The sequence below is a fragment of the Aulonocara sp. 'chitande type north' Nkhata Bay genome, linkage group LG2 (assembly GCF_057382095.1).
Source record: "Aulonocara sp. 'chitande type north' Nkhata Bay isolate Kocher_YH1m ecotype deep benthic linkage group LG2, A_spYH_male_GT1.1, whole genome shotgun sequence".
Classification (NCBI taxonomy): domain Eukaryota; kingdom Metazoa; phylum Chordata; class Actinopteri; order Cichliformes; family Cichlidae; genus Aulonocara; species Aulonocara sp. 'chitande type north' Nkhata Bay.
Window position 1 is genome coordinate 15,564,802 of NC_141345.1, and position 72,089 is coordinate 15,636,890.

Sequence of the window (72,089 nt, forward strand, 5' to 3'; positions counted from 1 at the left end):
GTAGGTGGGAAGCCGGTGAGGAATCAAAGATCTGTGACTGCACCACTGTCTGGTTTGACACTCTACAAAGACACGGGGTGGATACAACCCTCAATGGGCTTTCCTTCCTCCCAGGAGCACTGCTGGAGATTTTGTGAATATCAGAGAAAAGTGTCATAACACTAAAGAAACTTTTTCACATGTTTTTCACCTGTTGTCAAAGGTATAATTAGTACTACTAGTAGTACTACTGAGGTACCCTGAGAAGGAGGGAAAATGTTCAAAGGAATCAACATAATTAAGAAAGAGAAACTTGACTTTACTACATGAAGAGCATTAAAACTCGGCCCTAATACCAAATTCAGTTAAATAACTTGACAAAAACTGCCTGCACTAAAACTTTGTAGACATCTGCCACCTGAAAACCTGTTTGTGATAAGTACATATTGTTATTTGGTATGTGCCATTCTAATGCAAGCACTGAATGTTGTGGGATTCAAACAATAGGCAGGTTTTGCATAACTGCATTGGAGTACATGACCATATTCACAAAGGCATAACTGATAACTGTCTCATCTGACCTCTAATTCTTTTTCTGTCCCTTTAAGTAGGAAATACTGCAACACAATACACAGAAGAGCTGTGGTAGTATTCATGTGATCCCTGAGTTATTTAAAGAGTCTCCACTGAGTGAGAGTGCACCGGCAAAAGTTAGCACTGCTTTTCTTATTAATCCTGTCTAAATCTCTAGCTAGCTGGTAGCTACCTAGCAATGCCGACAAGTTCTTTGAGTAAACAATATCATCAAATGTTTTTTTCTGACCCTTGACCCATGTAATTTTTCCTGAAACTACATGTAGGAGTTTTAACCATTAAAAAAGTTTTGCAGAGTCAATATTAGGAGGCAGATTCAATTCAATTCAATTCAATTTTATTTACAGTGGGGCAAAAAAGTATTTAGTCAGCCACCGATTGTGCAAGTTCCCCCACTTAAAATGATGACAGAGGTCAGTAATTTGCACCAGAGGTACACTTCAACTGTGAGAGACAGAATGTGAAAAAAAAATCCATGAATTCACATGGTAGGATTTGTAAAGAATTTATTCGTAAATTAGGGTGGAAAATAAGTATTTGGTCACCTCAAACAAGGAAAATCTCTGGCTCTCACAGACCTGTAACATCTTCTGTAAGAAGCTTTTCTGTCCCCCACTCGTTACCTGTATGAATGGCACCTGTTTGAACTCATCATCTGTATAAAAGACACCTGTCCACAGCCTCAAACAGTCAGACTCCAAACTCCGCCATGGCCAAGACCAAAGAGCTTTCGAAGGACACCAGGAAAAGTATTGTAGACCTGCACCAGACTGGGAAGAGTGAATCTACAATAGGCAAGCAGCTTGGTGTGAAAAAATCAACTGTGGGAGCAATCATCAGAAAATGGAAGACATACAAGACCACTGATAATCTCCCTCGATCTGGGGCTCCACGCAAGATCTCATCCCGTGGGGTCAAAATGATCATGAGAACGGTGAGCAAAGATCCCAGAACCACACGGGGGGACCTGGTGAATGACCTGCAGAGAGCTGGGACCAAAGTAACAAAGGTCACCATCAGTAACACACTACAACGGCAGGGAATCAAATCCCGCAGTGCCAGATGTGTTCCGCTGCTGAAGCCAGTGCATGTCCAGGCCCGTCTGAAGTTTGCCAGAGAGCACATGGATGATACAGCAGAGGATTGGGAGAATGTCATGTGGTCAGATGAAACCAAAGTAGAACTTTTTGGTATAAACTCAACTCGTCGTGTTTGGAGGAAGAAGAATACTGAGTTGCATCCCAAGAACACCATACCTACTGTGAAGCATGGGGGTGGAAACATCATGCTATGGGGCTGTTTTTCTGCCAAGGGGACAGGACGACTGATCCGTGTTAAGGACAGAATGAATGGGGCCATGTATCGTGAGATTTTGAGCCAAAACCTCCTTCCATCAGTGAGAACTTTGAAGATGAAACGAGGCTGGGTCTTCCAACATGACAATGATCCAAAACACACCGCCCGGGCAACAAAGGAGTGGCTCCGTAAGAAGCATTTGAAAGTCCTGGAGTGGCCTAGCCAGTCTCCAGACCTCAACCCCATAGAAAATCTGTGGCGGGAGTTGAAAGTCCGTGTTGCTCGGCGACAGCCCCAAAACATCACTGCTCTCGAGAAGATCTGCATGGAGGAATGGGCCAAAATACCAGCTACTGTGTGTGCAAACCTGGTAAAGACCTATAGTAAACGTTTGACCTCTGTTATTGCCAACAAAGGTTATGTTACAAAGTATTGAGTTGTATTTTTGTTATTGACCAAATACTTATTTTCCACCCTGATTTACGAATAAATTCTTTACAAATCCTACCATGTGGATTCATGCATTGAAATGATTCAATGCAGAGAGGTCTGTTAAGACATAGTGAGTGAGAAAGGTGACTGGAAAGGAAAAACTCAATGCATCATGGGAATCCCCTGGAAGCCTACGTCTATTGCACCATAACTAAGGGAGGATTCAGGGTCACCTGGTCCAGCCCTAACTATATGCTTTAGCAAAAATGGAAGTTTGAAGCCTAATCTTAAAAGTAGAGATTGTGTCTGTCTCCCGAATCCAAACTGGAAGCTGGTTCCACAGAAGAGGGGCCTGAAAACTGAAGGCTCTCCCTCCCATTCTACTTTTAAATACTCTAGGAACAACAAGTAGGCCTGCAGAGCGAGAGTGAAGTGCTCTAATAGGGTGATACTACAAGGTCATTAAGATAAGATGGGGCCTGATTATTTAAGACCTTGTATGTGAGGAGCAGGATTTTGAATTCAATTCTGGATTTAACAGGAAGCCAATGAAGGGAAGCCAAAACAGGAGAAATATGCTGTCTCTTTCTAGTCCCTGTGTCATGGTCCTGGGTCGTTGACCCAGCGTTTTGTGTTTATTCTGATTTTGTATTAGTTTAGGGTTGAACCTGAAGTTTAGTGTATATTCAGCCCTACCTGTGTCTGTCCTTGGTGCTCTGTTCATGTCCCCATGTTGTGTTGCAAATCAGTCTGTGTGTTTCCTGCTTTACTTTGAAGGCTCGTGTTCTGGATTTCCTGCTCCATTCTGAAGGTCTGTGTCTGTTGTCATTGTGTTCAGCTTGTGTCCTCCAGTCATCATGTGTATTCAGATCAGCTGTTCTTCCCTCCTGTGTGTGATTACCCGATTACCTTGTGCGTGTATATTTAGTGGGTGTCGGTCTGTGTTCCTTGTCGGCTCGCCTGCGTTCATCTGCATTCATCCGTGTATCTCTGCGTTTTTGGTATCCTCCGTCAGTCTGCGTCTCTCTGCCTTTCACCCCGTGTCCTGAGGATTTCTATTTGCTCTTTAGTTTTCCCAGTTTAGGTTTCCGTTAGTATGTCTCATGATTCGTTGTCTGTTCCTGCCACTGTCACCTGTAAATAAACTCTCACTCATATCATCAGTCGGCTGTCTGCATTTTGGGTCCTCCTTTTCCTCCACACCACACGGCTCAACCCGCCAGCCGTGACAGTACGAGCCGACCAAACATGGACCCAGCAGCATCCGCACCTTCCCAGGAGTTTCGGGAGGAAGTTATTGACTCCGTTTCAAGGTTGGTTAACCTATGGCTCGAACGGGAGGGGGAGGAAATTCACCGCGCCGTAGAAGCCAGGCTACAGCAATTACTGTCTGCTCACTGCTGGCTACTCGACTCTCTTCTTCGCACAAGACTTCATCGTTAACGAACTGCACCTCCACCCTCCAGCCGCTACCGCTTCTCAACCCAGCACGCCGGTGAAGGTTTTGCCCGGCCCGCCGGAGGTTTTGCCCGGCCCGCCAGAGCAGATGGCAGGGAGGAAGCGACGATCGCGCCGTCGGCGCGTCACCCCACAGCCGGAGATTAGGACTTCAGAACTGCCGGCTGCGGTGAGTGGAAAAGACACTCTGTCTGTTTCGCCAGACCTTTTGACTGCTTATACCGGGGCTGTGTTTTTTGAGTTAGCTTCCCAGCCAGAAGCTCAGTTAGCTGCCCAGCCGTCACCTCCATCACATTCAGCCTCACTACCCATAGCCCAGTTACAGTCACAGCCAGACTTATTAGACACTATGTTACAATCCATAGCCCAGTCAATAGCTCAGTTGGTAGAAGACTCATCAGCCTTATCAGCTCAGCCACCTATTCAGCCATCATCTTCACCAACTCCTCCGGTACAGCAAGCCATGACAGTTCAACCCATACAGGACAGTTCAAAAACTTCTTATTCTAAGCAGAGAGACAAACCACACAATATTGAAAACATTCCTCAAGAGCTGGCCAGCTCTGAGACTGTGACGCACTCCAGGGCCTCCCCAGAGGCTGGGTTTCAGCCCCCAGCCGACTCTGGACCCCTGGAGGTTAAGAAGCCAGCTGAGGACTGCACCCGGCTGTCGCTGCCTGAACTGAGTCAATGCTCTGTGCAGCTGCAGTCTGCTTTGTGTTTGCCAGAGGCCCGTGCGCCTGCTGGTTCCGACCCATTCCTGCCAGAGGCCCGTGCGCCTGCTGGTTCCGACCCGTGTGTTCCAGGGGCCCCGGTGCCCGCTGGTTCTGACCCGTGTGTTCCAGGGGCCCCGGTGCCCACTGGTCCAGAGACTGTTTTCGCTGGAGGGCCCGAGGAGCCCGTCCAGCCTCCTGCCTCGTCAGCTGGAGGGCCCGAGGAGCCCGTCCAGCCGCCTGCTGCAGCTCCATCAGCCTCGCCTGGCCCGGCTCCGGCTTCATCATCTTCACCTGGCCCGCTCCGGCTTCCTCAGCGTCGCCTGGTCCGGCTCCGGCATCCTCATCCTCGCCTGGCCCGGCTTCGGCTTCATCTTCGCCTGGTCCGGCTTCAGCCTCCGCTTCAGTCTTGCCTGGTCCAGCCTCCGCTTCAGCTTCAGCTTCGCCTGGTCCGGCTTCAGCCTCCGCTTCAGCTTCGCCTGGTCCAGCCTCCGCTTCAGCCTCGCCTGGTCCAGCCTCTGCTTCAGCCTCGTCTGGTCCAGCCTCTGCTTCAGCCTCGTCTGGTGCTGCGAAGGCCACGCCACCTTTGGGTCCCGAACCGCCGCCTCGACATCGGCGGTCATCTGCCAGGCCGCTTGTTGGGCGTCATCGCCGATAGGGGCGACCTCCCAAACGCCGCCGCTACTTTCCGCGCGGTCGGCCTCCAGACTTGTGTCGTCGCCGCTGTTGCTGTCCGCACGGTCGGCCGCCTGAACTGTTTCCCCGTTGCTGTCCGCACGGTCGGCTGCCTGAACTGTTTCCCCGTTGCTGTCCGCACGGTCGGCTGCCTGAACTGTTTCCCCGTTGCTGTCCGCACGGTCGGCCGCCTGAACGGTTTCCCCGTCGCCGCCGCTGCCGTGTGCACGGTCGGCCCCCTGAACTGTTTCCACTTCGCCACCGCTGCCTTCCGCTCGGTCTGCTTTTGGATCTGTGCCGCCAACGTGGCCGGCCCCAGAAGATGAACTGTCCTGGACTTCTGAGTTGTCAGCCTCCGGGCCAGCCTCCTGAACTGTGTTTTGTTCTTGTACTCCAGCATGTGTGTTTTTGTTTTGGACGGTTCCCTTGGTTCTGTGTTCCTTGTCGGCTCGCCTGCGTTCATCTGCATTCATCCATGTATCTCTGCGTTTTTGGTATCCTCCGTCAGTCTGCGTCTCTCTGCCTTTCACCCCGTGTCCTGAGGATTTCTATTTGCTCTTTAGTTTTCCCAGTTTAGGTTTCCGTTAGCATGTCTCATGATTCGTTGTCTGTTCCTGCCACTGTCACCTGTAAATAAACTCTCACTCATATCATCAGTCGGCTGTCTGCATTTTGGGTCCTCCTTTTCCTCCACACCACACGGCTCAACCCGCCAGCCATGACACCCTGTCAGTACTCTTGCTGCAGTATTTTGGATTAGCTGAAGGCTTTTCAGTGAGTTTTTTGGACATCCTGATAATAATGAATTACAGTAGTCCAGCCTGGAAGTAATAAATGCATGAACTAGTTTTTCAGCGTCACTCTGAGACAGGATATTTCTAATTTTAGAGATGTTGCGCAAATGAAAGAACGCAGTCTTACATATTTGTTTAATATGTGCGTTGAAGGACATATCCTGGTCAAAAATGACTCCAAGGTTCCTCACAGCGTTACTGGAGGCCAAGGTAATGCCATCCAGAGTAAGAATCTGGTTAGATACCATATTTCTAAGTTTTTCAGGGCCGAGTACAATAACCTCAGTTTTATCTGAATTAAGAAGCAGAAAGTTAGCGGCCATCCAGGTCTTTATGTCTTCAAGACATTCCTGCAGTTTAACTAATTGGTGTGTATTATCTGGCTTCATGGACAGATAGAGCTGGGTGCCATCAGCATAGCAGTGACAATTTATGCTATGTCTTCTAATGATACTGCCTAAGGGAAGTTTGTATAGTGTAAACAGAATTGGTCCTAGCACTGAACCCTGTGAAATTCCATAATTAACCTCAGTATGTGAAGAGGACTCTCCATTTACATGCACAAATTGGAGTCTATTGGATAGATATGATACAAACCACTGCAGCACAGTACCTGTAATACCTACAGCATGTTCTAATCGCTCTAATAGGATATTATGGTCAACAGTATCGAATGCTGCACTAAGGTCTAGCAGGACAAGCACAGAGATAAGTCCACTGCCAGAGGCATAAGAAGATCATTTGTAACCTTCACTAAAGCTGTTTCTGTGCTGTGATGAACTCTGAAATCTGACTGAAACTCTTCAAATAAGCCATTCCTCTGCAGATGATCTGTTAGCTGTTTGACAACTACTCTTTCAAGGATTTTTGATATGAAAGGAATGTTGGAGATTAACCTATAATTAGCTAAGACAGCTGCGTCTAGAGATGCTTTTTGAGTAAAGGTTTAACTACAGCCAGCTTGAAGGCCTGTGGTACACAGCTGATTATTAGAGATAGGTTGATCATATTTAAGATTGAAGCATTAATTAATGGCAGGACTTCTTTGAGCAGTTTTGTAGGAATGGGGTCTAAAAGACACGTTGATGGTTTGGAGGAAGTAATTATGGAAGTTAACTCAGAAAGATCAATTGGAGAAAAAGAGTCTAACTTAACATCAATGGTACTAAGAGTAGCTGTAGATAGCTGTGGGAGGATTATTGGTAATTTTTTCTCTAATGATAAAAATTTTATTTGTGAAGAAGTTTATGAAGTCATTACTAGTTAACGTTAAAGGGATGGTTGGCTCAATAGAGCTCTGACTGTTTTTCAGCCTGGCTACAGTGCTGAAGAGAAACCTGGGGTTGTTCTTATTTTCTTCAATCAGTGACGAATAGTAAGATGTTCTGGCTTTGCGGAGGGCTTTCTTATAAAGCAACAAAATATTTCTCCAGGCTAAATGATGATCCTCTAAATTTGTGACACGCCATTTCCTCTCCAGATTACGAGTAATCTGCTTTAGGCTATGTATTTTGAGAATTATACCACAGAGTCAGGTACTTCTGATTTGAGACCTTAGTTTTCACAGGAGCTACAGTATCCAGAGTCGTACGTAGTGAGGAGGTAAAATTATTAACAAGATAATCGACCTCTGTTGGGGTAGCGTTCAGGTAGCTGCTCTGCTCTGTGTTGGTACAGGGCATTGAAGATGATAACAGTGGGTGGATTATATTCTTAAACTTAGTTACAGCGCTTTCAGAAAGACATCTACTGTGATAAAGTCTACTCTCCACTGCTGTGTAATCAGTTATTGTAAATGTAAATGTTATCAGGAAATGATCAGACAGGAGAGGGTTTTCAGGAAACACTGTTAAATGTTCAGTTTCTATGCCATATGTTAAAACAAGATCTAGAGTGTGATTAAAGTGGTGGGTGGGTTCTTTTACATTTTGAGAGAAGCCAATTGAGTCTAATAACAGATTAAATGCCATGTTGAGGCTGTCATTTTTAGCATCTACATGGATGTTAAAATCACCCACAATAATTATTTTATCTGAGCTCAGAACTAAATCAGATGAAAAGTCTGAGAAATCAGACAGAAACTCTGTGTAAGGCTCAGGTGGACGATAGATGGAGCATTAGTGGCACGAACTTGCTTTTTCCCCTAGGCGTTTATCTGGAAAGTAATTTGTCTGCTACAGTGTGAAGTTGGGAAGCTAGGGGCAAAAATATCTTCAATTGGGATTTGACATGTCAAAAGGCTCTCAGTCAATTTAATAAGATTGATCATCAGTGTTATGTTCATTTTGTGATTGCTAACCAAAGCCTAAAGGCATTAATGGGGAATCCAGAGCCCAGAATAAGTTGTAACCAACCACTTTAGAGATGCATTGGTGATGGCTGCAGGCCTTTGTATTGTGAAGTGTAAGGAACAGAAAAGCCTAACGGTGGTTGGACTCTACCCAAGGAAGAACCCCGCCATGCTAATGTATGCTGTTCAATAAACACACTGAATGTTTACAGGGTTTAAGGTTTTAGGCAGCACCGCCACATGTCTTCATTCTAACAGCAGATGGACTGAAAGATCCTAGGTCAGAACCGTACAGTTAGGATTTCCCTCTTAGGGAGAATCTTGCTCCATTGTGACCAACAACTGCCACTGAAGAAAAAAGAAAACCACTGAACAAGCTAATGTCACACGTACTGTAGAACAGGACACAAAATACATACAAAGTCAGTTTCAGTGACATGAATTACTTTTCATCTCTACTATATTTTATCTATGGCAGTGCCATTTTATCAGGACAAGCCAAAGCATGCAGTGCTTGTCTTGTAAAATATAAAAACAGACATGAATTAAAACATGCTATATCATCACAGCACTGTCATAAAGCTCCTTGCCAAGGTGCGCTTGTTTCATACTCACAGGAAACTGTAGCTGTTTCCATTTTACAAGCATGTCCATCTCACCTTAGCAATGATTTAAGCGGAGCAAGCTGATAAGTCAGCAGCTTTAGTCTGATTGTTTGTTCATGCTCATTATGGATCCATGGTAAACTGTTGGCTCTGTTTTTACTACTCCAGTTAGAACCTGCACTTTGTGATGACTTTCCTTGCTAATTTACTTAAGGAATTATCAACAGCTTTTTCACATTCCATCTTCTCTGCATAGCACATGTTGAACAATAGCAAGATGAAAGTTTTGACAATAATGGAGAGCAGACTGCAGCTCTTACCGGGTCCAGTTTAATAAAACAAGCAAGTTTACCAGGAGGAGGCTTAGCCAGCACTTTTAGATTAGCATCTATGAGAAATCACATGAATGACTGAAAGCACATTTAGCTAGTTGTTTTGACGACACTCCGCCTTCATTTTTCATTAATAATTTTAATCACCCAGTCCCACAGTGCTCGGGCCTTTCAATTCCTTTTGTTATATTAATATACTTTTTTTTCTTTAAATCAATGTCTGTGTGTTTCTCACCTTGTGAAAACATGTTTTGTTGTTTTTAAATCTTTAAAATTGTTAAATACAAAACAAGTTAAAAGCAAGTTGGTTTAGCTGCAAAAAACAAGCCTGATACAAAAAATCCCAATGGTAAATTAACTGTTTTGTTTTGTTTGTTAACAGAAAGACACAAATGCTTCGGTCTTCTATGTGTGATTTGCCCTTTCATAACAGGTACAGAGTATATACATTTTTTTTATACCTCATCTAGTTGGATACTGGCAACGTTTAAAATTAGAGCTGTATCAATCATTCCTGACAGGGGACCTGCCACTGTCTGCTAGACCTCACCTCCTCTAATCCGAGTTACTGAACTGGTCCTCGTTTGTGTTGTCGGTGCATTTTGAGCATTAATTATTTCACAAATAATACAGCCAGATGTGTGGTTCAGCCTGTCCAAAATATTTGTACTTTAGTTTTGATTAATTAAATTTAAAGTTTGTTATTTATTCATTTTAATTTTGGCACTTACCACAGAATTGGAAGTAGTCGGAATCTTTTTGTCCAACTCAGAAAGAAAGTCCATAACACAATCGGTAACAGTGTCCACACACATACAGTACACTCAATAACACCAATGACAGTTTAGGTCAGACTGGCTTTGTGTTTATGAGTGAACAAGTGCTCGCTCGCTCTTGCCTGGACCCAAGCCGTTCAATTCTACTTAGGACATCCTGTCAGCTGAGCCTGTAAATGCCACAGTAGCCTTAAGAAATAAGAGCGGTAATGGTGGGCTGCCAAGGTGAATGACTAGCAGGACAAATGACACCAGAGTACAGAGGACCGTCGAACACTGCTGCTGTGAAATGTCTCGATGTTGCCACATGACCGAGACGTTTCTTGTTGCGCCTGTGCCATCGTTTGGGCTGTTCGAACAGGCTGCACTAATGAACCAGCTGCATTTCTTAATAAGCAGGGCTGACATTTGGTGGCCATATGCTTTGTCTGCAAGCAGTGCCATTTTCTGTAAACTGATTGTATTCCTTTATTTAAAACTAACATTTCCCTGCTGTAGTTTTCACAGCTGGTAGATGAAATACACAAAATTACCTTCTTGTTTTGTGTCATTTAGTTGGAGCGCAGCCTGCAAATACAACAATATGAAAGTTATATTAAGCACTCATTTTTCTGTTGCTCAACAAAGGTTGAACTTACACAATTATTTAATTAATGAGAAAAAAACAGTAGGCTGAAGAAGGTTTTTTTCTTTTTTCAGTTGGATTAAAATGTCCTTGCTGATCCCAGCAGTTAAAATAACAGCACAACAACCATTAAAAACACACAACAAGGTTGTAAAACCCAACAATGTTCTGTTAATGAGTTCTAATGAAAGCAGCAAAATGTGAAGTATCTACAATAAAAAGGACATACGGTGGTTTACAGCCAGTTATGGTGATAGGATAAAGCCTGAAATGTTGACAAGCTGTGTCCGTCACAGCTAAACACAAAATCATACATTATTATCTCCCAGTCTGTTTGGTTTGGGGTCATACCTCCGACCATACTGGTCCGTTGGCTGGAGGCATTAGTTTGGGTTTTTAAATAAGCAACTTGTTTGAACAAAGTGCGACCCGGAGGCAGTCTGACCATCTGGTTGTGCTGTAGGATTATGGATCAGCCACTGCTTGCGGATCACGAAACTGAAGCTGGGATGGCCCATTTGGCTGTGTACATACTGTTAAACCTGCTGCTCTGGCTCATTTCATCAAAGCTGATAATTATGTGTTGAGTCATTTTAGTTCAAAATGTCTCAGGTTTGCACATTTGTGGAGTCAACATTATGGAGACTCTAAGCACCATTTGGGGTGGGCTGAACACAGAGTGACAACAATCAACAAGGCTCCGAGCTGTCCAACACTTTGTTATTTCATACTGAGATTATTTACATAACATTTTATTTATATAGCACGTTTCTAGACAGAGTCACAAAGTGCTGCACATAAGATAACAAGTCATAAAAAGGTAAAACAGACAATATGAAACAGGCAAAAATTATCCAAAAGCAGTTTTAAAAAGGTGAGTTTTGAGGGCTTTTTTAATAACAACTACTGAGTCCCCAGTTCTTAAGGTTTGGAGGGGGAGGCCCACAGTGGCAAAATCAGCCTTAGCTCTCATCTTGGTCTGTTTAATAGCAAGTAAGTCCTGATCAGATGACCTCAGGGACCTGCTGGGGAAATGGGCTGTAGCAGATCAGAGATGTAGGCTGGTGCCAGTCCATGCAGAGCTCTACAAGTCAAGACCAGGATCTTAAAATGGACTCTCAGTCATCTTTAAAGCACCGACGCTGTCACGTGAATTTCAGGGTTGAGGTGCCAACACAACCGAGTTCGGACCTTTTTAAATCTTCTGACTGTGCAGACACAAGAAGAACAACAATACAAACAGATGGGTAACACAAACCGAAATCCAGGAGAACATATCAAGCACAAGGAGATCAACCAGGTGTTATAGACAAACTGAGAACTGGCAGGGCGAGACTAGAAACACACAGGAATAAAAAATGAAAATCCAACCAGCAAATCTCGCCACCTGTCAGCTGTCTGGGAAACGATGCAACTAGATGTAAAAACTAGATGCATAGGACACAAGTTAAATGTGATTAGGAAACTAGTTGACTGAAGAAGACTTCAAACATTAGCTGTCAGGTAGAAAATTATTTAATTATTTATATTGTGTGTGTGTGTGTTGTTTCAACCTCAAACCTTTCTTTTGTTTAATAAAACCACAGAGCTTTATCAGCCAGTGTTGCAGATGAAGACCTTGACTGTCCTGCTAAGTGTTTTTACCGCCTCCTCTCAACCACTAAACACAACTCGACGTTACAGCACCAAACACAGCTGCTTCACACCTTTCACCTTTCAGTATATACACAGTATATTACAGTACTATAATCTCATCCGTGTTTGGAGGGCAGGCTCACGGTCTGCTTGTGTGCATAAATGTGCCTGTGGCAAACACATTCAAACAGCCATTCTGGACAGGTGAAATATGCTGACGTAGTGTAACGCTGCAGAAACTGCCACTGTCGGTGCAGAACAAATGGCACACTTAGCATCAGCTTCCATGTCACAATACTGGGATCAGATATTGATGACAGGCTGCTTTGCCCTCTCAGGAGACTCTTTCTGCCTCGAGCTGTTTGTCAGTACAATTTAAACCCTGCATCTCTACCTGTCCAAATGTCTCTCTGAAAGCTCAGTGTGTCCATTGGCTTCCAGTGTTGCACTACTTATCACCTAAATTGTTTTCATTCATCCACTGTGACCGTCTACGTAAATGTCTGGAAACACAGCATCATTAATATATCCGTATAAATCTGTGTGTCTGTTTTTCATCTATCACAACAATGTTTATTCACCACAGGTTCTCAATGGGGTTCAGATCAGGTGAACAAGGTGGCCATGTCATTAGTTTTTCTTCTTTTATACCCTTTCTTGCCAGCCACGCTGTGGAGTACTTGGATGCGTGTGATGGAGCATTGTCCTGCATGAAAATCATGTTTTTCTTGAAGGATGCAGACTTCTTCCTGTACCACTGCTTGAAGAAGGTGTCTTCCAGAAACTGGCAGTAGGACTGGGAGTTGAGCTTGACTCCATCCTCAACCCGAAAAGGCCCCACAAGCTCATCTTTGATGATACCAGCCCAAACCAGTACTCCACCTCCACCTTGCTGGCGTCTGAGTCGGACTGGAGCTCTCTGCCCTTTACCAATCCAGCCACGGGCCCATCCATCTGGCCCATCAAGACTCACTCTCATTTCATCAGTCCATAAAACCTTAGAAAAACCAGTCTTGAGATATTTCTTGGCCCAGTCTTGATGTTTCAGCTTGTGTGTCTTGTTCAGTGTGGTCGTCTTTCAGCCTTTCTTACCTTGGCCATGTCTCTGAGTATTGCACACCTTGTGCTTTTGGGCACTCCAGTGATGTTGCAGCTCTGAAATATGGCCAAACTGGTGGCAAGTGGCATCTTGGCAGCTGCACGCTTGACTTTTCTCAGTTCATGGGCAGTTATTTTGCGCCTTGGTTTTTCCATACGCTTCTTGCAACCCTGTTGACTATTTTGAATGAAACGCTTGATTGTTCGATGATCACGCTTCAGAAGCTTTGCAATTTTGAGACTGCTGCATCCCTCTGCAAGATATCTCACTATTTTTGACTTTTCTGAGCCTGTCAAGTCCTTCTTTTGACCCATTTTGCCAAAGGAAAGGACGTTGCATAATAATTATGCACACCTGATATATGGTGTTGATGTCATTAGACCACACCCCTTCTCATTACAGAGATGCACATCACCTAATATGCTTAATTGGTAGTAGGCTTTCGAGCCTATACAGCTTGGAGTAAGACAACATGCATGAAGAGGATGATGTGGACAAAATACTCATTTGCCTAATAATTCTGCACTCCCTGTATATATGCATGATGTGTGTTAGGATGGTTATGTTCTTTGTTGCTTGATTGTTAAAACTCGGTAGAACAATTTAATACAAAAATAAATAAAATAAATAAAAATCATATTCTGATGCCCAGGGCTCATCTGAGGATTAATTTTGAACTGTCAGTGTTATTTCCATTTGCACAATAAAAACGAGTGTGCATCCCAGGAAAGAGAAATGTCTGCGCAAAACTTTGGTTGATCAGTGCAGCAGCTGGTTGAGATAGTAAGTGGAAATTTTACAAGCCTGATTTTTCTGGTTTCCTTACATATGTGAACCCATTTGTACATTAAACTGATCCATAAATCTGATAGATTTGCGCATAGTATTTGACTAGATGTGGGGTTCCTCAATGGTGAAAACATTTCCAACAGTAGGGTCTTTTAATGTCAGGGTTACTCTGAATAATCTACACACATTACTATCAGCTGTTTTTTACTGGAACTGCTGTCCAATGAAAATGCTGCTCCTCCGTATTAGTGCAGTGTTGTGTAATGTTCATGGTTTATCTTATTTTCCAACAGTTAGCATCACTGAACAGTACTATCATGCAGAGTCACGGAGCGCTGGGAGGAAGTAAGACAACAAATGTTTTGTAATTTTGGTGACCTATCCCTTTAAAGTGTGATTTTGTCTTGCCTTCTATAAAGTCTGGGCATCTACCCAAGCATTGGCATTGCTTCAGATCAACCTTGTCTGAGGCTGACTTGCAGAACTCCCAAGTAATGTTGAAGGCAATGTCACTAGTACTTCGGTGTCTTAGAAAATGTTATCCATCATATTTACCTCTTCTCTTCCATCGCATGTTCTTTCTATCCTGCTCCTAGCCACCACTAAAGTACTGCTTCCTCCTTTCTCTCATCTTTATCCTCAAGACATTTAGTCATTATTTCATATCTTTAACTAATTTCATTCTTCCTTTATCTTTCCCTTCCTCTTTTCTACCACTGGGTTCTCTTTTCTCCCTTCTTGTGTCTTTCACATGCTTGCTTTCTCTCTGTTCCTCCCCATTTCCCTCCCTACCTCTCCTGCCCTCATCTCCTCTTTTTATTCTCCTCTCGTTTAGCTCCCACCCTCTTTCTGTCCTTTCTGTTTTTGGCTATCCTGCTTTCTCTTCACCTGTCTTTTACCTTTACTCCTCTCCTTTTTTTATGACAGTTTTTATAAACACCCACTAAAAGCCTTCGTTGCAGGCTGCTGTTAGATCCGCACTGTTCAGCCTAATTCACCTTGAGTGGAAAAAGGCTTTTACTGGCTGCCATTCTGTCTGTGTGCGTGCATGAGAAGAATGTGATAGCACATTCTGGGGGACAGCCCAACATTCCTAAGCCTTGACTGACAATGTCAGACAAAATTTAAATAAAAACCGGGAAAAGTTACATTATACAAACTGGAAAACAGGAATGTGAATGAATAACTACATCCCATGTGTTGGCTTTTTTTAAATCATACTGGAACAAGCAAAGATGATATTTTTGAACTTCAAGCCCCCAAAGATACACATAGTTAGCTTTATTGTATAATAATTAAGTGTGCCTATGCCAAGAGGCACACTTATTACTATTCGTCGGATTTATTATTCTTATTAAGTGTGCCTATTATTATTATTATTTTCCTTTTTCCACCTAAAATAGGTTCACATATATTATATCATTTTGTGCGGCTGGATCTGGAATGGTGTGCTATGATTTTGGTGTTTATGACTTTTATAGTTTTTTAAATATTTAGATTTTAGTGCCAATTTTTGCCCATTTCTAGGCCCATGAGAAAGATTCAACTTTTGGCCCCATAGAAACAAATTTCAAACTTCATTTGTTGGCTCTCTCTAGTGGTATGCCGGGAGTAGTACGGCCTGTCTACCCGTTTTTGGATTACCGTAATGACGACAATATCAACGGCGCGCACAGCGTCGCTGCTTTCAGGAACCATTGGAATTTTTAAGGTTGCGCGAACCATTGAATAGTTACGGTAACCGCAAGGGCGTATGCTTGGTGGAAAACTCCATATCCCACAATTCATAGCACACCTCTGCCGAGTAAAACAATGGCGGCTACCTCTTTGTTTTATATATGTCTTTTATTAGTGTTTCTAGGTCACAAAATAAACTTTTAAGATATTTTCAGGCGAGAATATAGGTGTGTAAACTTCAAATAGCTGCTCGTTTTATCAAGACATCCCATATTAGCAAGTTCCCTTACGTGTTGCTGCTAGCCGGCTAGGTAGCTAGCGCGGCTAGCAACCCTTCGCTAAAAAGCACCCGGGCTTCGCTTACAGTGAGGCGGCTCTAACTCCTTTCACCCCCCTGATCGCACGCAAACAGTCTGTGTTTCAGTGGACTTATATTTCGTTTATATGGGCCGATGATGCTGGTCGATGTGGGAAAAATAACTGAGTTGTTTGATGGGGCTAACGTGGAGCTACAACATAGGGCAGCTAGCCACCGGTGTATGTCTCTTTCCCCTCGTATGCGGGGAAAGAGAGATAAGCGGCCGCTGATGACCGGTGGTGGCTAACGCGGAGCTCAATCATGGATAAGGGAAACCAAAGGCAGGAGAAGCAGGCGGCTGCCGGTGTTCCAGATCTACTGGCGTTTAGATCAACTGCTGTTGGTCGAACAGATGTGTGGCAGTCTTGCGTTTCAGGAGCTGCTACCGACAAACCAGCAAAAAAACGCCAAATGTGTCATCTGTGACACTTGTGAGGTTATCTCAAACACACTCCGTCAGTCTTGATGCTGTTGAACAACAAAATGTTTAAAATGTGGCGAGTTTACCTGGTGATATCCTCATTCGCGACGCGATCGCGAAAACAGCAAACAATTAACACCACGCCGATGTTGTTCACAGGACAGCAAGAGTAAACGATCGGGAGACTCTTGTCGTCGTTATCGTTCCCCTCGCACGTTTTATTTCTCCGGTTTCAGCGTTTTTGCTTCACAACTAAAGTGAGCAGTTTACTTTGTGCACTAACATGGACTAGAGTCAACCAGCGCCACCTCTGGCCAAGTGCCACAGCCTACTAGTGATGGGTCGTTCGCGAACGAAATGGCTCTTAGAGCCGGCTCTTTGACGTGAACGACGCGAGCCGGCTCCTTATCGCGAGCCGTCACGTGGGTTTTTTTTTTTTTTTTTCTCTCAGCCTCTCTCTCGCACTTTTTTTCCGCTTCACTCTGCACGCGAGCCTTGTGCTTTACGCTGGGCAGAGGGGGGAGGGGCGGTAGTTACACTCAGTATCACAGGAACAGAGCCAGAGAGAGAGAAAGAGAGGCAGGGACAACAACATTAGAAAGGTATAGTAATCATCCACAACTATTTTCGGTTGCAGATGATAAAGGATTGAGAAAGTTTATTCATGCAGGTCCATATGACAGAGAATATGCATGTTCTTTTAGTTTTCATATTATAATTTATATTTAATTGTGTTGTGGTTTGCAGTGTTTTGTGTTCTTTTCACTTTAAATTTGTGAAAGGAAAAAGCTGAAAATTTAAATAGTTAAAACTTGAAATGTGAATAGTTGATTTTTGTATTATATGATTTATTTATTACATTTTATGTGGAGTGAATAAATAAAAGTATATTTACGGTGGCCCCTAGAGACAAAGCACATACAAACTTCAAATCACGTACGAACTCTGAAGCATGTACAAACTCCAAAACACGTAAAAACACGTACAAACTCCAAAACACGTAAAAACTCCAAAACACGTAAAAACACGTACAAACTCCGAAGCACGTAAAAACTCAGAAGCATATAAAAACTCAGAAGCACATAAAAACTCAAAACACGTACAAAAGACAACAGAAGTGCTCCAGGATGCTGGGCGCAGTGTTGAGCCTTTGTTATCTTGTGGCTACACAAGCCAGCAAGTACCAACGACCGGATTTGGTGTGTGGTAATAACAGGTAAATGAACTTTTTTTTAAATTATTTGAATATATATATGAGTGCCTGTGTATAAATACACAAACAATACACACATGCTTTCAATTGTGTAATTTAAGTGATCTAGTAGCTCTGCTTTGGAAGTTCAGTTCATGCTAGAAATGTGTTTTGGAGTTTGTACGTGTTTTGTCTCTAGGGGCCACCGCATATATTTATATATAAACATATATAAATAAAACCACTTTTTACGTTAGTAATTCCTTTTGTGCATAATTTTATATTATTGTTAATAATAAATTAATTAAAGCAACAAAACAACCTGAAGAGCCGGTTCGGAGCCGAAAGAGCCGGCTCTTTTTAGTGAGCCGAACCGAAAGAGCCGGATCTCTAAAAAGAGCCGGAAATCCCATCACTACAGCCTACAGCCAGATCAACCTGTGACACACATCTGCACCACGTTTGATTTCGTTTCTTGCACAACACATTTGTACCTTTCAATTGTGTGTGTTTGTGCGTCATGCAAATAAACCTTTGAAAAGAATGAAATGACACTAATATTTCACTAGTGTTGTAACATCACATGTCGTTAGCCTAGTCTGTCTGTGTCTTTTCTCTGAGAAAAAAACATTTTAGAGTTTGTTGTTATATACAGTCTGTATAAATGTGGTTAATCTAATAAACATTTGTAAGGAGATGGCAGTTACTGTGAATGTACAGCAGGTGAATAGTAATAAACAGTCAGACAATGACTCTGACAATCTCATTCAATCTTGCAGACTGAATGCACCTTCTGTGGAAAGTGGTACCACACAGTGTGTGTGGACTTCCCCTGTGCAGAAGGTGACTACAAATGTTGTGGGTGCTAAATAAACAGTAAAAAGTGATCCCTGTTGTCTTTGCTTACTGATTGTTTTTAGTGTTGACAATCCACATTGCTGCCATTGCATCTTTCAACATGTTTGTGGGTAGATTTGGATGTACCAGGGGTAAGTGCAGCCACTCAGCCTCTACTCAATGTCATCATAGCAGCAGGTGAAGATGTGTCACAAGTTAATCTAGTAGTGGGCTATGGTATTTGGCCACAGGTGGCAGCAGTGGACTGACCTCCATTTGAAACTGCTCCAGCTGCTGTGTGATAGTGGATCTGCTACAAATTGAAGATCATAGGCAAGTTTTGGAAATGAACCCTTGTATTATGTTGAAGAACAAAAAAATGACATTAATTTTGTTGCGGGTCATTTAGATCCGTACTGTGTAAATCCACTCAGAATTGTTCAAAAACTGCAATGAAACAATAGCAACTTTATTTCCCATCAGATAAACATGTAGAACACAGACATACAACAGTTAGACTTTCCATAACTATTTTAGGAACAATTTGGTTTTTCGTTCTTACAAACACATTTCCTTTGAACTTGCCCAACGTTCTCAGTTTTTCAATGCTCAACATTTTCAATTTTGTCCACATGATGGACAGAATGTAACTGTGTGCTTTCTGCAGATGTACTTCTTGCATTTCTCACAAAACGTGCTTGTTTTAAAACAGGAATCTTCCTAACTAAGATTTAAAACAAAAGATTGCGTCTCCTCCAGTCTCACAAACAGATGACAAACCAAGCGACACACCTGAGTCACTGACTTTATATATAACTACCAACTCTCCAGCCATGTTGATGAATTGCCTATATTGGCTGGAAATATTAATTTCCAGGGAAAGGACACAGGCAGACGATGCTTACAGGATATGATGTGACAACACTAATGAAATATTGATGTGTCATATTTGTCCAAGGTGTATTTCATTGTTATGGGAAAAGAGAATATTAAAATCATGATGACCAATTGGAGTGGTGATTTCTATGACTTTGTGTATATAATTTGGAATTTTGTACAAATGTAGGCCAATAAGGAATATATGATATCATTTCATTCTTTTCAAAGGTTTATTTGCATGATTCACAAACAGACACAATTGAAAGGTACAAATGTGTTGTGCAAGAAATGAAATCAAACGTGGTGCAGATGTGTGTCACAGGTTGATCTGGCTGTAGGCTGTGGCACTTGGCCAGAGGTGGCGCTGGTTGACTCGAGTCCATGTTAGTGCACAAAGTAAACTGCTCGCTTTAGTTGTGAAGCAAAAACGCTGAAACCGGAGAAATAAAACGTGCGAGGGGAACGATAACGACGACAAGAGTCTCCCGATCGTTTACTCTTGCTGTCCTGTGAACAACATCGGCGTGGTGTTAATTGTTTGCTGTTTTCGCGACCGCGAATGAGGATATCACCAGGTAAACTCGCCACATTTTAAACATTTTGTTGTTCAACAGCATCAAGACTGACGGAGTGTGTTTGAGATAACCTCACAAGTGTCACAGGTGACACATTTGGCGTTTTTTTGCTGGTTTGTCGGTAGCAGCTCCTGAAACGCAAGACTGCCACACATCTGTTCGACCAACGCCAGTTGATCTAAACGCCAGTAGATCTGGAACACCGGTCGGAGCGTGAGGTGAACTGAATTTCAGGTAAGAAGTTATGAACTGCACTCTATTTGGGTCAGATATAAACCGAGTTTAGGTGTAGTTTATTTTCGTTGTGCTGACAGTTACAATAACTCGTTCTGTGTGCTAGCTAGCACGACAGCTGTGTGCACGCTAAGTTACTGATGTTGAACTTTATGACAGCCTCCCCTGTCATTCTCTCGCCTGTTGAAACTTCAATCATGAAACTGATCAATGATCGGCTTTTCTCTCGTTTGTTTATTGCGCTAAACAACAGCAGCACGTTTAAGTTTGATTAGCTGTTGTTAGAATTCATTTGATCTTAATTTCTAGTATCAGCTTATGTTTGCTGGAGCCACAGCTGTAAAAAAGGGCTGGTCGAAACCAGGAGATGTCCTTACTGAATCATCAGAGCTGAACTGGTGATGGAGAAACAGGTTTACCTTTTAGGTGACATGAATGAGTTGAAGGAAAGTTATCAACTGTTTCTGAGAGACAAATAACATCAAGCTCCTTTTTTTGTGTAGCTGACAGCTGGTAACTGTGCAGGGGCAGATCTAGCAAAGCTTTTGCCAGGGGGCCAGGTAGGGCATTAACAGGGAAAGGGGGACACAAAGATATACTTTTCTTTCTTGCTCTCATATAAAATATTTACCTTTTATTAAATAGTTATCTGAATCTTACAACCAAAGTTTGTATAATAATACACAAGATTGGCTGTAGACCATTGTTAATCATTAAGAACACTGTGTAAAAATAACAAAAAACAAAAAGTGAATGCAAAAGTGCATAAATATTTATTTTACGTGTTTGATGTGTGTGGCAGGGCGTGGTCTGCAGTGCCGCTGCAGGGGAGGTGGACCCACGGGCGTAAAGTCTGTGCTCTCTCGGCTGTTTTTTTTTTTTGGTGTGTGTTGGGCTGTGAGTTGAAAAGCTACAGCCGGCTGTGTGGGTACACCAACCATGTGTGAAAAGTGGTCCATAACGTAATGCTTCAAAGCGTGTTCATGGAAACATTGTCGGGTCTGCCGTGGTACAATGGGACTTCTGCTCATGAACCTCTGTGCACAACGTCTGCAAATCGGGGCTGTACGAAATCACCTCATCTTTACACAAAACTGTAAGCTGTCATCTGTGAGGCGTGAGCGGTGTTTGTTTTTACCATAGTTCATGGTGGAGAATGGCTGCTCTGCTGAGTTTTGCTCTCTGTAGCCGTATGAATGGCAAACTACACTGATTAGCAGCAGCATATAGGCACACGTCAAATTTCTTCTGAAATTATCGCTTTCTAGTATTTATTTAATATTTCTTTATGTTATAAAAATGACTTTGAATCCTGATAAAAATGCAAAATCATGGGTTAAAAATGAAAACAAGAGAACTAAGAATGCATTAATATTTGTTGACAGAAAAACAGAAACTGTATATGTGCCAACCAAAGTGCCATTTTAATTCAGATGAAAAAAAAAGGGATTTATTCATTCATTGTCCATTCAGGATCTTAAAAATGTGATAATAATAATGAAATAATACAAATAATGTAATAATAAGAATGATGTAATAATAATTAATGTAAATCTAAATAATATTGTCCTTCAGAGAAATAGTTTGTAGTCCTGAAGATGGAGAAGTTTACTCCTGCAGAGCGACTGGGACTGTCTGTGGTCATGATGGTTGAACCTCCAACCACTTTCCCAGCTTAGCCTCAGAGTGCTGCTGCTACTGTAGCAGCCGCTCTTCTCCTCTGTATTCATCAGGACTTGCATTGTCACATCTGGGGATCCCAGGCCCTGCTGGAGAGGAGAGCCTAGTCTGGATGCTGACCTGCTGCCTGTAATTATTAGCCTTTTTCAGGCTCTTCTCCACAGGATGCCTGTCTTTTTCAGGCTCTTCTCCACAGGACGCCTGTCTTTTTCAGGGACAATCTTCATCCACAAATTCATAAATTCATTGTGAAGGGTCAGTTTCGTGATGATTGTTCGCCCATGGTACCTGTGGAAGATTACAGTTATCATTAATTTTCATTAATTGTGTAAACTCACAGAAAATAAAACATTGATGCACTTCAAACCCATTTAAAAGTACCCACCTGGCTTCAGGTGCAGCATCCCCTGCCATTCTAGAGGCAGCAATTAGAAACCTTTCAGTGAAGCTTCCTGCTTTCAGGATGACGGCTGCTCCAAGTTTGTCAGCCAGCTGGTGCAGGTGTTGAGCCGCGCTATTCCTCACTGCGACACAGCGATGGCTGAGCAAGGACAATATTAGACACACAACTCAGTGAACATGATCTCTCTTTCATGTCTTCTAATAAAATCACTACAGCTTCTTCTCTCCTCTTACGTCAGTCCTGTGTTAAACAGAGCGCTCAGAATCCGTCCATGGCTGCAATTTTCCACCATGGCATCAAGCGCCAGATTGACCTCCTGATGAAGAAAGTTGTTGTTGGTCTGTGCAAGCTTCAGCAATAGAGCTCGGCCTGTTGTTTCAACTTCTGGGTCCATTGTTTTCTGGAGCTGAATATAGAGCTCATCGATGGTATGTATGGTCTCACAGGCTATTGCTGAGCGTTGGTTTTTCACCTAAAATGTGAGTGAAAATCATCAGTTGAGGCTGTAGTATGCACTTGAAGGGAAACTAGCTGCATGAAACACATATAAGAAACATAAAGTGTGCAATACCTCCTCAATGAGGACCAGACACACTTCATGCAGTTTAGTCTTCAGGATGTCCGAGTGGTGCTTTGCCAGAGACTGAATAGTTTGCAACCCCTGTCTTTTCTTAATCCTGTATTTACACAACACAACATTGAACACCACAAATAACACAGCCACATTATGCAGCACTGTTTCTGTGCAGTATTTAATGTCTCCTTACTACGTTTCTTACCAGTCGTCTGAAGACAGCAGACTAAAGCTGTGGGACAGGCTCTCTACAGGTGTAGCTAGAGGCAGGAGTTTGACCCTGCCCTCTCTTGGATTATTCTGACTGCACTGACTGTCTGCTTTCTTGTCTGATAATCAACGAGGTTAGTAAAAAGAAACTGTAATTTCTTCTAATTCGAAGCATTGTACATGATGCAGTGATTAATTGTTCATTAAAATCTTTTTTTAAAAATCTCTTAATTTAAAGTTTGATTATTCAGCATCTTCTACAGTTACTGAGGAAAACCACTTACCGTCTATAGGGACGACTTTTGCACAGCGCAGCAGCGTCCCAAGCCGAGGTCCTCGTTTTTGCGGTATGGGAACTGTTGGAGGTTTCTGAGTCAAAGGCTTTACTGCAGTAAATGTTTTGGTTGGTACTGTGTGTCCAGGTAAGGTTACAATCCCATCCTGGAAATGCTGCAGTTTTTCCAAAATAGGCCCAAATTTGTCTTTTACTGTCAAGACTCTTATTCCATGAATGACCTTCGTGTCTGTTTAGACAAAAAATAACTAAATAACTACAAATTGACATCTTACTAAAAAAAAACAACAACAATAAACATTTTTCTTCCTGATTTTTTTTTTCTTCAAAAAAGCATATAAAATGAATGGACAGCAAGAATGTGTGTAATTTAGCATTAAAATAGATAATCTACAGTGTCAAAATTTAAAATCTAAACTAACTGATTAACAGCAGGTTTAACCACTAAAGAAAAGCATCACCTTTGAAACGACCTGCTCCTGAATGTTTAGCAGAGAAAACAGGCAATTGCGATGGACAAGCTGCTCGAGGAGGTGGAGGAACTGGAGTGAGTGGTGTCATCTCAACAGGACGATCAATGAGAGGAATGGTCCTCAGATCACTTGGTGTGTGTGTGTCTACAGAGCTGAGGCTACACAGACTTCTTTTAGGGTCCTCCTGATTCCAAAAGGGGTCATCCAACCAGGGACTTATTTTCCAGCTTCTCTGGACTCTCTGTGGAGAGTCTGCGCATTGCTTAAGTAAAGGTGGGAGTCGCACAGCATAATCTCTGGGTCTCTGTGCGATATGCAATGTGTCTGCCTGTTGAAAGAACACATTTGTCTTACTGCTCTGAGCTTTGTGAAAGTCCAGGATCCTGGACTCTGTGGTGAAGCGCTGACAGTTGCTCTGTCTACAGTGACTTACACAAAAATTACACTGTGCAAAGCAGCAAAATATAACACATCTCTCAGAAACGTTTACATTTGAACAGCAGAGAAGTCAAGAATGAGTAGGTTTAGTTACTTACATCTCCACCTGTGCGTTTTCTCGGAATCAAATCTCGAAAGCGATGGAAAAAGTTATCTGATGTCTTTTCAGGCATGACTGAGATAAAAAGTGAACAAATTGTTTAGAAACAGAAAGTTTGAGTGTTTCTCAGTGTGTGAGTGACAAGTTCTAACTCAGCTGCTCAGTAAATCACTGTTAGGATGATGTCATATGGAACTCATTGTGAATTGTTTGAAAATATTCATATATATATATATACACTATTTTGTGTTTTTACAAAAATATCAGACATGTCTAAATCAAAGGCAGCTTATGATCTCTAATTATGATCTTTAATCAACAAATTTAAATAGACGTCCTAATCACAGCTTCTAAAACTAGACAACACTATACTGATAAATTCATATAAAACAGCAAAAAGGAGATAAAAGCACTGTCATAAATAGAGAAATAAGTACAGTAAATAAATAAATACAGTTTTTAAAAACTACAGAAAAAAACGTGTCATTTGCTACAACGACAACAAAATAGCAGTTTGGACAAAGCTGTTTCTTCAAGCTTCGCCTGCATTTAGGGGCTGCAAACCTCTGTCCCAAAGGAAGAAGCTGAAATCCTCCAATAAGGGGTGGGAGTCATTTAAAGTAGAGTAACTCATCCTCTACAACTGCCTAGTATTCAAGGACTCTATGTTAAGATGCTCTAACATGGTACAGTACCTTCAGAAACGCCCCAAATTTCTTATATACTGAAAATTAAATCTCTTCTCAGGAACCTTTTCTCGATTCAGTAGAAGTAGATCTAGTTCTATAATTATAATTATAGAATTATCATTATTATGCGTAAGTACAACACTGGCCCAGGCTAAGTAAGCTAACACTGACTCTTTTAATAGACATAATTTTGTGTAGGTGTTTTAAATCTTTGCGCATTTCCGTGTTAAGCCTATATTAGATTTTTTTAAAGGGTATCATCACTGCAAGATGAGCCTGTGATCAAATTTAGGTAACAAGGATACCTTTCATTTGCAATAATTAGTTTTAACTAGCTACATGAGAATAGGACCCTCTCTACCCGACAAGGGCAAAGCCTGGATGTTGTTCTCAGACAGTCGAGTTTCTACTATTGTTTGAGTACATGAGCATTTTAGTGCAAAATATATTTCAGTAACATCAGCACTTAACAACAAATCAGGAAAAAATGATTATTGTAAATGGATATGTTAAGGAAATATTTTCCCTTAAATGTTCTGGCTGCTGTTTATTCATAATAAGTGTCGGTGGTCAGTCCGCTGTTTGCATCTGCTGTTGAAATGGTGGGTGAAGCATCCATGTCTGTTTGAGAAGCCTGTGAAACTTTGTGAAAGGAGGCAGACATGGACAATGTGCTAATAAACTCTCATATGTCACGAGAATGTAATCAAGCTGCTAAGCAGAGGGAAAGTGTGATTTTTAGGACATTCAAGTCTAACATTAGCTGATATAAAATGAAATATGGAAATGTGGGAGGAGGAAGGAGTGGTGAGGCAGAAAAAAGAGACATACAGTATGGAGATGATAAAAATATGTTTAAATGGTCACATTTAAAGAGTAATTTGTGATTTTTGAATTAAAACTTTTAAATATCTTATAACTGACACCTTTTTAGTAGTTTTTGCTAATTTTTCAAGTACATCAGACCTTTTCCTTTCAGAATTCTCAAGGATCTTGAACATTCTCTCAAGAGCCTTTGCCTCAAATAGTATTCATAGTATGAAGGTAAAATGTTGCTTATGCTAACATTGTTGTGATAAATAATAATCTGTCTACTCTCTGTTTTCCTTTATTTGACTGATTTAAGTTGAATGTCCCTTGAAATGTAGTTACATCTGTGATTTATTTTTCACAGAATGACCCCAAAGTGACTGAATGAAAAGACTTTTTAGGGTTTACTGACTCTTTTGGTTATTCTGTAGATCGCTCAGCTCTGCGAGGGTCTATCACTCCGAATCAGTGTCGTGTCAGAACTGTACATTGTGATCAGAAGTTTAACTACATTCATCATGGACACGAATGTTATGGTAACTTTGAGCTTTTAATGATTTCTTTGAATTGTTCTCTTTCCAGCATACAACTTTATTACTAAAGAGGCATACGTTTGAATTTATTTGAATTTTCTCTCATTCACACAGGGCTACAGTTATATAAACAGGCTCAAATAGATCTATTCACTCACTTAAATATTCTAATAAATGGTGTTGGAGGCTCTACAATGGCTTTTAAATTGTCAAGGCTAAGTAATATTAAGTCCTCTTTAGTGTTCATGCTTGACTACAACTGGTAGTTTCTCTAAAAATATTTTGTTTGATAGCACTCAGTGGACTGACAAATGTGCAGATCAATGAGAAAGTCTTGGTTAGGATCTAAGGAGTCAGGAAGGTCTCTTGGAGACATTTCTAAATAACTCATCATAACATCATCAGTTCAATTGTTATGAATTATTATGTCTATTTTTTATGCTTAAGGACAACAGATGGAAATTAGCCCTTGGCTATAATCTGGTATGTTTACATTCATGTAATTTTTTTTTACATTTATGTTCATTAACATGCACTGTCCTAAATAAAATAAATAAAATAAATAAACAATTTGTCGTGACTCACAAAGACACATAGTAACAGGCAAACCAAACCAAAAACAAGCCTTTACTTCAGGGCCCTGTTTCAGGAAGCCGGTTTGGAAAACTCAGAGTGAAAAACGACACTCACGGTTGAGTAACCCCGAACTGTCCAACTCGGAATATTCCGTTTCAGAAAGGCTGATAACAATTAGTTCAATCAAGGCGGAGTTGCTTTAACCCCAAGTGAAGCGCGCGGACGAGGATACATAAAGCCCTGATAAGCGGAGCACAGATTAAGCGAGTCACCATGGAGACGGAGGGAAAGAAGGCGCGGTCAATGTATTTTACAGCGCTTGAGGCCGAAATGCTGATGGCAGCATATGCCGATAACATGCAAATTCCGCGGAAAAAAGTAACACAGCGACAGCTGCAAAAGAAAGTGAGCATGCATGGCAAAACATAGCCGACAGAGTCAATGCGTGAGTGTTAATTTAAACATTGATCTAGGGATTTCCACCCATTTAACACGTTATTTTATCATATGTTATTTTATTTGTTATTTTATACATTTTATTTTGTGACGTGATGTGAGCGCAGGTGCAACCCAACAGGCCCCAAACGTGCCTGGCAGCAAGTAAAAATGAAATATAAAAATATAGTCCAAACAGGTAAGGTGTAATTGTATTATGAGCCATAGTGCTTGGTCTGTTTGTCCGATGTAAATCAATTGCAGTTAGAGGTTACATTAATTTTCTGTCTGTAAGCACTTATTGAAATTATCTGAGCACATTACAAGTACATATTTGCTTACTCTGTATGCTCAAATGTGACCCGTTATAGCCAACAGAAAAAAAGCGGAGGCCCGAAAAACAGGTGGGGGTCCTCCTCCACCACCACTCACAGAGGCTGAGCAGTTGGCCCTCAGCCAAAACAGTGGGCGCCCTGTGGCCGAAGGCATCTCTGCGGGGACATCCTCTGAGTCAATAACCCCGCAAGACACAAGTGCCTACATAGGGGGTAAATTCAAAATAATACATGATGTGCATACATCCTTTCTTCACAGTCACCTTCGCAGTGCTACTCATTCATTTGATAAACTCTTTACCATAATGGATTATTTTGTAGTGAAGTTATTTTCCTACTGATTTTGCCTTGCCTCAGTCTTGGTTGTCTTTGAGAGCATAATGACAATGAAGTGTAAGGTGCTTGGTATGTTTGTTAATTGCCATTTGGTCCCTTGTAAGTTATAAGTGACCTGTATAAACCTCATATTCTATCAGTTGATGGTGATGGTGTACTGCATCTGGTGCAGCCTCCTGTTGAGCCAGACCAACATGCAGTTGTGAGTAATACTCCACAGATTATATGAGTTTACAGTAGAACAGCAATGTTGTTTATTTCTTTACTACAGGAAAATAATGAAGAAACATTGACAGCTGTTACAGAGGAGGAAGCAACAGAGACACTTTATGAGGTGTACATCTTTTAATACTTTGTGTACATGAAACACAGGCGACCAATAAAGCCAGTTGAACAAAAAATCTGTTTATTCTTCTTTCAACATGTTGAGGTGATGGGTCAAAGGAAATGATTGTGACATATGGTGTCTCTGACTGCTCTTCCATCTTGTATGTCCGTGGGAGGGTCAGGATGTTCATGGTTTGGATCACTGCTGATGTTTGGTTCAGAAGGACAGTGTTCTCCTCTAATTGTGGCAATGTTGTGAAGAATCACACATGCCACAATAATGTCACATGCCCTTTCTGGGGTGACCCTGAGTCTTTGCAGGCACTGGAACCGGGCCTTAAGCATTCCGATAGTCATTTCAACTCTGGCTCTTGTCCTGCAATTAGCCAGATTATATCGCTGCTGTGGGCCCGGTTCAGGGTCAGGGTAGGGGGTAAGCAAATAGGGTAAACATGGATACCCCCTATCACCAAGCAAGTAGCCAGTGAACTCTCCTAAGACAGAAGGATACACTTCAGTTCAAATGTCCCTGAAGCAATTGGTCTTTATATATTTTAAAGTATTTTCAACTCACCATGTCCAAATTTTGTGCTCAGTGTACATTCACGGAATATTTGTGAGTCATGGACAGAGCCTGGCCACTTGGCTTCCACATTTGTGATAATGTTGGCAGCATCATATATGATCTTCACAGTGCAGAGAACACAAATTAGCATCCATTACTATGATGAAATAATTTGTTAGTTTGAAATGCTACAGGGAACTATGTACCTGTACATTAATGCTGTGGAAAGACTTCCTGTTCACATAGTCTCCTTCATTTACTGAAGGAGCAATAATTGGAATGTGAGTACCATCTATACAGCCAATCACGCCTGGGAACCCTGAAAATAAATGTAAAATTTAAGTAGTAGTTCAAGTATCACCACATCATAAATTAAGTTTTGTTCATCCTGATACCTGCAATTTTGTGGCATCCCTCTTTGATGAATCTTGTGGGTCTATGACCGGGGAACACCACAGACGAGTACAGGAGACGTTTCAGTGCAACTGTAACATTCCTGACTGCCCGACAGACGGTAGCCTTGGAAACGTGCTCAGCGTCACCAATATTATACAGAAAGCTCCCGTTTGCAAAAAACCGAAGTGCAATACAAATAATATGTACAGAACTGAGAGCATGTCCGCGATGTGTCACATGCGTAATATATGGCCTGAGGATGTTATCCAAATAACTTATAGATTGTGCTGAGACACGGTAACGTTCGCACAGGAAATCATCAGGTAATGATAAGATGTCCAGACGCGCTCGAATCACTCTCTCCCGGCGGAGAGCTCTGCGGAGAATTTGGGCTTCGATATCTACCGGCTCTTCAAGGAAGGGACACGCCATGTCTGAGACTTCCTACTGTCAGGTTTCCGACAAAGGGGCGGAGACAGTCAGGGTTAGTTGTGGTAAACCTGCTAGGGGGCAGGTTAGCTTCACGGCGTGTGTCGTCATAGTGACTCACTCAGGCTGCAGCTGAACTCGCTTTGTGAAACCGAAAACCCAGAGTTTTCGTTAACTCAGGGTATACTTACTCAGTTTTTCCACTAAACCGGCTTCCTGAAACAGGGCCCAGGTGATAAAATGTATGAAGCCAACTGAGACGATAAACAAAATCCAAACTAACTGGAGACGTGCAGAAAAGGTTAACAGATGCTGCCACAAAGTGAGTGGAAGACAGCAATCAGGACACGTGGGAAAAACAAAATGCAGGTGCAGACGATTAAGAAACAAAATGTTAAAGACAAGTAGCTACCAAAATCAAACAGGAAGTGAAAACCACACCTAAATGGTTTAACTCAGACACATGAAATAACTAAACCAGGGGACTGAAAAGAGAGGATAAGATGGGAAACACTAAGTGAACGATATAAACTAAGAAGCCTGACATGAAATGGAAAATGCAGGATACAGCAGCGTCGCTGTGCCACAGTGAATGAATTTTGTAGCTGCCCGGATGGACAAACTAAATCTCCTGTAAAAATGTTAATCACAGTAACAAGAGGTTTGGTTGGAGGAGTAAAGACAAGGCTTTCAAACCTAAGAACATTTGGTGGTGGTAGCAACATACTCTGCGGCTGTTTTGCTGCAGTGGTATTGGTGCATTGCACAAACTGGATGGAACGATGAAGACAAAGGACTGCTTCATCATACTACATCAACACCTAGATGGTTAAAACAGTTAATGGTTTGTTATAAAGGATAGAGCAGATTAATGTTAAGCTTCTGGAGTGGCCTTTCTAAAGCCCTGACCCTAACCCAACTGAGAATTTGTAGACTACACTTAAAAGTTAGGCCGTGACTGGAAGCCCACAACTTAAAATTATAAAATAGCAGAGTGGTCACATAAGCCTCGGGTCGCTTGAGCACCGAATTCTTGCTTTTATTGAAAACAAAAGTTCAAAGAAAACATTAAAAGCCCTAAATTATCATAACATCCATGACGAGTGTATGTAACGTTCTGTCCACTGTACTTAAATCACATCGTACGTAACTTTCTTAGCCCCTATATCCCCCTGTGGTGCCTTCTGTTGTGCGCACTGTGGTTTCATTTTCGTCTGTTTCTATGTTTACACCACTGCACTGTTTAGCTGTCTTAAGACCTACTTTACAGAACTTACTGAACAAACTGAGCATTCTGCAAAAGCAAGTTTTGGCTCAAGTCAACCAGCTGAACAAGTATTTAAAGCTCAAACACCCCCGAGGGCTTCAGCCTTAAGTCCTCGTCTTCAGTGTAAAAGAGTTTTTCTAAGGATTAGGGGCGGGAAGACTCCAAACTAGTGTCAGATTAGTCTGGTGGGATTACTGACATTGCAAGTTTGTTGAAGATGCATCATAATTTGCATTTTTAATGCTTTTCAGCTACGCTGTAAATGTCCATTTACCTTGGTCTTGGCTTGTGAAATGAAAATATGATGGATGCAAGATGAAACGTTTGTTTATAATACTAACATTAGTTTTGTATTCTGAGACGTGCTAACACAATAGTGCTTTGTTTCAAAGTAATCACCCAGATGGGCTGAAACTGAAATGCCCTGTTTAGGAAAGCACGTGTGGTGTCTGAGGGATGGGCAGAGGAGAATGAAAGAATACCTGGCTGACTAACAATGGATAAACTAAGGCTTCACAAACAAGGCTTCAATCCCCCTTGGCTTACTCTGTAGACCATGTGTTTGATGGAACTGGAAGCTGCGATTCCATTGTCCTGCTGCTTTAAAAACAGAGAAAGAGCATGCACGCGCGTGTTTGTGTGTTTGTGTCAGTGAGTACATGCATGTGAGCCCCTCAGGACCTAATGAGAGTGGCTGTCACTGGAAAGAAGCCAGAACGAGCACACACACACACACACACACACACACACACACACACAAACAAAGCTGTTCTTTTTCCCCATGCTCAAACACTTGCAATTTTGTGTGTGTGTGTGTGTGTCCAGTTTATTGTCCATCTGTGGAAACTTGGTAACTGTCAGTTTTCTCTTCTCACAAACAATCTGTGTTGGTTTGTTCAGTAACACTTTACCGTTCTGTGGCCCTTCCAGGTTACATATATATATTTCAGTTCTGTCCCTGCTGGCTTAATGTGCGACAATATTGACTTTAAAGAATCACTACAGCACTTTCATTCTTGAATTTGCCTTGAGACAATCTGGAAAGCTAATCTTAGATATAAAGCAACTCCATATAAAGCCAAGCCTTGACTGGGTGCGACTGGGGTTATGAATATAAATATTTAATGAACAACCAAGGTGGGAGAAAAAAGTGAAATGGGAGGAAGTTGTCAGGAAGGAGCACAAAGAGAAAGGGAAAGATCCAAGAGTAGGAACAAACCAGACAGGCAGAACGAGAGAGGCGAGGGGAGGAGACTATTCACAGACAGGTAGGTAGAAATCAATTAAACTGTAAAGTGACTACCATCGCGACCTATGCTGAGATGGAATTCTATAAGAAAGTGGCAGTGATGTCCCACCAACAACCCAGTGGATAGGTACAAAAAAACAAAACGCAAAAGGATGAATGGGAGGACAGTAATGGTGGAGAAACCCCCGTGGAGCAGGCGAAGGGATAGCAGCAGAAACTTTGAAGCTTCTCTTGTTGAACCCCAACAACCAATGATGGCTACAAACTAGAAGTATCGAAAAGTGAAGGTAAAGACATCAAAACTGGACAATGTCACCAAAACACTGTGGATGGATACATACAAGCAAAAACTGCCATCCATGGTTTTCCCTCCTTTAGGAAGGAGTTGTTTTAAATGCTGGTTTTAAGTGTATATTTCTTTTAGACTAAAAGGCAGGTTTCTTCCTGTTAAAATGTAGTTTTTCCTTCTCACTGTCACCAAGTGTTCGCTCAAAGGGTTTTTTTTTTTATTGCTGGGGTTTCTCTGTGTTATTGGACGTTTTCTACATTATAAATTTAAGCACCTTGAGGCAAATGTTGTTGTGATTTGGATGGATAGTTTTCATGAAGAAATCAGTGGAGTCATCCATATACTAAATAAATATATTTACCTAAATAAATGTTGTCATTGTTCCTACAGATTATTGATCTTAATACATTGAATGAAATATTTGTTTCATTTTGCTGTTCCTGGAAAGTACATCTTAACAGATTCTTAAAGCTACTGTTGGACTTATTTAAATATTTTTATTATTATGAAGAAATTTACAAAGAAAACTGGTCTTGTCACTTTCTTTAGAACATTTTTTAAAATATCTCACAAACTGATATTGAACTGATGCTCTTTGATTGTGCCACATGTGGGAACGAGTGTGTTTTTTAAAACAGATTTGAATTCAGAGGTTAGCTAGTCAAACAGCAAACAGGTACTTACTGCTAAAGATACAGACAGTAAAAGTGGACAGCATACCCTTGGTTTCGTAACATAAAACTCATTGTTGTTGCCATGAGCAGCACAAATGTGGTCCCCTTGAACGGATTCTTAGTTTTATTGTTGTTATTTTCCTCTGAGTTATCAATTCACTAGTTAGCAAACAAAAGCAATGCAAGTCTTTAGCCACAACCAACATTATGACGTCCTTTTTCATACTGATAGACGATGGCGCTAAACATGTTTTCAAAACTTTAGACACTTATTTGTTAAATCCATTTTTTGAGAGCAGAGCTCGGTGGTGTAAATTAGCCTTTATATATGTAGTGTTTCATGTCCCCATTAAATCACAAGCAAAATATTGGACAGAAGTTTTCTTTGTGAACTGAGATTACATCTTGTGACGGCAAGTGGGCTGGCCTTGTGTTTTGCTTTTTCTGTTACCCATTTCTTGCAGGTAGGTGGAGCTGACCCAATTACAGATGCAGCACACCTGAGAAGGCCAGTCCGGGTGTATATAAAGACACCTTGACTGAACCAGCGATTCTGGCTCTTGCTCTGGCTCTCGCTGTCTGGCACCCATCTTGTTCATTCGGAAGTTTCAGTTATGGCTGTTATGGTCTTTAAATTGTGTTTAAGTTGCTTTACCTTATTTTTCATTAAATATGTCTTACAGCCTTTAAAAACCTGTGTGTGGTCTCCCACTTGCATGTCACTTCCTATGAGCCGGGTTGTGACAATCTTGTCTTACAGGGAATAATTGTGTGTGGGGGGGACTATGTCACAGTTTGGGGGTGTGCATGTGTCAGTGCTTCGCTGTGGGTTTGAAGTTTCTTGGCTGAAATTTCCAAACTTCCAGAGCTTTTCCCCAGACATCAGAAATTCAAAGAGGAGCTCTTTGAAAGAACTAAAGTCTTTAGAAATGTCTTCAGGGAATGATTGTGAATAGTGCACTTGTGTGTATCTGTGAGAGATACAGAGAGAAGGGAAATAAAGTGAAAAGAAGTCCCTTGGTATCAAACACTTCTGCGAGTGGCACAGTTCACAGAGATATGATGATGTATTCATTTGATAAGGATGTTTGCAGAAGGCAGATCAAGAGCTGCCTTATATTCACTTCTTCATATGTGTAAGGGGAGTGCATCAGGATGCCAAAGGATGGAGGAAAAGGTAAAAAAAAAAAAAAAAAAGAAAGTGACACCTGTTTAGTTCATAGATACAAAGAAGGAGGGAGGTGCTGCCTGGCTCTGATGGATAATCCAACAGGTGCTACAGTGAGGCAGGCAGGAGTAAAGCAACAAGAAAAACCCATCTGCAAGAATAACCATAGAAAACAACAAAGGCATTTCGTATCTTTGACTGATATAGGAAGAAAATTTTCAAAATAATTCTTTATATGGTTTTAGATGGTGTCCTAATGCAGCCACAAAGCAGTTCTTAAAATTGTCTTTTTTTTCTTTCTTTTTTTTATTTGTGTTTACCACTTTATAGCATCACCTCTTCGTTTAACAAGAGCCCCTAAAAAACATCTGGGAGCTGAGGAGACCAGCTGCTGGACTTTCAAAAGAGAAACTGGTCACAGATGGCCCCGCCCCTCCCTGAGCCCGGTTCTGCTGGAGGTTTCTTCTTGTTAAAACTGAGTTTTTCTTTCCTACATTTGCCAAGGGCTTACTCATAGGAGGTCGTTGTTGGGTTTCTCTCAAATAGTGCTAGAATTTTACCTCAGAGTAAAAAGCAGCTTGAGGTCAGTGTTGTGCGTTGATACTATACGAAAAAAGAAAAAATGAATTGAAATGTAAACAAAAGTACCAGCCCTGATTTTACATAAATAGCTTGTTGTGTTTACCATTATTGTTATTGAATCATCTTGGGAAAACTGTGGCTTCATGTCAGATGTGACCTTAGCATGATTTAGCATTATTTAACATGTTTTAGTAATCTTGGTTGGGTTTCTGTGTGCATGACGATGGAATGATTATTAAGAAAGGTACAATGACCTTAACTAGTTTTTATCTAACCCTGCCTCACACTCTGTGCCTGTTAATTTGAAATCTGCAGCCTCCTTAGAAACAAACGATATGCACACACACACACACACACACACACACACACACACACACACACACACACACACACGTGTTTTCATGATATATCAGTACCTATGACAAAAATGTGACAAATGGGAACGTGCCTTTCTGAAGGTCCTAGAGGCATGGGAATCACAAAAAATTTGACCCATGCTTCCAGGAACACGCCCATCTGTTGAGATTTTGGCTAGGGTTAAATTTTGGTCAAACCTGAATTTACTGCTACTTATGAGGACACTGTCAGGTTTATGTGACTTATGAGTACCATAAGGTCACACACACTGATATTTCATGTTTAGGTGAATTGTGAAGCCCATGGATACACACATAATTTTCAAGTATACATGACTTATAAGGACCAGGTAAGGGTAAGGTCTGTATTTTCAGCTTGGCTCCTTTTGAGATTACAATATAATAGGCATGGATGCACAATAGTAATGCTCACCAGTCGGGTAACTTCTGACAGAAATATCAGACATTCATGTGTTAATACAACACAGTAAATCTGAGCTGTATAGAGACTTAAAAAGAGACATAGCTCAAAAATGTGGTCAGTCTACTTTTTAAGTCTTAATATTGTATTGCATTAATTTTGCAGTGAATGTTTATGTGAATAAAAACATGGAACATTTTCTGCCTTTCTTATTTTTTAATTACAAAATGCACCCATAATAAACAGATTTATGGGTATAAACAATGCAATGCAGAGACCTGTAATACTGAAATAACTGTGAGTGACCTGCAATACTGAAATAACTGAGAGTAACAAACTATCTCCCTTGAGTATTAACTTATGATGGCAAAAACCAGGAGAAAGGACTGAGTAACTTAGTCATTACTAACCCAACAGACAAAGTCAAAAATTAAAAAAAAATAAAAATGAAAATCAAGTTAATTTTAACTGATGCAGCATTCCTGAACCTGCATTTTGTAATTTTATTTATTCATCTTTCTTTTCAATGCTACGATCCTGTTGTGGATGTAATACTTTATGGCAACCCAGTCTCTGCCTTTCAGAGCTGCCGGCTCTGCTTGGATGCAGGAGTCACATTCCTTTTTGCCAGGTACTTTGCAGCTTGTTATGAAATGAAGTAAGTGCCGCTCAACAGCCTTTACTTCATCATCTGTCCACTTGCACCTTGCCTTCCCAGCTGTCATAAATGGAAACAAAAAATATATATCTTAATGCGAATGTAAGATAAGAGAGAAAATATTCTAGTTTCTAATGTGAATACAAAATGTTCTTAAACCTTGCTTTCTACTGGAGCACTTTAAAGGAGCAATAAGCACAATTCATCATACTTAGGTTGAAGGAATTAAAAATGGCTATGTGAATAATTAGAGGTGTAATTTCATCTGGAGTACAGCATGAAGTCACAATCCCTCTCTCTGTGTTGATCTCCAGCCATAGACTTTGGTTTGGTTTACAGGCAGTGCAAAACAGCACACCTAGCAGTGAAAAGATATTGCTTAATGCTCCTTCAAGGATGCTTGGGATGAACCATTTGAAGTGCTGTGTTCTGCTGGGAATCAAAGAAGATGAAACGGATTATGATAAAAGCTCTTAATAGTGTCATGCCTGAAAAGAATAAACATGTCCATTGATAACAAGTATATTCACTTAAAACATTTTGTATATGGGTACCTTTACCCTTTCCTGGTGCAGTGTTGCTGATGTTTTTGCTGTCCAGGGTGGTTGAGGCAGAAGCGCCCTCCATATTGTCCAGGGTGGTTGAGGCAGAAGCGCCCTCCATATTGTCCAGGGTGGTTGAGGCAGAAGCGCCCTCCATGTTGTCCAGGGTGGTTGAGGCAGAAGCGCCCTCCATATTGTCCAGGGTGGTTGAGGCAGAAGCGCCCTCCATATTGTCCAGGGTGGTTGAGGCAGAAGCGCCCTCCATATTGTCCAGGGAAGCTGAGTAAAGTGTGTGGCTTTGGTTCCCAGAATTCTTGGTCCTTGAGCCTTTGAAAAGTAACAGTGAAATATGAGAATTAATGCATTTTTTGTTTGCATTGTAGGCAAAGTCAGCATTGGGCAGTGTGTAATTTTACATTTGATATGAATATTTTACATGTGAACATAATCTACTAATAATACTCATCAATACTCAGGCATCTCCCTAGAAACACATTACTTGCATGCACTACCTCTCAACTTGTGTGCCTAATCTCACAGAAGTGGACCTCCTAATCCTTATATTTAATATTTGCCTTTGTATTGCTTATTTATGCATTTTGCCAGACTTCAATGTATCCAGATCTTTTAGTACCATATTAATGAATGGTGTCTACCATTCTGTCTAATTTATATACTGCTGTCCCTTAAGCCCATCTAACATGACATGAACCTATTAACTGTCTCCAGTCTCATAACTTAAAGATATTATCACACACTGGGCAAGTCAAGATACCTTTGTGTTGTTGAGGGTCAGTGATGGTTTCTCCACTGGAATCATCATCACTTGTAACTGCTTCATCTTGTTGGGGAAAAATAATCAAGACAAAATATTTATATTAGAATCTGCTGAACATTCACAAATGTTATATTCAAAGATAACTATGTTTCAAAAAAAAAGAAAGAAAAAGAATTCACCATCAGGATTGATCACGATGTCATCCAGCCCTTTCCCCTGCAGGTCAGACAGTTTTCCTTTCTCCATTGCAATCAACAGTTTGCTGACTTTTGCAAGCTGCAGGGTACTCTCTGGAAGCCGGTAGAATTCTCGATGGACACGGATGTCGTGTCCGAGAAAGGTGGCAAGTTGATCCATTTCATTTTCTTTTAGATTTAGTACTGTGGACAAAGTGGCAACTTGTTTCCGCAATCTTGTTGAGGTAAGGGCCTCTGGGTACTTTGCACCACATTTATTTGCATACTTGCGAAAGCAGTCAGAGCCTCTGTAATGGGAAAGGACACCTGGGCGTGCAAACAAGTACACATTCTCTGTGTGGACTTGACACTCACTTCTGGCTTTTGCGAGGAGCTCCATTGCAGTGATCATGTCAGGTGTGAGAAGCACAGGTACCATTCTTGATCTTTTACCACGAATCTCAACTCTGTCAAAGTGCTTTGCAAGTTTCCTTTCAAACTCAGTTAGGCCGATCATAATGTCAGGATTCAACTCTGTGCGATTCCGGGATGTAAAAACCTGGAGCTCCATTTTTGAAACTTCTCCTTGCCTTTTTCTGTTAAATAGCACTACCTGCGTCAAAGTCACTTGAGCAAGATTTCCGAAGGTTGTGCTGTTGGGTTTTTCCTCAAGGTCCTTCATGTACATTGCGGACTTAGTAGCAAGAAACTTATGCAGCAGTGACACATCCTGTGTAAATGGCAAAATCTGTGGTTTATTCCATTTGGCTTGTTGAAGTGTGCCCAATGCAGCAGCTGAAATGGACTCTGACCACTTTTTTTCATACAGAGTGGCAAACTGCTTGGCTGACTCTGCAACATCATAGCGATTTGCAATGATGGCTTTACACTGCACAATGCTTGCAACTTTAGCCAAACTGTGTCCCAATTTCAAAGCCAAGGATGGGGTTTTATATGAGTTGCTCTCCTGCTCATAACCAGCAACAGCTCTGACTGCTTGTATGACATGGGGAAAGTTAGTAGGCATAACAAGGTCTTCTGTGCTCTTCAAAGGTGTCATAGCTCTGGCGGTTATCAATAACCTTGCGATCTCTCTCATTTTTTGGCGTATGTAATCATTCCTTTTCTCATTTGGTTTTCTGCCATTGTACAGTGACTCACCAAGGCTAAGAATGTCTCTTTCACTCGTTACTACAAAGGAAATGTCATCCTGATTCATTTCACAAGCAATCTTCCATACAGCTTCATGAACTTGATCAGGTTTCGGTAATTGCAGATGCATCCGTCTTTGCCCAGAGGGAGCTTCCTCATTAAACCTCTGAGGGCACCTTCTCACATGCCTCCAAAGGCAATTTCTTGCATATAGTCCTTGACAAAATTTACAATGACGGTAGTCCTCAGATCCTGTTGCAGTAGTGGGTCTTCGACAAGCAACCATTTCTCCAGCACCAGAAGTTGCCACAGTAGCATTATGGTTAAAGTTTCCCCTCTTCTTAATAGAGCGCAACAAATCTCTTCTTTTGCAGGATCTTTTATCATAACTGAAGGCGCTTGCAACTTCCGGCACATTACCGTGGGCAGATTCAAGGTGTCTTGCCAATTTAGCAATGGCCTTTTTACAATATAGACAGTATTGCTTCTTGTTGTACTTGCTTTGTCTTTCCGTGTTTGGCAAAGGTAGGACTTTTATGGAGCTGTTTTTAGGTGATGTGACCCCTGATGAATCAAAACTGCGGCTTGTTACCGAAGTACTGTGACTGCTACTTCTCAGTGACAAACTAAATGTTGTAGGTTTCTCTGAACTGGTGATCTTCCCACTGTGTCCTGAAGCCGTCTCCAATGCCATGTCATTTAACGTATTTTGGGGAACCACAGATTCTGTGATTTTCATGTCCACACTATGGAGACTTGTGTCAGAGGAACTGCCACATGAATCTGGGAAATAGTCTTTATCTTCATAATCCGTACAATCTGAGAATTCATCAGTAGAGATCTGAACGAAAATGGAGAAAAAGCATCTTTGTATTTATTAATAGCTAGAATGTCATTCCCCCTCCAGTAGCAGAACATTCTGCAATCCATGACTTGATGAAAATGCATTCATGTAGTAAATATGCATAATTACATAGCATAAACAATTTGAATGAAGAAGAAAAAGGCAGCTGGCTTACCTGCTCTGAGGTAGCTGTCTGGTGAAAGGTGAGAACTCGAGATTTTTGTCTGGCCTTACATGAAACGTAACAAATTCAATGTTTGTAATTATAATTCATTTGAAAACTAACTCAAAATTATTATGCAATTCAGTATACTGTAAAAAACATTGCTAGTAGGTTAAGAAATGAAAAACAATGCATTGTAACTTAATAGTGAGAATGATTTAACATACATATCACACACTTTGTGTCATGTCATTTTGACATAAAATCTTGGGTGAAAATTCATTTGTGAACCCTGTCAATCATTAATTATATTTGCTGAGATGAAAGGCTGCATTGAGTTCACATATATGTCACAGATACATTAGTGAACATTATTACAGAAGGATCTGACTTCCTTATGCCAGATTCTATAGAAACTTAACACAGTACAGTTCTGCTACCCAACAATATGAGGACAGTGTAACACACACACTAGAGTTGTTGGTCCAACCATATGAGGACGTATTCTGAAACACACTCATGTTCTTCACAGCTTGAAACAATATGAGGACATGACGACTGAACACATGTAGAGTTCATGTTCCTGACTTCTAACTTGTCCTGCTGTTGTCAATAAAAGCTCTAAACCCAACACTGATGTAAAGCCATCTATTTCCCCAGAAATCCAATCATGTAAACTGATCAGCTTCAGGTTAAATGGACAAAAACATGTGTAAAAGGACAAAAATATTAAATTTAATTGGAATAAAGACCAAATTGATGCTTTAAAACCCTCGGAGGGTTTAAGTCAAAATAGGGACCCTTTGGATTTTTGATTCTCAATATATCAATCATTTTAAAGACTAGTTGCATGAAACTTGGCCATGAGGTGCATTTTAGGATTATTTTTAAAATTCAATGATCCCCTCTATGGTGTGGTATATAGCAAAGGAGATTCACATAAGTGTTACCTCCTGTGTTCCTCGTACCATTTTGGGTCCCATTGACTCCCATTATAATCACATATTTTCGATATACTGTAATCCTGACATGTGATGATGCCTTTCTCGTGAATACCTAATGGATCTAAGCCTCAGCCTTCAAAATAAAGGAAAAATAGGTTTTGGATCAAATGAGCAAAATATTAGGTACAGCACCACCATAGACATTTTCAGTGGTTTTGAATGCAGGACATGGTTATCTTACTATGCAAAATACATGACAATAAAACAGCTCACCACCATAAAATAGTCTTGATGTAGTGGAACTGATATAACAGAGTGGTGTGAATGTGATTGAGAATATATTTATACTGTGTGTCGGTCGCAAACAAAACAGCCTATAGAGCCGCCTTCTTGAAGTGAACAACGGCAGCCTGCTCCGTTTTTTGTTTTTTTTCCCTTCTCTGAACCTCTGTCAGTGTTATGTTGCTCCACTTTGCACACACTGGCTCTGAGCAAGTGAGTGGAGGGGTGCAAAAGCAGCCACGTGTTTGCAGAGCAGAGGGGGGAGGGGCAGTTGTTACTCTCTCAGTGGCAAGTCAGCAGAGCTGGGGGAGAGACAGAGAGAGATCCTTTTCTATCTTCTTGGATTCAAGTGCACATTTGAAGTCTGTGAGAATAGTTTGCAGCCTTGTCTTGCGAGTCATTTCTGCACAGACGCCACGAAATGCACAGACGCGCGCACGGACAACACAAAGCGCACGGTCAATTTCGGGGAGGCTCTTGCTGAGAAAGAGCAGCAGTGCTCATCGTGCAAACAGCACATTATTATCGTAACTGCTGCAAAGATATATATATTCTGAAACACACTCATGTTCTTCACAGCTTGAAACAATATGAGGACATGACGACTGAACACATGTAGAGTTCATGTTCCTGACTTCTAACTTGTCCTGCTGTTGGCAATAAAAGCTCTAAACCCAACACTGATGTAAAGCCATCTATTTCCCCAGAAATCCAATCATGTAAACTGATCAGCTTCAGGTTAAATGGACAAAAACATCTGTAAAAGGACAAAAATATCAAATTTTGTCAATAAAACCCTGCACTGATCTACTCTGGTCTTCATAACTAGAATAATATCTCTGTACTGCACAATCTATGAAGAGGATTTACTTACCAGAGCTCGCCATGGCCACATAGATTCTCCATAGTCATAGGTGATTTCACTCTCCGCTTGGATATTTTCAATAGCAAACAAGCAGAGATGAGGTTTATCCTGGACTGCCAGCTGTTTCATCTTGCAGTTTGGGTACTTGTGGTCATCATTAACCAGCCGGCCAAGTGAGTCGTCTTCACGGGAGGCATCAATGCTAAAAGTGAAGAAAAGAACATATGTTTTGTTCACTAAAAACATAATGTTGTAAAGAACAACTGATATTGTATATGCCTTTACTTACCACCATGTGCTATTTTTCCATTTAAAATCAAATAGGAAAGCAGTTTGCTTTTCTGTGTACTTTTTCTGCCGCTTGTCCCGTTCATGTTCTGAGATAAGCTCCCCACGGTACTCGACCACAAAGGATCCCTTTTCAATTGGTTCAGAGGCAAATACACCACGTCCTAATACAAGATGTTCAATAAGTAGCGTTAAGTAATACAATCCAAATCAGGTTTACTGCAGCTGATCAGCCACTGACAAAACATATGCAGAACAAACAATCACAAAATGTTTTAATTGTGAGGGGAACATCTAGATCAGGGGTGCCCAATCCCGGTCCTCGAGAGCTACTGTCCTGCAGCTTTTAGATGCATCCTTGTTCCCACACACCTGAATCAAATGAATGGCTTGTTATCAGGCCTTTGCCAAACATGATGGCATGCTGAAGAGATCAAACCATTTGATTCAGGTGTGTGGGAACAAGGATGCATCTAAAAGCTGCAGGACGGTAGCTCTCGAGGACCGGGATTGGGCACCCCTGATCTAGATGCTTACGTTCAGGGCTGCAACAAATGAGTTGATACAATAAATAAATGCTAATAATAAAAAACCAATTATTAAAATAGTTGGCAACAAATTTCAAATACATGAAAATATAAAACATTTTTTAATCTAGATGATAGATAGATAGCTAGCTAGCTTTGGGAGGTTCCCTCAGGGAAACTGAAGCAATTGTTATATATTTGTCACGGTCCGGGGCAGCGGCCGTGTGGAGAGTGGAAGGAGGACCCAAAACGCAGCACTTATTCAGGTGTGAGGGTGATTTATTGATAATATCAAACACAAAGTGGAGATGGCAAACAGAACTAAGGACGAAACTAAACTGGGATAAACTACACAGAGGAGTGGGAAACCTGAACATGAAGGGAGAACAGCAGGGAGAGCACGCAGAGGATTACACCAGGTATGAACACAGACGACGCGACGAGGAACAGAGGCAAACACACACTATAAATACACAGAGAGACACTGGGAAGTCACACACAGGTGGGAGACACAGCTGGACCTGATTAACCTGATGAGACAGGGGAACACTAACACCAGGGACCAACAGAGGGAGCACAAACCCAGAACCCAGTGTCTAAAATCCCAAACACAAACCATCCCAAAACAGCCATGAATAATAATGAAAGTAATAACAATAAAGAACATAAACACAAAGTCACCGAGTCATGGTCGCAGGGCCATGACAATATTATTAAATATTATAATAAACATTAGTTGCAGCTCTGGTAATATTCATGCAGTAGCCATAAGGAACAACATATAACATACCTTTATAGTCATTGATCCATTGGGCCTTTAAACAAGTCTTGTCACTTCCAGATAAAATAAAGTGAGCAGCCTCTGCTTCAGGACGAAGTCTGAGTCTTCTTTTTGACATGTTCTTCACTCTCAATCTGCTCAACCTGTACACATCTTCATGAGAAAATGACGAAAAGTCAGCAAGACAAAACCAACCAGTACTTTCTTTACATGGTATTTTAAATAGTATTTTTCTGCCTTAAATCACAATGCATTTGCTAATCAGACTAATATACCAGTGCAAACACTTTGCAAATGTAATGTGACATTAAATTACCTTCACGAATAATTTTAACATGCCAATACACGGACAAATACTGTAAACTGTGCACTTTACTACCATTACTGAAACACTAATGTCATTGATTTGTGCTAAACAGGAAAACATTAATATTATCATTTAAATCCCAGAAAACATATCTTGAAATAAAATGCGTGTTGCAGTAGCCTACACTTAAAAAGAGCTTAGACTGACTGTCTCTGCAGTTGCAGATGCAGAGAGGGCCGCAGGCCCTTTAACTCCAGTGGAAATTTAAAAACAATTAAATTTAACTTCTAATATCTGTTGCTGAAGATAAAGCTAAAGTATATTTATTACCATTTATCATCATGCACCATTTTAACTTTATTCAAATCGATTGTGTGTTGTTTCCATTCCATTTAGCTAACATTAATTAGCTTGTTAAACATACAACTTTACCTCGAAGCGTGCGTGAAATCATGGATATCAAAGGTAAATACATACGTCAAGATAAATCTCTCCTGAGTGCTGAAGGTCCCGGATGTGCCGTTCACGCAGAGCTCCGGCGAGTTTGTATCTTGCCGTGACCAGCAGCTCTTTGGTTGAGGCTTTCGAACAATCAGATGCATCTTTACTCACTTGTTGACCAATCAGAGACGTCGTTCTATGCTCCACTGACGAAATGCTGCATCCTCTCACCAGCCACGGTCTCTCCTCGTCCATTTAACAACAAAAACACAGCAACACGTGCTGTATTTGAGGTAGGAACACTTGAGAACTGTCACAATGTTTTGCAAACTGCTGTTACAGTTAATTTCGTTCCGTTAATTTGTTTGGTTCCTATTCTTAAGTAACACTTAATACACATGTGGTTAGCTTGCTGGTCTAGTTTAAGTTAGCATGGGCATGCTGTTCACTGATAGAGTAAGGCCAAAATTGTCCTGATATTGTCAGTGTGTTATCATAAACATGTCCTAATTTGTCATGAAAAGAAGAGCAGCACCCCTAGACCCCCAAGTGAAAATACAGATAATAGATAAGCAATTTAAGAAAATAAGTATAATGTATATAATAAATGATTTTACTGTCACTTTCCTGGGTCTGTTGACCCAGCGTTTTAAGTTTTAGTTTGTTTGGATGTCGATGTTTGTTTATAAGTTCTTTAGGTTTGCTAAGTTCATTTGTTTATTAGATTACCCTTGTGATGTCTGTTTTATTGGGAAAGTCCTTGTCCTATATGCAATGAGTCTAGTTTTGTTTCCCCTTGTCCCAGCTGTTCCTCATCCCCTCATTATCTCTCTGTGTACTTACAGTGGCTTGCAAAAGTATTCGTCCCTCTTTTCCACATTTTGTCACATTACTGCCACAAACACAAATTGTCACGGTCCTGGGTCGGTGACCTAGCGCTTTTAGTTTATTATCATTTTCTAGTTTATTATTATGATGATGATTATTATTATTGTTTGAGTTCTATGTCTTATATTTGGTCTGCCTCTGAGTCTGTGTCTCTGTCTATGGTGTCACCCCGTCTGTTTGTGAATCTGTCTGTTTAGTTCTGTGTCTTGTTTGGTTCCCCGTGTCTGAGTTTCCTGTTTTATTGTGAAGGTCTCTGTCTGATGTGAGTGTGTTCACTTTACGTTTCCCCTGTCCCGTCAGCTCTGATTCCTCCCAGCCGTATTGCCCTCCTGTCTCTCATCCCCTGATTACTGGTGTGTGTATTTAAGCCCTGTGTGTTCTCCTGCCTGTTGCCGGTTTGTCTGTGTTCCTCCGTGTCAGTCTGTGTTACTCGGTGTCCTGCTGGTCGTCGTCTTGGCCTCGGCCTCTCAGCCCTTTGTCGTATGCTCCCAGGTCTGTTATTTTAGTTCTTCCCAGTTTAGGTGTCTTCAGTTATTTGTCATGCCCCACTGCTTGTTTGCCACTACACCTTGTAAATAAACTTCACTAGCATTTTCATCCACTGCTTGCATCTCGGGTCCTCCTTCCTCCACACCACACGGCTCGCCTTCCCAGCCGTGACACAAATCAATTTTAATGGAATCCAATTGCAGCAAAAGGTGGTTCTACAAAGTATTGACTCAGGGGGCTGAATAATTGCGCACACCCCACTTTTCAGTTATTTATTTGTAAAAAATGTTTGGAATCATGTATGATTTTCGTTCCACTTCTCACGTGTACACCACTTTGTATTGGTCTTTCATGTGGAATTCCAATAAAATTGATTCATGTTTGTGGCTGTAATGTGACAAAATGTGGGAAAGTTAAAGGGGGCCGAATACTTTTGCAAGCCACTGTAAGTCCTGTCCTAATTTGTTCAGTGTCAGGTCATCTGTTGTCTTTGGTGCCACGTTTCCATGTTCCAGGTATCTTTGTATCCATGTCAGGTTTCATGGGTTTTTTTTTTGTTTTTTTTTTAATAAAAAATATTTTCCCCAGGTTAGGTTATTGTTTATCTTCACCTCTGCCTTCTGTTTTGTAATCTTTTAATTAAATTAAATTTTATTTATATAGCGCCAAATCACAACAACAATCGCCTGAAGGCGCTTTATATTGTACAGTAGATTGCACAATAATAGATACAGAGGAAAAACCCAACAATCATAGGACCACCTATGAGCAAGCGCTTTGGCGACAGTGGGAAGGAAAAACTCCCTTTTAACAGGAAGAAACCTCTGGCAGAACCAGGCTCAGGGAGCGGCGGGCATCTGCTGTGACTAGTTGGGGTGAGAAAAGGAAGACAGGACAAAGACATGCTGTGGATTAATAACAAGTATGATTCAGTGCAGAGAGGTCTATTAACACACAGTGAGTGAGAAAGGTGACTGGAAAGGAAAAAACTCAGTGCTTCATGGGAATCCCCTGGCAGCCTACATCTACTGCAGCACAACTAAGGGAGGATCCAGGGTCATCTGATCCAGCCCTAACTATATGCTTTAGCAAAAAGGAAAGTTTGAAGCCTAATCTTAAAAGTAGAGATTAATAAACGGCTTGCTTTCTGTTAATATTCAAATTTTCTTTCACGTTCCTTTGTGTCTGCATTTTGGTTCCACTCCTCAAATTCATACATATGTCTAACCGTTTTTCCCCACTCGGCGACACACCCGTCGGGGGTCAAACTCTGGTAATTCTGTTCTCAGACATGTGAAGCTAGAGACACCGGCAACCATAGTCAATTGTCTTCCAGGGGCCAGAGCAGGCGACATTGAAGGAAATTTAAAACTGCTGGCTAAGGGTAAACGTAAATTCAGTAAAATCATAATTCACGTCGGCAGTAATGACACCCGGTTACGCCAATCGGAGGTCACTAAAATCAATATTGAATCGGTGTGTAACTTTGCCAAAACAATGTCGGACTCTGTAGTTTTCTCTGGTCCCCTCCCCAATCAGACCAGGAGTGACATGTTTAGCCGCATGTTCTCCTTAAATTGCTGGCTGTCTGAGTGGTGTCCCAGAAACGATGTGGGCTTCATAGATAATTGGCAAACCTTCTGAAGGAAACCTGGTCTTGTAAGGAGAGACGGCATCCATCCCACTTTGGATGGAGCAGCTCTCATTTCTAGAAATATGGACAAATTAATTAAACCCCCCATAATATGACTATCCAGAGTTGGGACCAGGAAGCAGAGTTGCAGTCTTACACGCCTCTCTGCAGCTTCTCTTCTCCTGTTACCCCCCCCCCCCCCCCCCAAAAAAAAACATCTCCTTTGAGACTGTGTCAGCTCCCAAACAGACGAAAAACAAAATAAAAACCAGCAACAAACAACTTAAACATAAACAATTACAAAGAAAGAACAATCGATTTGCCTTACAGAAACCTGGTTGTAGCAGGATGATTATGTTAGTTTAAATGAATCAACACCCCCGAGTCATTCTAACTACCAGAAACCTCGAAGCACAGGCCGAGGGGGCGGTGTGGCAGCAATTTTTCACACCAGCCTATTAATTAATGAAAGACCAAGACAGACTTTTAATTCATTTGAAAGCCTGATGCTTAACATTGTCCACCCCAGCTGAAAAATTTTAGAAACCAGTCTTATTTGTTATCATCTATTGTCCACCTGGGCCTTACACAGAGTTTCTCTCTGATTTCTCAGACTTTTTATCTGATTTAGTGCTCAGCTCAAATAAAATAATTATTGTGGGTGATTTTAACATCCATGTAGATGCTAAGAATGACAGCCTCAACATGGCATTTAATCTGTTATTAGACTCAATTGGCTTCTCTCAAAATGTAAAAGAACCCACCCACCACTTTAATCACACTCTAGATCTTGTTTTTAACATATGGCATAGAAACTGAACATTTAACAGTGTTTCCTGAAAACCCTCTCCTGTCTGATCATTTCCTGATAACATTTACATTTACAATAATTGATTACACAGCAGTGGAGAGTAGACTTTATCACAGATGTCTTTCTGAAAGCGCTGTAACTATGTTTAAGAATGTAATCCACCCACTGTTATCATCTTCAATGACCTGTACCAACACAGAGCAGAGCAGCTATCTGAACGCTACCCCAACAGAGGTCAATTATCTTGTTAATAATAATTTTACCTCCTCACTACATATGACTCTGGATACTGTAGCTCCTGTGAAAACTAAGGTTTCAGATCAGAAGTACCTGACTCTGTGGTATAATTCTCAAACACGTAGCCTAAAGCAGATGACTCGTAAGCTGGAGAGGAAATGGCGTGTCACAAATTTAGAGGATCATCATAATTGGAGAAATATTTTGCTGATTTATAAGAAAGCCCCCCCAAAGCCAGAACATCTTACTATTCATCACTGATTGAAGAAAATAAGAACAACCCCAGGTTTCTCTTCAGCACTGTAGCCAGGCTGACAAACAATCAGAGCACTTTTGAGCCAACCATCGTTAACTAGTAATGACTTCATGAACTTCTTCACAAATAAAATTCTTATCATTAGAGAAAAAATTACCAATAATCATCCCACAGATGTAATATTATCTACAGCTACTTTTAGTACCGTTGATGTTAAGTTACTCTTTTTCTCCAATTGATCTTTCTGAGTTAACTTCTATAATTATTTCCTCCAAACCTCCGTGTCTTTTAGACCCCATTCCTACAAAACTGCTCAAAGAAGTCCTGCCATTAATTAATGCTTCAATCTTAAATATGATCAACCTATCTCTAATAATCGGCTATGTACCACAGGCCTTCAAGCTGGCTGTAGTTAAACCTTTACTCAAAAAGCATCTCTAGACCCAGCAGTCTTAGCTAATTATAGGCCAATCTCCAACCTTCCTTTCATATCAAAAATCCTTGAAAGAGTAGTTGTCAAACAGCTAACAGATCATCTGCAGAGGAATGGTTTATTTGAAGAGTTTCAGTCAGGTTTCAGAGCTTATCACAGCACAGAAACAGCTTTAGTGAAGGTTACAAATGATCTTCTTATGGCCTCTGACAGTGGACTCATCTCTGTGCTTGTCCTGCTAGGCCTTAGTGCAGCGTTCGATACTGTTGACCATAATATCCTATTAGAGCGATTAGAGCATGCTGTAGGTATTACAGGTACTGCACTCCAGTGGTTTGTATCATATCTATCTAATAGACTACAATTTGTTCATGTAAATGGAGAGTCCTCTTCACCCACTAAGGTCAATTATGGAGTTCCACAGGGTTCAGTGCTAGGACCAATTCTGTTTACATTATACATGCTTCCCCTAGGCAGTATCATTAGAAGACATAGCATACATTTACACTGCTATGCAGATGACACGCAGCTCTGTCCATGAAGCCAGATAACACACACCAATTAGTTAAAGTGCAGGAATGTCTTAAAGACATAAAGACCTGGATGGCCGCTAACTTTCTGCTTCTTAATTCAGATCAAACTGAGGTTATTGTACTCGGCCCTGAAAATCTTAGAAATATGGTATCTAAGCAGATTCTTACCCTGGATGGCATTACCTTGGCCTCCAGTTATACTGTGAGGAACCTTGGAGTCATTTTTGACCAAGACATGTCCTTCAATGCACATATTAAACAAATATGTAAGCCTGCTTTCTTTCATTTGTGCAACATCTCTAAAGTTAGAAATATCCTGTCTCTTAGTGACGCTGAAAAACTAGTTCATGCATTTATTACTTCCAGGCTGGACTACTGTAATTCATTATTATCAGAATGTCCTAAAAACTCCCTGAAAAGCCTTCAGCTAATCCAAAATGCTGCAGCAAGAGTACTGACAGGGACTAGAAAGAGAGAGCAGATTTCTCCTGTTTTGGCTTCCCTTCATTGGCTTCCTGTTAAATCCAGAATTAAATTCAAAATTCTACTCCTCACATACAAGGTCTTAAATAACCAGGCCCCATCTTATCTTAATGACCTTGTAGTACCATATCACCCTATTAGAGCACTTCGCTCTCACTCTGCAGGCCTACTTGTTGTTCCTAGAGTATTTAAAAGTAGAATGGGAGGCAGAGCCTTCAGTTTTCAGGCCCCTTTTCTGTGGAACCAGCTTCCAGTTTGGATTTGGGAGACAGACACTATCTCTACTTTCAAGATTAGGCTTAAAACGTTCCTTTTAGCTGAAGCATATAGTTAGGGCTGGACCAGGTGACCATGAATCCTCCCTTAGTTATGCTGCAATAGACGTAGGCAGCCGGGGATTCCCATGATGCATTGAGTTTTTCCTTTCCAGTCACCTTTATAACTCAGTATGTGTTAATAGACCTCTCTGCATTGAATCATATCTGTTATTAACCTCTGTCTCTCTTCCACAGCATGTCTTTCATCCTGTTTTCCTTCTCTCACCCCAACCAGTCGCAACAGATGGCCGCCCCTCCCTGAGCCTGGTTCTGCCAGAGGTTTCTTCCTGTTAAAAGGGAGTTTTTCCTTTCCACTGTTGCCAAAGCGCTTGCTCATAGGGGGTCATACAGTATGATTGTTGGGTTTTTCTCTGTACCTATGAAGCGCCTTGAGGCGACTTTTTTTGTGATTTGGTGCTATATAAATAAAATTGAATTGAAATTGAATTGTACTTCTGTATACTGTGACATTTACAGTTGCTTAGTTAATTAAGTGACTTAATTACTCACTTTTATTTACTAATTGAATTACTAAATGAAGCTGGAATTGTGCATTCTGCAGTTTTTAATAGTGTGTTATTAGTTTTTAAAGAAACAATATGCATTTTATACCATATTGTAAAAAGTATAAGGTAAGTTGAATTTAAAATATAATTAATAAAGTGTTGACTTTTTTCATCAATTCTTGTAGATACACAGAGTCGAGACTGAGCCTGATGATCATACTGAATCAGATGACAGCGGCAGGAATCTCCAAGTTCAACTGCGGATTGCAGATGCAATTATATTAATTCAGATTAATATAAACTCTTCAAGGGTCAAAATCTGCACACACATCATTCTGCATAGTGAAGGTCAGACAATTTGTGCATTGATCTTGAGAAGTAAGACTCATTAATTAATAGTAATATAATTAGACAAATGTTGAAACTTTATATTTCGATACATTTTGTCAACAACAAAAGAAACCAAGCTGTGCAGGCACTGATAACTGAACCTAAAGACCTTCATTTTTGTCAAGATTTGCCTGATTTAACTGTTGTTACCCTTGTTTAGAGTTCACCTTAATATGTATAAAAATGTGAAAAGATTTTGATGTGCGTTAGAATGATTGTTTAATTGGCAAGGTTTGAACGAACAATTTTCAGAAGCCTCAAAATTCATCTGTTACTATTCCACGAATGTTTCAAATAAATTTCACCTCCATTTCAACATTGAATACGACTGTGGACATAAGAGCTAAAAGGTGCTGTCCACGCATGTGTCCGCTAAGCCCCAGAAGGGTATAACCTGGGTCAAATGTGTTATTGTGTCTGACACACCTACAATATGAGGACTCGCAGAGTGACGTCACTGAAAGTGTGTTTAAAGTGTGTTAAGTTCCAAAACTGGCCAGTAGGCGGTGAAACTGAAAGTGAGCAAAAACGCTAAACACACTTAAACACACTTTTTCATAAAATTGTGATGTTTCAGGACTTCCGAGATTTTTGGTTTGGGAGCATGTTGGGAGCCTCTAGAACACTTTAGAAGGCTCAGAAAAATGAGGACCTCAAAAATGTCCTCATTTTTCTGAGCGTCCTCATTTTGTGAGTGTGTTATCATAAAATTGTCCTAAGATGTCATGAAAACAAGTACACACACACACACACACACACACTAGGACCGGCAGCATTGATTTGCTCTGTTGCTCTGGTCCTGTTTGCAATTCAGCGCCTTGATTTGTGCTTGTGGGAACATTAAGTCAGAAGAGATGTTCATTTGATTTAGCCACTGGCTTTTGTAGCAACAGGGGAATGGCACCGGAAGCAAGGTGGCATCAGTCTTTATCTTAACAGCAAATTAGATATCCAGTTGATATTATGGCTGTTCCTGCAGCTCTGTGTCTCTTTTCCTCTAACTGTCTCCCTCACCTTCTAGAGCTTTCTAAGACATACGACCGTTTTTATTTCTCTTGGGTCATTTTGTCCTCCTGGTCTTTTATCTGTCTCCATTTTTGTTTTCAAAGCTGCAGCCTGGATCACACACATACAAACACACAGAGAGATGTGCACACATCTGTGTGAGCGCACACATTTCATCTTTATGCTGATCCTTTTCACAGAAAAAGAGACGGGTCCTGCGACTGTGCGCACTGTATCATTTTGTGAAATAGTTGTTGCTAACTTCGCCACCTGTGGCTCGCTCTCTCTTTGAACCTCTCTCCAACACTCACGTGGTTCATCAACCTCCTACTGGAAGCACTTTGTATTTGAATTTCACTTTCAACCTTGGGTTCAGGTTATTCTCTTCGACTTCACTCGCTTATTCATTGCCCATCCCTTTGCTTTGTACAGGGCACCTGCAGGTTTTATAACTTTGTAAAGAGGCTTTTGTGAGCATCCATCCATCCATTCGCGTCCGCTTATCCTTTTCAGGGTCGCGGGGGGCGCTGGAGCCTATCCCAGCTGTCATAGGGTGAGAGGAGGAGTACACCCTGGACAGGTCGCCAGTCTGTCGCAGGGCCAACACACAGAGACAGACAATCATTCACACTCACATTCACTCGCACATTCACACCTATGGGCAATTTGCATTAACCAATTAACCTAGCCCCACTAAGTGCATGTCTTTGGACAGTGGGAGGAAGCCGGAGTACCCGGAGAGAACCCACGCAAACACGGGGAGAACATGCAAACTCCACACAGAAAGACCCTGGCCTGATGGTGGAATTGAACTCAGGACCCTCACTGTGCCACCGTGCTGCACGCTTTTGTAACAATCCTGGTAGTTTAGAAGCAATTTAAAGAAACAAAATATTAATTGAGCGGTTAAGCTGGAGCATTCTGAACTATAATTTGCAGGTATATGGAAAACAAAACAGGACATGAAATCCAGTTGTACGGTTTTAGAAGTAAACACAATGAAACTCATTTCAAAATCCACTCATTTCCAGTATGCCAACATTCAGCTCAGTTTAATTAACCTTGGGATCACACTGTTTTCTCACCAGATGAAAAACTCTCAGCCTGTATTTCAACTTGAAGCTTTTGTTCAATCAAAAGAGTGTTATCACAAGAAATCTTCTAACAGAAGGTGCATTTTAGCACCCCTTCACTCACTGCTTTGGTTTTATAGCATGACACTTTGCTATTATGGTATGCAGTTATGCTCACATCTCTCATCAGCTTTGTCTCTAGATGCAGGCAAGAACACTTAGGCTGCATACAGTGTGTTTGTCTATTCATCTCACACAGCACAATGTACACCGTCCAACTGTGGCAACATATCACAGCAGGGCAGATGAGATGGACATTCATCAGTGAGGAATGGCAATGAACAGGCAGATATTAGACCATTAAAGCTAAACTTGTTAGGATCATCAGCTAAGGCAATCTTCTTCATACTGCAAGTGGCGAGTTTATGCTTATAGTAATTAGCTGCTCCCAATTGCTAGCATTGTTTTGGCAATAATAGCATTATGTAATCATGCAGGTTTATAGCATTTCAACCTAAAGGAAAATTGGTTATTGATTCCTCAGCATGTGCATTAGTCACATGAACCTATTTTTGTAAAGCTGAGGATAATCCATGTTTGTTAAATGTGTTTGGTTGCTTCAGTACTTAATGTTTGAAATTTGTTGTTGCTATAGATCCTGTTTTCAACAATATATTTGAGCCACATTTCACCCAAAATTCAATTCGATTTCATTGACTTGAAGTAACAAGAGTTGCTTCAGGCCCTTTGTATTATTCCTACAATAATACAAAGAAAACGACAACATTCACACAACCTCCTATTGGGAAGTACTTGGCGACAGTGGGAAGGAAAAACTCCCTTTCAACAGGAAGAAACCTCCGGCAGAACCAGGCTCAGGGAGGGGCGGGGCCATCTGAAGACACTGGTTAGGGGTGAGGGGAAACAGAAGAGAGCAACATGACAAAAGCCAAACTATAAGACAGAGAGATAGAGTTTAATAATAATAATAACTGTTTATGATTAACCTCCTAAGACCCAAACTCTTCCACAGCAGCATTTTTAATTTCTCTTTGATATTTGGGCTGATTGGGACCTGATGAATGTAAAAACAAAGAATTACCTGGTTTTTTTTTACCTGATTTTTGTCTTTAACAATAAGAGCCACATATGAGCATATTCTTTTAAAATTTTGATAGAACAGTAGCAATATAATGTCCTCGTAAGTGGATATCAGGCCCTTGCAGAGCAAAATTGAGTATTTTGGTCTAAATAACCCAAAATGTGATGTCCACATATGGGGACACCAGGTCCTAGGAGGTTAAAGTCAAGTCAAATTTATTTATAAGAGTGTGAATACTTTATGTTCTGTGCAGCACGGCAGCCTGGGTGTAGTAAGGAAGTATTCAGGGTCACCTGATACAGCCCTAATTATATCCTTTATCAGCAAAAAGGAATCTTGAACATAAAGATTTGTGTCTGTCTCCAAACTGAGAGCTGGTTCGACAGAAGAGGGACCTGCCTCTCGTTCTGCTTTTAAACACTGTATTGTATTGTAAAGACCTATTCAGTTAATATACTCCACCACAGTTGTATTTTAATCAAATTAACAATACTTGATTATAATGTCTTCAAAATGCTGTGGGGCTGAGTGAGCGGACAGACGAGCAAAAATACAAGCAGTGAACAGGGATTAGTGCAAAGGGGAGGAGGATGGTCCCCTCGAGGCAGATGGCTGACTGGAGTTAATGCCATTCATGAATTTCAGACAATTTCATCTTTCAAAATTAAATAAATCCTTTTTGTAAATGCATGTTCAATATGAATCACTTAGAATAAGAACATTAAGTTCCAGTATACACAAGTAAAGCACAGTCTGTAATCCATCAACTTTTAGGAAGTTTGAGGGGAAGTTAGAGATGCAGCCTTTTTGGTTGATTGAATTCTTATTACCATGCAAAGGCACCAGTTCAGCTACAGTATGTCTCTTCCATCTGCATCACCTCATCCAATTTGGGCAGCTTGATAAAATCTTACAAAACCAGCACTAGGCTGAGTCCAAAATAAGTACAGGAGCATCTGCACTTTTGTGTTCACCAAGCTGCTGATAATACTTAGCATTCCACACAGGCTCCAGAGCAAGAGATGTCAAATCATTATGATGGTAGTGTGAGGACGGAGTGACCTGCTCTTCATATGTGAGTGCCAGGTGTTCTGTTTGCTGTGACTCACTGGCATCTCGTAAAAACCAGTTCCAACAGGACTCCTGAAAAACACGACTGAAGATTGAAGAGTTATACCCCAATTTTTCTAAAAAGTTTGGAAGAGCGGAAATAAAGTTGGAACATAAATTTTCTTTAAATGACTCAAATTTATATTTGAAATGGAAAGAGAGACTGTTATTATGGATGCATTTATGCCTCGCTTGCCAACAGAGAACTTCATATCTGTATAAATTGTTTTTGACTTCAGTTTGTTAAGAGTGTGCGCACTGTTGGATTATCTTGTTTAAAGTTTTTGTTCTTTTTCAGCAACACAGCATATTAACTAGATTTTTACGATGAAAAAAAGACAAGGGTATCAAACATCCCAGAAAACCAATTGTGCAAATCCACTCATGCAATGCAGGAATGAAAATATGGAGCTAAAAATGAGGTTAATACTACCTTACAGCAGTAGTTCTTTTACTCTTTCAGTCTCTTCCCCCTGCAGAAGCCTAAAACCATTCAAGCAGAAGTTCAGTAATGATGACACCAAATAATGTTCAAGGCGGTTTGAAGTTTGCAAGACTCCTTGCAAAGACACACGCTGAAGAGTTCTCAAGAGCCTGACTATTAATGTAAGTGTGCGTGCATGTGTGTGGGTTTTGTTAAGTGCTTCTATCAATCTTCATTGAGCTCTTTCAAAGGAAAGACTGTGCCTACCTTATCAGCTACACATATGACCATCTGTCCCTGTCAGAGGGAGTGTGAGCAGCGAGAGAGAGCGTGTGCTGTGTTTGAGGGAGAATGCGTGTCTTTGTCAACGTGCACGAGAGTTTAGTTAAGGCCAAAAGAGAGTGCCAGCTTAATTGGCCTTGGCCTTGGCCTGGCAGGTGGATGTAATGGCCGAGTTGGGCTGTGTGTTGGTGTGCATGCAGTATGTGTATGCAGAGTAATTATGAGGACTGGCATTGGTCCTTAGTAGGAACCGTGATGAAAAAAGACCCCATTTACCCCCCTTCATCCTTGTCTTTTATCTCTATTAAATCCAAACGTTCTGTTTATCAGGAGGCAATCAGTCCGGCGTAGCTCAAAGACTGCCACCAACCACAAACAACAACGGACATTTTTTTATTTATCTTTCAGTCTTTTTGTTTGTGAACTAAATAGCATAAATGAAAATAATTAAAACAAAAAAATGATCATGCATGATCTCAACTTTGCAGTTGTTTGAAGTTTGCTCATTTTTGCCTCGTGTGGCAGCTTAAGAAGTTGTGTTTTTCTGGCCTGCATTAGTGTGTGTCGTCAATACAACCCATCAAACTGAAGTATAGATGGTTACAAATTTCATGAGAAGTACTTTGTGTTTCAAAAAAAGAAGAAAAAAAGGAATGAGGACTATTGGACCTTTTGAGGTCTATTTGATTTGGAGAATATAACTGTGTCCAGTTACTCCATGTCCTACATGAGAAAAAATGTCCAGCTTACACAAATTGTGGTTGTAAAAGATATCTTTGGTTCTCTCAGTGTGAGAGGATTTTAAAGGTGGAAATGTGATGGGTGTGAACTTTAAGTTGGTACACTCCTGCAAGATTTCTGAGGTCTTTGGATCAAATGCTCGTGGCTGTCCCGAGGTCCAGATTAATGCACAGAGGAGATCAGGCCTTTGCTGGGACGGCTCCTACTCTGTAGAACAAACTGGCCCTTCACATCAGGACCTCGCCAACACTTTCAAAACCCATCTGAAAACCCACTTTTATTCTTTGACTTTTAAATCAGAATAAGTTTGTACTACTTTTATTTATCTAATTTTATTTACTTATTTATTTCAAATCTTCTAATTTTATGATTCCTTTTCTTAAATTTTATCATGTTTTCCTGTTTTTATCTCTTTTGATTATCTTAAATGTGCAGCACCTTGGTCAGATGTGGTTGTTTTAAATGTGCTATATAAATAAATTTGACTTGACTTTAACTTCCGAGGACCTGGCGTCCACATATGTGGATATCACATTTTTGGTTATCTAGACAAAAATACTACATTTTGTTCTACTAGGGCCTGACATCCACTTACGAGGACATTATACTGCCACAAATATCCTCATATGTGGCACTCGTTTTTCTTAGAAACAAAAAAAAAATCTGGTGATTCTTTGTTTTTACATTCATCAGGTCCCAATCAGCCCAAATATCAAAGAGAAATTAAAAATGCTGCTGTGGAAGAGTTCGGGTCTTAGGTCTTAAGGCAGCCTGGAACCAGATTGTGGCAATTTGAGAGTTGCAGTTTATTAAACTGTCAAAATTGCGTAGTATGCAGGTGCCTGTACTCAGCAGCTGTCTTTAACCAGTCTGAAAGTTATTCACAAGGCCTAGCTGGTGTGATCAGTAATAAGCACATTCCTTTATTGTGTCACGAGCTGGTTATGCCATTGCTACTCCTGTGGTCAGTCTCAGCATCGCCAAAAAAACAAAACAAAAAAAAAACAATTAATTAATTATTTCATAATAATAGATATTTACCAAATCCCACAACTACAAAAACAACGTGGAACTGTGGATTTGGACACCTTTATTAGCATAGAAGGCTTTCTATGCCACGTGGCCCTAATGTCTGCTAGTTAATACAAATAGATCTATGTACAAAAAATAGTTCATGCTAGTGAGGAATCTGTTATTTAAGGCACAAATGTTAGCTAGCTCTAGGCATTAAAAATGTGAAAGTAGAAATGCAAATAAATCATGTGAGCAGCGTGCCGTTTTGCCATGTTTCACTGGGAAATTTTGTTTCCACTGGTCTATGCAATCCTGCCTCTGCTGGATTCATTTTTATCCCTGGCTTGGATAAAAATATATTGATTCATTTCTCGTTTATTTAGTCATATTCAGAGCACCGTTAGAATCACACTGCCGCATGCGACACTGAGCGGTTGTGAACGGCATCTCTGAAGCACACGGTTTGCTGTCTTTGAAAGTAACAGAGCTGCTGCTGTGACGCGCTGAAGGAAGCAGCCACACTCCCGCATGAAAAGATCCGATCATGACTGTCATTCACCGCGTCGTAATCCATGAATCTGTACAACACGTTACAGATCCGGGTCATTTTGATATATTTATTAACCAGAGTTTAAACTCTGAAAGTAAATGCTCTGTGATTGGTGTTTCACAGCACAGCAGGAAACGTAACGTTCAGGCACTTTTACTGCAGTACTGGGTATTATGCTGGAATTTGAATCACGCTGGTTTGAAAGGTATTTTTTGTTATGTTTTTTGTTTTTATTATTGATGTTTGACTATTGACTAAATCTCTAACCGCTTACAGCTCTGTAGTGTTTCTGTGACACACACTGCAGTATCACTATGACCAATTATAGGCATTGGAATAGTGTAGCAACTCCAGTGCCGTGTGGTCAAACTGGGAACTGCAAGATCATCTTCTGTTGTTTCCTGACAGTATATTGTTATAAAAATATAAAATATATAAAAATCATTACTTCCATTAACAGGCTTTACAGAATGCTAGTATTTTGAGGTGTTTAAAAATGTAAAGTTAGTTAAAGACAAGTAGGAGAGAAGTGTGTTTCCATCCATCCATGGGGGGATTCCTGCTGCCATTGGGCGAGAGGTGGGCTACACCTCCAGTCTAAAAGGCCTGTTAAAAGTGAAAGTTTGGTTAAAGCCGTTTATCCTCAGATTCATTAATATTATATTCTATATTTATAGATTTTAGAATGTGATAAGTGGTATTAGACTCTGGGGAATTGATGTTCCTGAAATCCATGTGGCTGTCTTTGCCTTTCATTTTAGAGTCACCTAATAAAAAAATGATGGGCCAATGGTATTCTCAGAAAAAAAAGCCAGAGACAGCAGCTATTTTACAGTCCCTGGTGCTGTGATCTTTCTGTCCAAATGGGCTGTTTACGTCAGCGGGCCATGAGAGGGGATTTTCAGCTGTATTGGGAGGCAGTGTGCTGTGACTGATTCAAATACACAGCGGACATCTGCACCAGTCCTGACACAAACACTCACGGCGGGAGATGAAGCTGGTGTGTGCTGAGTGTCCCCAGCCTACACAGGGGAGGAAGAGAAAATATATTTGGCCTGGTGACATATGCAATCACCCTGCCTTTCTCCCTGTATCACTTATACAAACATACATACACACACTGCAGCAGGAACTTTTGTTTTATGACCTCGAACATTAGATGTGAGGCTCAGAGGAAAAGTTTGGTTTACACCACAGCTACAGTTCAATTCTGCATTACAGACGAGGTCTATAATGCATCAAGCATGGAGTACATAAAACACAACAGAGATCTGTTGGGAAAAGGTAACAACATGGAGACTGAGGCTGCAGCAGGAGATGATATAATGGTGTTTTATTTTGCAATATGTGATCAGAACGCAATGCATGACTGACCGAATTTGACGTGCAAGTAGAGCTGGGCGATATGAGATTTTTTCATATCACGATTTTTTTTTTTTTCATTTCAGGCGATAACGATACATATCACGATATAAGCCAAATAACTATATTTGTAAGATTTAAATGTGCTGTTGCTCACAAGTAAAATGTGAAATAATCAGCAGCTTGTTTTGATTTAAATATTTATTTCTCATAATAAGTTAAACAGGGTAGATGTACTTAAGGAACATGAGACTTTTTCAGATAAATAAAGGCAAATATTGCAAACTACACAAAAGGCAGCCGCTGAAGCGTTTGAGTTTCAAAATAGAACAAACAAAACAGGCTACTAAATTGTCAATTCCACTTAGAAACAAAATATTAATTCTAGAAATAAATATTAGTTTGTTTTACAGAAGAACAGACAAAATTGACTAACTTTTGTCAATATCAAATAAACTGAGAACTAAAAGGAAATTCTCAATCTCTCCTTGTTGTATAGCTTAGCTTTTCAAACAGTTTTAACAGTTACTTTAGTCTGACAAAAGCCGAATGACGAATTAGCGCTTCCAGTCAGAGATTGAGCATGCACCGCTTTATTGTATTTCCAGACTTGCTTTCGGCACAATTTACAGTGAACGCTACTCTGTTTTTGTTAGACTTGAAATAGCCGAAATACCTTCACACTACAGAACTTCTATGGCTCTTCCGTTTGACAATCTCTCCAGCATTGGAACCATCATCTGTTTTCTCTTCGGTAACCTTCGGTCACGCTCGGTTGATTTTTCTCTAGTCGGCAGACTCATTTCCTCCATTACCCAGGCGGCACGGCGGCTGGCTGCTTCCCAAAACAAATACACATGTGCGGCATGGCACTTGTGCTGTACGTAACAAGTCACGTGACGTGACACTGCGGCTGTGATTGGTTTGGCTCTGCGCTACTTAATTTGGATTGGCTGTTTTTTGGGGTTTTTTTTGTTTTTTTAAGAGGACAAGAGCGGTGAGGCCTATCGCAATAGTTTAATTTTTCTATCGAGAAAAAGTTATTTCGCAATACATATCGTTATCCTTCTATTGCCCAGCTCTACGTGCAAGTTTCAAATGTTTTTAATCAGCAGCTATTGGAAACTCAAAATGAAGTGATTCGGGACAATCAGGAAAGTTTAGTTCTCCTCTTATCACTGCATTCTGCTAATTTTGCTTCACCTGTTACTTGTAGGGTTGCCAGCTTTCAGCACTGTTATTCTTGTAAATGTGCTTCTTTATACTTCTTTTTCCCTGGATTTAACTGAAAAACTAACACAACAAACATTTACTTACAGACCCTGACATTTGCATAGTAAAATTTGCATCATCTGAGTGGTTCTGTGTCACCTTATCAAAGTAAATAAGTGACTACCTAAGTTTGACTAGAAAAATGATATTAAATGTCTGGTTTCCCTTTTATATATGTAGTTAAGATCACCGAACGGTAGTTTATGTAAAGGTCCTCATTGATCTTTCTCCAGTCCCAATGTATTTAGATCAAGACATGAGTTTCTTTGTTACTAATTTCATTACTCTGTGTTTATAATGTTAGTGCTAAGCTAGGCTAAACACATCTTGCTGATGTAAGAGCTTGCAAGATTAAAGTCTTATCTGACTTAAATGTGTCTCTTCTTGATGTTCATTATCTTGGGTGTTCCTGCAAGCCTTCCACAGGTGTGTGCACCATGAATTCATTCAGCCAGGGTAAGACTGTTAATGTCGGTGTAATGTTCTGTGATGTCTCAGGGAGAATGTCCAGTGGGAACTACTTTGACTATGACACGTGTCATCATGTGGTACTTTTACTTACCACCCACCCTACTCACCTGATTTCCCCCTCACCAACTTTGTCCAAGTGTAAAGCAAGAGAACGGGACGCTAAGATCTAGCAATAGTGGTCATGAGAAGTTGGTCTTGAACAGGACATACAGTAAGGTAAGGTTTTCTCATTTCTAATTGACATATTCCTGGAACTATTGACATATTCTGTTTTCTATAGGCTAAGAAGAGATTGGTCTGTTACAAATTGCACATGTACTGTACAACATATTTCATTATAGCTCCATATTTATTGACTGAGGAGGAAATGGCCCTTAGTGGGCTTTCTTTACATTCAGTAGGGAGAATTCATTCTCCGGAGCTCCAACCTCAAGACAGGAGGAATTTATATCTTCCTCCAATGTGAACTGAGAGTATGAGAAACATACAGAAGAAATATTGTATTTTGCTGGTTAATTTTTAATGCTGTCAGTTTAACCACTATAAACCTGAGACTGCCTGAAGGTGTTCATGGCAGAGAGATATAGTCATACTTTATGAGCTATACGATAATCTGATGGGGAGGTACTTTCAAGGGCAGAGTTCATATTATCTCATACGTCCTTATTTTATCCAGTAGTATATTGTATAATATAATGTGCTTATGTGTATTTTATGCTTTGATGTTTTCATAGCAGCAAATAAATGCATTACTCCATAAAAATGCGGTGACATGTTATATCAGTTTACACTGAATCCTAGTTGTTGGTTTTTCCATATGAAGTGCTGGTGCTGCTTTCAAGTCACGTTCTTCCAAGGTTGCCTAGGATAGCCTGTGAACCACGGAAACAAACAAGTTAAGGCTACACCAGTGTTAGAGGGACAATTGGATGAGTCACAGTTGGCATCACATACTCACGCACCAATTTCAACCTGTCACAGTCTCTACAAACACCGGCCACAAGCACAACAGGGGGGTTCATTGCTGGGTACACAGAGAGATGACACACCTGCCCTGTGTTGTGTACACTCTGTTGGCCAGCAGATTGAAGCAGCCTGTCCACCTGGCAGGGACATGTGTCTTGCATTCAGATGGAGTCTAACAAAAAGGCTAGGGAGACATGGATATAGGTGTGCCACGATGCAGCACACATATGAACTAAATAAAAATGTCCTGTTATTATATACCTGCGCGATCCTAAACTGTTTTCTAGGTTAAATCCAGTCATGTCATTACCATATTTTCCGCACTATAAGGCGCTCTTAAAATCCTTTAATTTTCTCAAAAATCAACAGTGCACCTTATGTATGAATTCTGGTTGTGCTTACTGACCTTGAACCGATTTTATGTGGTACGCGGCACTCAAACATCTGTCAAAAATGTTTTGGTACGACTTTGGTAAGCTACGAAGTCGCACTGCTTGATGGATTGTTGGAGCATTACGGCTACTGTAGTCAGGAGCCTCGCGGTGGAATCTGGGTCCTAAACTCATCACTGAGAGTTACAAACGGTCTAAATTCTTTCATCTTTAATTAAATCATCAACGTTGCTGCTTTACCAGGTGTAACAATTAAGTTTAACATCCAAGCATCCATGAAAACAGAATTTATTAAATTTAATGGAGTTAGAAGTTAGCAGGAAGTTAGATCGCTAGCTTCCACCTAAACATGATATAGCATGTTCTGACTGAGAGATTTCTGACCAAATTCAAACGTACACCTCTGCTATCACATCCAACATAAATGAAGACAGAAAACTAAACAGCAGTGACGTTTGTAGTGTTACTGAAGTTGGGTTAGCTGGTATATAATGATGTGCTACGTGATCGCTAGCGACACAGCTATGTTAGCATAACATTAGCACAGTGAAGCTGAAAGATGAACGCTAACGTTTTTACACTCGATAAAAGTTAACGTGAGGGTTCTTGATGGTTAGGGACAAATGCAATCGCATGGCAGGATGCTGTAAACGGACCAAGCTTCAGTCAGGAGAACAACTGAGATAATCCATTCACATGGGAATAGAGCAGCTGCGAGAGAATTCAACATTTATGAATCAATGGTACGGAAGTGGAGGAAGCAAGAAGAAGAAGAATGATTGTTAATTCATTTATGAACCAACCTTTTCAGATTATTGGGTTTATGTTTCTTTTTATGCAAAAAAGTCCGGCCTGTAGCTCTTACACTTTCTTTCATCCTTGACAGCGTGGTCAACAGCTTCTTACCAGATGTTCATCTGTTACTGGAGCGATTAAGTAGCAGGGTCAATTGCTGCTCTTAATAGGTTCCTGCTCAAGATACTTTGAGTGTGAGTCACCCATGTTTTGGCAGAAGCCAACACATAACTAGGTTGTAGCTGATAAGAAAGAAAAACAAAAAATGGACTTAAAGTATAAAAAAATGCACCTCAGGCCGCAATTACATGTATAGTATGAGTGAAACATAGCCCATCATGTAGCCTGATAAAACAATACATCTGAGGTACTGGTTCCATCAGACACACTAAAGTGACAACTGAAAATATCCTGCCAAGACTTAAGTGCTATTTATAGAGAAAAGACAGCTATAAATGTTTTCATTTCGATGTCATTGCTCAGGGCGTCATTTATTCTACCAATATACAGTGGGGCAAAAAAGTATTTAGTCAGCCACCGATTGTGCAAGTTCCCCCACCTAAAATGATGACAGAGGTCAGTAATTTGCACCAGAGGTACACTTCAACTGTGAGAGACAGAATGTGAAAAAAAAATCCATGAATCCACATGGTAGGATTTGTAAAGAATTTATTCGTAAATCAGGGTGGAAAATAAGTATTTGGTCAATAACAAAAATACAACTCAATACTTTGTAACATAACCTTTGTTGGCAATAACAGAGGTCAAACGTTTACTATAGGTCTTTACCAGGTTTGCACACACAGTAGCTGGTATTTTGGCCCATTCCTCCATGCAGATCTTCTCGAGAGCAGTGATGTTTTGGGGCTGTCGCCGAGCAACACGGACTTTCAACTCCCGCCACAGATTTTCTATGGGGTTGAGGTCTGGAGACTGGCTAGGCCACTCCAGGACTTTCAAATGCTTCTTACGGAGCCACTCCTTTGTTGCCCGGGCGGTGTGTTTTGGATCATTGTCATGTTGGAAGACCCAGCCTCGTTTCATCTTCAAAGTTCTCACTGATGGAAGGAGGTTTTGGCTCAAAATCTCACCATACATGGCCCCATTCATTCTGTCCTTAACACGGATCAGTCGTCCTGTCCCCTTGGCAGAAAAACAGCCCCATAGCATGATGTTTCCACCCCCTTGCTTCACAGTAGGTATGGTGTTCTTGGGATGCAACTCAGTATTCTTCTTCCTCCAAACACGGCGAGTTGAGTTTATACCAAAAAGTTCTACTTTGGTTTCATCTGACCACATGACATTCTCCCAATCCTCTGCTGTATCATCCATGTGCTCTCTGGCAAACTTCAGACGGGCCTGGACATGCACTGGCTTCAGCAGCGGAACACGTCTGGCACTGCGGGATTTGATTCCCTGCCGTTGTAGTTTGTTACTGATGGTGACCTTTGTTACTTTGGTCCCAGCTCTCTGCAGGTCAATCTCCCAGGTCCCCCCGTGTGGTTCTGGGATCTTTGCTCACCGTTCTCATGATCATTTTGACCCCACTGGATGAGATCTTGCGTGGAGCCCCAGATCGAGGGAGATTATCAGTGGTCTTGTATGTCTTCCATTTTCTGATGATTGCTCCCACAGTTGATTTTTTCACACCAAGCTGCTTGCCTATTGTAGATTCACTCTTCCCAGTCTGGTGCAGGTCTACAATACTTTTCCTGGTGTCCTTCGAAAGCTCTTTGGTCTTGGCCATGGCGGAGTTTGGAGTCTGACTGTTTGAGGCTGTGGACAGGTGTCTTTTAAACAGATGATGAGTTCAAACAGGTGCCATTCATACAGGTAACGAGTGGGGGACAGAAAAGCGTCTTACAGAAGACGTTACAGGTCTGTGAGAGCCAGAGATTTTCCTTGTTTGAGGTGACCAAATACTTATTTTCCACCCTAATTTACGAATAAATTCTTTACAAATCCTACCATGTGAATTCATTGATTTTTTTTTTTTCACATTCTGTCTCTCACAGTTGAAGTGTACCTCTGGTGCAAATTACTGACCTCTGTCATCATTTTAAGTGGGGGAACTTGCACAATCGGTGGCTGACTAAATACTTTTTTGCCCCACTGTAAATTACAATGCTGGGTTTTCAAACTTTAATTGAGGGTCATAGAGGAGAAATGTGGAAGCACTTACTGTTTGTAATGTATGTGTTCAGTGGACTGTGGTTTATGATACATTTTGTAACCCCTACTAAGGTGGCAGGTATATTTTGTTGACACCAGTTTCAGTTTTCAATGTTAGGAAGTATGAACACAGCTGAAGAACTGAAGCTGAAGAGGAACTTTCCCTTTTCCCATCTCATTCTGGCCTGACAATATAACATAAATTAAACAGGATTATAAATCAAATCAAATCACTTTTATTGTCACATCACATGTGCAGGTACATTGGTACAGCACATGTGAGTGAAATTCTTGTGTGCGAGCTTCACAAGCAACAGAGTTGTGCAAAATACAATAATGTAAACAAGCAAAATACAAGAATGGCTACATCTGAAACTAATAAATATATGTACAATATATAATAGTATATGCATTTCTGGATGTGTATACTAAATATTTTTCTACGTGTGTGTGTGTGTATGTGTGTGTACACATATTTTACAAATTAAATAGAGTAAGCAATAAATAAAATATATAAAAATATACAGAGTTGAGACATGTGCAAAACAGTGGCATTACTGTACAGTATGGAGTGCATAATGTTAAATGTTAAATAATTAAATAATAAAATAATAATAATAGATAACATGCCTCATTTCATGTCTCACAAGATGTCAGCAAGGGTTCACCTAAGGGCCACTCACTTGCCCTTATCAGGAGCAATAAATATGGGCAAGCAAGACAAGAAGTGCCTTGCTTGGACTGCATGCAAGTGTAAGCAAGGCATAGACCTCAATTAAAACATAATAAATTAAAAGTGATGTCTTTCTTTACGTCTCAGAACACCAGGCAACAGTGTTGGTCAAGTTACTTGAAAAAAGTAATCAGTAACTAATTACCGATTACTTCCCCAAAAAAGTAATCCCGTTACTTTACTGATTACTTATTTTCAAAAGTAATTAATTACTTAGTTACTTAGTTACTTAGTTAAAACACAATTTACAACCTGAATAGGTGATAAAGCGATAGATCTTTCAGCCCAATTCTACTTTTTCTGCATAATTCATCATACAAAATGTAATCAAATGGAAAAGTCTCTTTTTTAAACTTGTTTTATTAGTTTTAACCTTTTAACTTTATGCATCAAGCAAAAATTTAATTATATGCAACATTCTCTGACTGGAAGAAATTTGTTTAACATTTAAACTTATTTTCTGCACATTCCAGCACATAATTTTTTTGTGTGTGTGTTTACACTCAGTGTTTCAAATAGATGCAAGTAAAACTGTCACGGTGAAAAGAGTGAAAAGAGCCGTGTGGAAAAGGAAAAGGAGGATCCAAACGCAGGCAGTCGTGAAGGTGTAAAGGTGATTTATTGAACACAAAAAGAGAGGCAAACGGCAAAACGGAGAACTAAACTATACTGGGACAACTAAACTACTGAGCACGAACAAAAACACGAACCTGAACATAAAGGAAGGAAGACGATGGTGCATGATGATGACGGCAGGGAACACACGGATGAAACATGGTGGATACGCAGACGGACCAGCAACTACAACAACAGAGGACACGACTTAAATACACACAGAGAAACACAGGGGAATTGCACACAGGTGGTGGACACAGCTGGAATAATCAACAAGACGAGACAGAGGTAAAACTGAACACACTCACATGAGACGCAGACCTTCACAATAAAACAGGAACAAGAAACCATCACACTAAGACGCAGACTCGACATAGAGAGACAGACAGAAAATGACACATGAAACTAAACCCACACAAAACATGAGAGCACAAATCTTAAACCCAAATAAACAGAAACATGGAACTCTAACAATAATAATAATCATCGCACCCAAAACCACAACAATCATTCAAAAAATTAACTAACAATCAAAGCTCAAAATACTGGTTCGAAACTGACGCAGAACCGTGACCAGCCCTTGGAGGGGGGGCTCCAAGGGCTGGCTCCCGACAGCCCGAAACAAAAACAGCGCAACAAAACAGAGCACCAGACCAGGGCGGGCGGAGGGGGTCAAGGAAGGAGGGTCCGAAACAAAAAACAAGGAGCACAAGAGTCCAAATACACAAGAAAACAGTCCAAGAACACAGGAAAATAGATCAAAAACAAAACCAAACTAGAGCTCAACAAGAGTCCAAGAAAAGACCCGGGGGTCGACAGCACAAAGACCAAGACAGTTCTGGAGGCCGGCCGTGCACACAGCAACGGCGGCGACGGGCAAACAGTTCTGGAGACCGACCGTGCACACAGCAACGGCGGCGGCGGGCAAACAGTACTGGAGGCCGACCGTGCACACAGCAACGGCGGCAACGGGCAAACAGTTCTGGAGGCCGACCACTCGGAAGGCAGTGGCGGCCACTGAGCAGGTCCGGAGGTCGGCCGCGATGCCAGCGGCGGCGACGAACCCTTTCCGGAGGCCGTCCCCGAAGGCCATGATGCCAACCTAGAGGCCCAGAAAACGGCCGGCAGAGGCGAGGCAGAGCGGGACGAGCTGGCTCTGACGGCAGTGTAGCAACCGCAGGACCAGACGAGGCAGGACCAGACGAAGGCGGAGCTGAAGCCGGACCAGACGAAGACGAGGAAGGGCCAGACGAAGCAGGACCCGGACCAGATGAAGGCGGAGCTGAGGCTGGACCAGGTGTCGATGAAGGCGGAGCTGAGGCTGGACCAGGCGTGGATGAAGGCACGGAGGCTGGACCAGGCGTGGATGGGCGACTCGGGCCCTCCAGCTGACGAGGCAGGATGCTGGCTGGGTTCTCCCGAACTCCCAGCAGATGAAACTTGAGGCTGGACGGGCGACTCGGGCCCTCCAGCTGACGACACTTGAGGCTGGACGGGCGACTCGGGCCCTCCAGCTGAGATAGACGGCTGAATGGGTCCCTCTGGTCCTCCAGCAGAGGACAGGGGCAGAGGGGCGGACTCACTGGAGCTCTCAGCAGGGGATGACGGCTGAGACTGCTCAGTAAAGTCCTCTAGTGAAGCTGCTGGTGCTCTAGGGGTCCAGAGTTGGCTGGTGACTGACACCCAGCCTCTGGGGAGGCCCTAGAGGGAGCAGCTGCCTCTGAGATGGCCAGCTTAAGTGAACCAGCTAACGTTTGTATGAAGTGTGTTCCTTGCATGTAATGAGGCATGTAATGAACAATCAAAACTCAAAATACTGGTTCGAAACTGACCCAGAACCATGACAAAAACACAGCAGAAAATAAATAACTTCAAAGACTAGCGGTCCTTTTGCTCTATTTTCACCTGTAAAGCAGGAGTAGGGTAGGCGGGAAAGTAACGGTAATCTAATTACCGTTTTTGCAATAGTAATCCCTTACTTTACTCGTTACCTGAAAAAAGTAATCAGATTACAGTAACGCGTTACTGCCCATCTATGCCAGGCAATATGAGACTATAAACCTTCTCTAAATTATTGCCATCTTGCCATTGCCATCAAAGCAATTCTAATATTTGTTTTGTGGCAAAACAATATTAGAACTACATGCCATAAGGATTCTGAGCTGTTGTGTCAGTCAGAACAAGCGAATTGTTGCCACATTCTTCTTTCTTTTGTAGTTTGCAGTCACTGCTCTCCAGTGAGGGTGTGGTTGGTCTAAGATACACTTACATGTCAGATCTGCTCACATATGAGTATTTTTAATACTCATGTAAGTGCAGCAACAGTTAAAAGAAAATGTGCAGCAGATCAAACAATGTCTTTGATTAACAACACACACTGGTTACATAGTAATTCACCAAAAGCACCTATTGTACAGATCAGATATTGCAACATTCAGACAGACCAAGCAGACACACTGACTGCGATGTTAATATTCAGAGGAGACACTGGGACCTGTCATAACAGGAACAGGACAGGTATTACTAACAATGGCTCTGTCTTTTCAAGCATCCCAGTGCACCTTGACAGCAGGATAGTGAGCCAGCATGCACAATACTGGATATATTATTATACTGCATAAAGACATGTAATCTGATGGGTCTACAGTAATATAAAGTGGAGACGAATCGATGCCACTTTTTAAGTGCAGTAGTGATATTGATAAGCTGCCTGAGCATCTGCCAATGTCAACACCCATGTGATCATTTACAACCAAGATTTGAACAATGCATTTGTCTGGACAGATGTCAGAGCTTCAGATGCTCGAAACAATATCAGCATCAAATGTGTCAACCAAATGACTGAAGGAGAGCAGCGTAGCAGAAAAATGTAAAAAATGTAAATCAAATGTAAAGGAATGTCAAGAACCACATTTTAAATCACTTTTTGTAAATTTGGGGAAATTTTACTATCTGGTGATGCCATTTGTAGTTTATTGGGGGCATTTAACATAAACATGTGTACACATAGATATGGCGTCTGAAACGTGTCTCTCAGACCACCGTCTTCCTCAGGGGGTCTCTCAGTGGGTTCTGAGCATTTCTGTATAAAATCCCAGGCAGGCTTTTCTCCTCCGTTTCTGATGCTTCAGAGAAAGAAATGCTAAAACTGAGCAAAAAGGGAAGATTCCACCAGTGAGACGATATGTTGTTAAGTATTATTAAGTTATATTTAATTGAATGTATAAAAGTGACTGTCCTCACATGAAGTTAAGCTAACAGATGCTTCTGTTGGATAAAGAAATGTTTTAGCAAACTGAGCGTATCAGAAGGATGTGAAGATATTTTTTCACTGGTTATAGGTGTTATGACCTATGTGTGTCTGCACAGCTCTGTTCAGATGGACTTGTTTTGTATGTAGTCAGAGTGAATCTGTCATGCATGGACACCTTTATTAACCCGTATTCACTGTCGAGATAATAGTGGCTTACACATTGACCTAACAAGCAAAAGTTTCTTGGTTAGTGCGGAGGTTCCTTTGGGGATGTGTCAGGGAGAGCACCCACTGTAAGAATCTGCCAATTCAAAGCATGTGAGCTCCCTGCTCTGGTGACACCCTGTGAATAAGGAAGCACCTGAAAGTAGGATTTTATTCAAAAAATGCAAATTAGATTCCGAGGTATTAATAAAATCAGAAGCAGCTGCACACAAATTAGCCATCTATCATTTTATTGCACTGAATCAGGACAGCACTGTCTAAAGGGGCTAAACCCTGAGGGCCCCAGCGACACAGTTAAAGCATTTTGATGTCTTTCTTTTGTCTTTACTGATTCATTATATTTGAAAATCTGTATTTACTCTCTTTCAGTACTCTCTGTGTTGTATTTGTTGTGCTAATTTGTGCACTGGGTGAGTGGATTTAAGTTGAACTCTGCTGAATTCACTCATAAAATGGATTTAAAATGTTCTGTCAGATAAATTAGGGATGCATCATTGAACACATTAGAAATGAGCCCTTCTGGTAATAGCATTCTGAAGGGAGTCGGTCTGAAATTCAAAATTATAATCACCCTGTTAAGAATTCCGGTTTTACATCCTCTATTATTCTAATATAGTCTAGGTTCTTTAACATTGCAGAAGCAACATCTTCAGCATTTCTCTGAGCAGAAAGAGGGATTAAAATAGTGGATCATATTGGTATTTAAGTGACAAATAAGATGTACAGTGGCATGCGTCCAATCTCTTCAATCGTAGTTATTTAAAAGCCTCTAATGCTGGGAGAAAACTTGGATCGAGGGCCAGGAGACACAAAGCAGAACAAGAGACGTTTCCTAAGTGTGAGTATGACCAAGGAAGTGAAAAGAACTGGCTGAGGTCGGAGGTTTTACAAGTCACGAGACAAACAAAAAGTGACAGAACAAGAAGTTTAGAT

The 72,089-nt window shown here is 41.0% G+C and overlaps 2 protein-coding genes across 2 annotated transcripts; both read right to left on the reverse strand.

Moving 5' to 3' along the window:
• Positions 1–21,960: 21,960 nt before the first annotated feature.
• Positions 21,961–24,511, reverse strand: LOC147337521 (TOG array regulator of axonemal microtubules protein 1-like). Its single transcript, XM_086262726.1, has 9 exons — positions 24,437–24,511; positions 23,889–24,228; positions 23,417–23,656; positions 23,128–23,251; positions 22,920–23,025; positions 22,582–22,820; positions 22,331–22,486; positions 22,147–22,233; positions 21,961–22,114 (listed from the first exon to the last, which is right to left on the reverse strand). Exons 1-9 carry the CDS (start codon positions 24,509–24,511, stop codon positions 21,961–21,963), a joined length of 1,521 nt encoding a protein of 506 aa, XP_086118852.1.
• Positions 24,512–36,082: 11,571 nt separating this feature from the next.
• LOC147337522 (uncharacterized) lies at positions 36,083–45,006 on the reverse strand. The gene is made up of 9 exons (XM_086308961.1): positions 44,660–45,006; positions 43,885–44,028; positions 42,569–42,731; positions 42,289–42,481; positions 40,201–40,254; positions 38,033–40,022; positions 37,851–37,916; positions 37,094–37,402; positions 36,083–36,593 (listed from the first exon to the last, which is right to left on the reverse strand). The coding sequence occupies exons 2-9, from the start codon at positions 43,991–43,993 to the stop codon at positions 36,379–36,381; spliced, it is 3,099 nt and encodes a 1,032-aa protein (XP_086165087.1). The 5' UTR covers positions 43,994–44,028; positions 44,660–45,006; the 3' UTR covers positions 36,083–36,378.
• Positions 45,007–72,089: the final 27,083 nt, after the last annotated feature.

Bases quoted from the DNA above. Each gene is read 5' to 3' on its own strand.
- LOC147337521 (XM_086262726.1), bottom strand. From the start codon at position 24,511: ATGCCTGAAAAGACATCAGATAACTTTTTCCATCGCTTTCGAGATTTG. The intron at 22,234-22,330 runs GTGGGTACTTTT...AATCTTCCACAG, and splicing joins GATGCTGCACCTGAAGCCAG to GTACCATGGGCGAACAATCA. The intron at 22,115-22,146 runs GCGTCCTGTGGA...TGAAAAAGACAG, and splicing joins ATTGTCCCTGAAAAAGACAG to GCATCCTGTGGAGAAGAGCC.
- LOC147337522 (XM_086308961.1), bottom strand. From the start codon at position 43,993: ATGTCAAAAAGAAGACTCAGACTTCGTCCTGAAGCAGAGGCTGCTCAC. The intron at 42,482-42,568 runs GTAAGTAAAGGC...CTTCACTTTTAG, and splicing joins TGGAAAAATAGCACATGGTG to CATTGATGCCTCCCGTGAAG. The intron at 40,255-42,288 runs GTAAGTAAATCC...GTTTCATGTAAG, and splicing joins TGTGGCCATGGCGAGCTCTG to GCCAGACAAAAATCTCGAGT.